The sequence below is a fragment of the Oncorhynchus mykiss genome, chromosome 5, assembly GCF_013265735.2.
Source record: "Oncorhynchus mykiss isolate Arlee chromosome 5, USDA_OmykA_1.1, whole genome shotgun sequence".
Lineage (NCBI taxonomy): Eukaryota > Metazoa > Chordata > Actinopteri > Salmoniformes > Salmonidae > Oncorhynchus > Oncorhynchus mykiss.
The window spans coordinates 71,769,343-71,841,431 of record NC_048569.1 but is presented as its reverse complement, the minus strand read 5'-3'; the positions used below and the strand labels follow the sequence as shown (position 1 = coordinate 71,841,431).

The window sequence follows — 72,089 nt, the reverse complement described above, 5'->3', positions numbered from 1 at the left end:
GTCCAGGTGAGACAAAACTAGGGGTCTGTAGGACCTATCTGGTCAACTGTGATGTCAAGAAGGCTGAGCAAAGCCCTATCATGGACAGACCTCTTCCCATTTTAGCAACCATTGAGTCTATATGTTTGACCATGACAGCTTGCTATTTAGGGTTACACCCATAAGTTTAGTCTCATCAACTTGCTCAATAGCCACATTATTCAAAAATAGAGCTAAGTGAAGTTAAGCGCTGAGCAAGTGATTTGCCCCAAAAATTATACTTGTATTTATTTTTTTATATTTAGCACCAGCCTATTGCTAGTTACCCATTCTAAAACTGACTGGAGCTCTATGTTAAGTTATCGATTTTACTGTTGCAGCCGACATGTATACTGTTCAGTTGTCCTCGTACATAGACACACAGACTTTATTCAAGGTCAGTGGAGGGTCATTTGTAAAAACAGAAAACAATAATGGCCCTAGTCGACTGCCCTGCGGTTCACCACCCAACTGAATTTGCATGAGAGAGGCTTCCATTAACGAAAACCCTCTGTGTTCTATTAGATAGGTAACTCTGAATCCATAATAAGGCAAAGGATGCAAATCCATAACACCTACGTTTTTTTCAGCAATTTTGATCAATGACATCAAAAGCTGCACTGAAGTCTAACAAAACAGCTTTCACAATCTTCTTACTATCAATTTATTTCAGCCAATCATCCGTCATTTGTATCAGTGCTGAGTATGTTGAACGTCTGTTGTTAATTTGTTTTCTGTACAATAACTTTGTATTTGATCAAACATCACTTTTTCCAAAAGTTTGCTAAGCACTTGTAACAGGCTAATTGGTCGGCTGCTTGAACCATTAAAGGGTGCTCTGCATTTCTTGGGTAGTGGAATGACCTTTGCCTCCCTCAATGTTTGAGGTCACACCTGTCTTCTAGGCTTAAATTGAAGATGTGGCAAACAGGAGTCACAAAGTATTCCGCAACCAACGTCAGCATTTTACAATCCAGGTTGTCGATACCAGGTGGTTTGTCCTTATTTATTGATAGCAAAAAATAATGACCTCTTCCACAAAGTAGGTGTGGAACTTAAAACTACAGTGATTTTCTTTCATTATTTGGTCCATTATGCATGAATATGAAGACTCGGCATTTGTTGTTTGCATGTCATACCTAAATTAGCTAATCTTGTCAACAAAAAATTATTACAATTGTTGGTAATATCAAAGGGTTTTGTTATTAACAAGACACCTGCCACAATGAAGGCTGGAGCTGAGTTCGCTTTTTGCCTAGAATTTCATTTAAAGTATCCCAGAGATTTTTACAATCGTTCTTTATGTCATTTATCTTTGTTCCATAATATAGTTTCTTCTTTTTTTTGTTTAGTTTAGTTACGTTATTTCCCAATTTACTGTATGTTTGCTTGTCCGCTGTGTTGTCAGACCTATTTGCATTTCCCGTTGCCTCATCCCTCTCAGCCATACAGTTTTTCAATTCATCATCTATCCATGGGGATTTGGCAGTTTTAACAGTCCGTTTCTTGATTGGGGCATGCCTATCAGTAACTGGAAGAAGCAGTTTCATTAATGCAGCATCTGGATGTTTCTCATTACACACATCAGACACACAAATATGCTATGCGAACATACAGTTGAAGTCGGATGTTTACATACACCTTAGCCAACTACATTCAAACTCAGTTTTTCACAATTCCTGACATTTCATCCTAATCAAAATTCCCTGTCTTAGGTCAGTTAGGATCACCACTTTATTTTAAGAATGTGAAATGTCAGAATAATAGTAGAGAGAATGATTTATTTCAGCTTTTATTTCTTTCATCACATTCCCTGTGGGTCAGAAGTTTACATACACTCAATTAGTATTTGGTAGCATTGCCTTTAAATTGTTTAACTTGGGTCAAACGTTTCGGGTAGCCTTCCACAAGCTACCCACAATAAGTTGGATGAATTTTGGCCCATTCCTCCTGACAGAGCTGGTGTAACTGAGTTTTAGGCCTCCTTGCTCGCACACAATTTTACAGTTCTGCCCACAAATGTTCTATAGGATTGAAGTCAGGATTTCTTCAGATTTTCCCATGATGTCAAGCAAAGAGGCACAGAGTTTGAAGGTAGGCCTTGAAATACATCCACAGGTACACCTCCAATTGACTCAAAGGATGTCAATTAGCCTATCAGAAGCTTCTAAAGCCATGACATACATTTTGGAAATTTTCCAAACTGTTTAAAGGCACAGTCAACTTAGTGTATGTAAACTTCTGCCCCACTGGAATTGTGATACAGTGAATTATAAGTGAAATAATCTGTCTGTAAACAATTGTTGGAAAAATGACTTGTGTCCTGCACAAAGTATATGTCCTAACTGACGTGCCAAAATTATAGTTTGTTAACAAGAAATTTGTGGAGTGGTTAATACACTTAAGTCATTAAAACTAGTTTATGTAAACGTCCGACTTCAACTGTACTGTAGGAATCATTGCAAAACATCTTGTATGGGTCCAGTCTTTGAAACGTAGTTTTTTCGAGATATGGCTATTATATTATGATCACTGCATCCGATGGGTGTGGATACTGCTTTAGAGCAGATTTCTGCAACATTAGTAAAGCTGTGATGAATACACATGGATGAGTTAGTTCCTGTTCTGTTTGTAAATACCCTGGTATGTTGACTGATGACCTGAACCAGATTGCAGGCACTGGTTACAGCTTGGAACTTATTTTTGAGTGGAGGATGGAGGAAGGGTAAGTGAAGTCAGGAAAAAGCTGACATTGAGCAACACTGAATACAAACATCTAAAATGCACTTCATTGGGGAAATAGTCCTTAGAAAGAGGGGTTTTGTTCAAACATGAGTCTAGAGATAAAGAAAGACTTATGAAGCTTATAACCCAGTGCCTCCAGTCTATAGATGTGGGACAACCACGAGCCCTGAGCATTCTGAAACACCAAATTACTTGAAGATGATATTTTCACTCAAAGCAAAACTGCTTTCATGGGATCAAAGACAATTGTATAATAAAACCAGAAAGATTAACGTGCAAACAGACACACACACTAGCTCCTCTACAAAGATAGCATGGCTAAATACAATACTTCAGAATGCTGAATCATAAACTGAATGCCCTGTGACTGTCTGTCTGTGGCCAGGGAGTTTATTGGACCAGAGGTGGTGCTAGGTTTGGCTGCTGATTTGGCTGATGCCAGCTCAGCTGTGGGTGTCCGTGAATCGTGGTACTGTGGTGTTGACTTAGTCTCTCATGAAGAAGGTTAATAAATACACCCCCCCCCCCCCCCCCCCCCCCACCACACACACACACACACACACACACACACACACACGGGGTGGCAGTTAGCCTAGCGGTTAAGAGCGTTGGGCCAGTAACCGAAAGAGCCAGTATTCGAATCCCCAAGCCAGCAAAGTGGAAAAATCTGCCGTTCTGCCATTGATCAAGGCACAACAACTGTTTCCTGGGCGCTGATGATGTCAAGGCAACCCCCTGCACCTCTCTGATTCAGAGGGGTCTGGTTAAATGAGGTCCGGAAGACACATTCCAGTTGAATGCATTCAGTTGTGCAGTTGTGCAGTTGAATGCATTCAGTTGACTAGGTATCCTCTTTACACACACACATGCTTTTCACCCGCTGGCTACCACATGTCTGGCCATGAGGTTGTAAATGTGTGTATTTTCTAAACAGACTCCCCTTTTCTAAACATCATCAGTTACTGCTACAGTATGAGGTCCAAGACAGGCTGTATAGGGAGAACGGGGACTAGACTCTATAACGTCACAGTCTGAGAGTGGGGACTAGAAGCCAACCGGAGAATGGTGGATTGGGGATAGAACCCAACATCACAGTTTTTCACACATAGCCACTGCTCTCTCTCTCAAGCCATACTTTATTGCGTAAAGTTGTCCCCAGTCTCTGTTACGAGGACAAGGGAGTGACTGAGAATGCCTTGTTGTTTATGAATGAGGATGTGTACTGTAGTGTGCCCATTTGGACAACGTTATGATTATTTAATGTGATTTAATTCAAAAACAGCACAATTCTGAATGGAATGGATGTGTTTTAAGGACACAGTACACATGGATTATTGAGGATGCCTTGTTACATATTAAATTAATGGGAAGGTAGACAGTAGTTTGGCAATTGGACCTCCTTAAGAACCACCTTATCATTAATGAATGTGTTTTAAATCAGAAGAAAAGAAGCCATGAACAGATGAATGAAGGAAACAAGATACATTTTTCAGAGAACTTCAGTGAAGTATTTAAGTATTTCAAACACAAGCCTATAAACAACATTGGGTTTGTCTCTGGTCTTTTCCTGGAGCAAGAGTTACAGTATGACCGATCAGAAAATGAATGGGAGAAAGACAGAGAGAGAAAGAAAGAGAGACCAGCCGAGCCCCCCTTCTCATGCATCTCAAAGACTTTGTCCATGGTTCAACATCATCATCGTCATCAAAAACACACTGAGACGAGGTGAAAGCATTGCACTGACCTCCAGTCAACTACTGATGACATCAAACAGTTTAATCACACTGATCAGACAGACCATTATCATTACCATCCCCAACAGACGCCACAGAGAAATAAAATGACAACACAAATCACTGAAACAGAGCTTTTATGGAGCATTAAACTAGTTGAGACCTCACTAACCTAAACCCTTGCCAGGAAGACCACATGCCTTGGAAGGAAGGTGTTGGGACATTAATCAAACAAACTCCATCAACAATAGTTCCTCTCTTCCTCTTTCTCTCCATAAAGGAAGACAAAGATAGTATAAGATGATACTTTATTGATCCCTGCAGGGTGATGTTATTTCAGCAGACAGTATATCAGACACACTCAGTACATAAAGACAACATCAGGAGTTGTAAAGAGTCAGTCTTTCTTTTTTATGTCCCAGGTCATCCTTCTCAGGTCTAATGCTGGGGGACTGATTTAAATGTTGCACCGGGGGACTGATTTACTTTTGGCGCCAGGGACTGATTTAGGCTTGGCACGCTGGAGACAGTAGGTAGTAAAGATGGTGGGGTAGATAGTGACCCAGGCAGTGAGAGAGGTGTGTGTGTGTGTGTGTGTGTGTGTGTGTGTGTGTGTGTGTGTGTGTGTGTGTGTGTGTGTGTGTGTGTGTGTGTGTGTGTGTGTGTGTGTATATAATTGGTCATCAAGGAGCTACGTCATTAAAGCAGCAGTGATTTCTGTCCAGAGGTTAGGGGAAGATGTGGTCTAAACTCCACTAATTACTTACACGCACACAAACACACACACACACACACACACACTGACACACACACACTGACACACAGAGCTAGAGGTACATTGGGACTTTATGAGAGATAGCAGTACAAGATGGTATAGTTATAAGGATAAAATACATTCTGTGTCATGTTTAATGCAATGACACTGGGCATACAAAAGGATTTTATGAGAATAGATAGACTCTAGTTTTATTGTTGCAGTATAGTTGAGTGGGATGGGTTACAGACAGTTATTTTAAAATACACTAACTATTTGGTCTGAAAGGGTGGTGCTGTTTATTGTGAATATGTAAACATTTTAACCCAAATCAGGAATAAGAAATCAAAGTTGTTCATCATTCATCAGTTTAATCTAAATATAGACATAGCCAAGTGTCCCAGTGCCCCAGATACACAGTAAGACCACAACACTGTCCTCTGTGTGTGGAACCATTGAAGAGAAGACCACTCAGATGTAGTGTTTGAGCTCTTCTACCATGGGCATCTATGGCAGGTGGGTCGTGACTAATTATTTTGGGCTGCCTACTTTAGTCAGGCTAAAGACCCTGGCCTTCGCCACTTGGTGGGTCCTGAGAAAACTCCTAAATCTTTAGGTGGGCCATACGGTATAGTTAAATTGTTTGGGAACCATAGGCTAATATAATCACAGTGTTTTACTGGGTGTCCAGGTAAATAAAAGTCTGTGTTTGTGGCCAACTACAAGAAAAGTCTGACCTCTGTGATTGCCAACAAGGGTTTTGCCACCAAGTACTAAGTAATGTTTTGTAGAGGGGTCAAATACTTATTTCGCTCATTAAAATGCATTAAAATGTTTTTTTTTTTTGTTATTCTGTCTCTCACTGTTCAAATAAACCTAGCATTAAAATTATAGACTGATAATTTCTTTGTCAGTGGGCAAACATACAAAATCAGCAGAGGATCAAATACTTTTTTCCCCAAATACTTTTCCCTCACTGTAGATACTTTTGTACCTGTTTCCTCCAGTATCTTCACAAGGTCCTTTGCTGTTGTTCTGGGATTGATTTGCACTTTTGGCACCAAATTAAGTTCATCTCTAGGAGACAGAACACGTCTCCTTCCTGAGCGGTATGACGGCTGCGTGGTCCCATGGTGTTTATACTTGCATACTATTGTTTGTACAAATGAACATGGTCCCTTCAGGCATTTGTAAATTGCTCCCAAGGATGAACCAGACTTGTGGAGGTCTACAAAAAAATATATATTTTTTTCCCCCCGTGATGTCAAGCAAAGAGGCACTGAGTTTGAAGGTAGGCCTTGAAATACATCCACAGGTACACCTCCAATTAGCCTACCAGAAGCTTCTAAAGCCATGACATCATTTTCAAGCTGTTTAAAGACACAGTCAACTTAGTGTATGTAAACTTCTGACCCACTGGAATTGTGATACAGTGAATTATAAGTGAAATATTCTGTCTGTAAACAACTGTTGGAAAAATGACTTGTGTCATGCACAAAGTAGATGTCCTAACCGACTTGCCAAAACTATAGCTTGTTAACATAACATTTGTGAAGTGGTTGAAAAACAAGTTTTAATGACTCCAACCTAAGTGTATGTAAACTTCCAACTTCAACCGTATCATGTCATCTGCAGGTTAATGTTTTCATGGATCTCAGGACTCCTAAAAAACAGCGGTGCTTATTGCTGAATGGACTATCCATCCTGGTTAAATAAAGGCCTGCCCTGGGCCAATACATAAACACAGTAGTGAATGGATATAATTTCTCTCATTGTCCTCAAACAGACACACAGATACAGATAAAACGTCTAATAACTGATGTCCTGTATAACTTCATAAGCAAATGTTAGTCTATTATTCATTCAATCAAACAACGACATTCATCAAGACAATTATTCAAACACATCATTATTTGCATCATGGATAATAAAACAGTAACACATTACCTCAGGGCTGATCATGCAAAGTTTCTGGAAGCAGGGGAAGTCTGTCTGGCAGAAAATAATTTGAATCTCTATAAAAATATTTATATATATTATATTTTCTGTGGAAAAATACATAATGCAGCATAGACCTATATATTGGATAACATACATCTATGAACTGTACATATCAAGGGAATTTTCCAAATACACACTGTCTATCCCGCTATTACTCTCTGTGAGCGCTAAGCCGCGGGTAACTAGATATTCAAAAACCACACGTCATTCCACAATGCACCGCGCCCCTTCACTTGCATTACCTCATCCCATCAGCCAACGCGAGACCGAGAATCTTCTGGGTGGTCGTCTAGGCAACGCGCCTTATCTGGCAACAGGGAACGCCCCGCAAACGCCTGCAGCCAATGGAAGACTCCAGAGGTGACATCATGTGTATTTTTAGAGAGGCAGTGGCTGCAGATAAGCTTTGCCTCCACGCTGGAAGAGTCAGTATACACACAGAGAGCTAGAAAGGCGCGCTTTGAGCAGGAATGCTGTTGAACTATAAGAACGTATAGCACTTACCGCGTCTCATTCGAAGACTGTCAAAAAACTGTGGACAGTTTGAAGAAGTTTGAAGAATTTATACAGCGTTCTGAGTCAGACTATCAGTGAAGCTGAACAGAATACTTTTTCTCGGGACAAGGAGTGCGCTTACAAATTAGAAGTGTGTGTACGGGACACGATTTTATTCCAGACTCTTGGCTCGGCTTCGGAGGTTGAAAGCATTGTCTGACACAGTATGACACTTTTCTCCGAGTTTTACAACGGAAAGAACGAGAGAGAGGTAACCGAAACACACATATCTTATGTTTGAGTAGCCTACTAGAGACATTTCAAACTGAGTGTTTGGTTTATATTCTATGTCTACCAAGATGGAAACTACTTTCTACGACGACTCGCATAACGCTTTCTCCCAGCAGCAGAACGCGGGCTACGGATACAACCCCAAAGCTCTGAAACACAGCATGACACTGAACCTGGCTGACCCAACCATCACACTCAAACCTCACCTCCAGGCTAAAGCCAGCGATATCCTCACCTCTCCGGATGTGCAGCTCCTCAAACTTGCCTCCCCAGAGTTGGAGCGACTCATCATTCAGTCCAGCAACGGCCTGATCACCACCACACCTACCCCGACGCAGTTCCTCTGTCCGAGGAACGTGACTGATGAGCAGGAGGGCTTTGCCGAGGGGTTCGTTAGAGCTCTGGCTGAGCTCCATCATCAACACGTCTTGCCCAACGCACCTGGGGTCCCAGTCACCTCCACCGGGCAGACAAGAATCAACAACTCGACCACACTCCCACCTGTTTGCTCCGTGGCTGGGAGCACTGTTTATAACAACGTAGCCATGCGCTCTGAGTCACCTGTCTACGAAAACTTGAACACTTTCACCCCGGCTGTCACCACCAACTCAGCCCCGGGTTACACCACCTCAGTGCCGACTATGAGCTTCCCCTCTGCCCCGCCTCAGCTCCCCATCTATGGGCAGCAGTCTCACCCCCACCCCAGGCTCACAGCCCTGAAAGAGGAGCCCCAGACGGTACCTGAGATGCTCGGGGAGACCCCTCCACTCTCTCCCATCGACATGGAGAATCAGGAGAGGATCAAAGCCGAGAGGAAGCGCATGAGGAACCGCGTCGCCGCTTCCAAGTGCAGGAAGCGGAAGCTAGAGCGCATCTCCCGGTTGGAGGACAAGGTGAAGAACCTGAAGACTCAGAACTCCGACCTGGCTTCCACAGCCAACATGCTGAGGGAACAGGTAGCCCAGCTCAAACAGAAGGTGATGAACCATGTTAACAGCGGCTGTCAACTCATGCTCACGCAGCAGCTCCAGACCTTCTGAAGAGGAGATGACACTTGGGGAAGAATAGAGAGTTTGAACGAAAAGGACAGATCGTTTATAAGTGACTGGATGGCTGTTCCGTGGCTCCGTGGCATTGTGACAGGTAGAATGGGACAGTAACAGCACGAGAATGGTGGGAGGGAACCGTGACTGGCTGGCTGCCCCTAACCGGGTGCTTCGCGCGCCACCGTTGCGCACAGGAGTTGGGGCTCCGGACAGAGCAGAGCGTGTGAAGGAAAAGAAACAGCAACAAACAGGACAAACGGATGTTTTGTTTCGTGTTGTTTTTATTGACTGGCCATTTGTTGGCGTTGACCAAGCTGTGCTTTTATGAATGGACCTTCGTGATGATTCAGTATTATAAAAAACAAAGACAGTAGATTTGAAAACTTCCTGGCGCTTAAGGAGAAGGCGTGTAGCCTAGTCTAAACAGATGAAACCGTTTAACAAAAGCTGCCTAACTTTTGAGTTACAATGTATTGTTTATTCTTAATTGTATTGAATTAAGTTAGAAAAAAGCTTAGTTACTTGTTTTTCTTCTGAAGTTGTGTAATGGGGTTCCACTCATTGTTATTAGTTGTATATAAGATTGACTTGGAGTACTTACATTTACAATTTGTAATAAGAAACAATATAATTTTGTATGTTCATTTTCTGAGCACTTCAGAAACAAATCAATATTTAAGAAATGTAATAAAACATATGTGAACTGAATACAATGCCTCTGTGTGTGTTGTGAAAGGGTGTGTATTGTGTGTGTACACTGAAACATGTTGCAACATGTTACGAGAGCAAGCAAGTTATCTGTACCATGAATGCCTTATTGATCCTGAGGTTAGTGATGTTTCACAGTCAATGACCCTTTTATCTCTCTACAGCACACTAGTTAGACATTGCTGTGGGACTGAGTAATCTGGTCCTAGACCTGTGGTTATAGGCACAACCTCTACAGCAGGGAATGCCTTATTGATCCTGAGGTTAGTGATTGAGTTTCAGTCAATGACCCTTCTATCTCTCTAGTGTAGATTCGAGTGCAACATGAGTGGACCACCTAACACCTCAGCTCCACTTGAGTCTCACCATCTAACAAGGTTTAAGGAACACAGATACTCTGTATGTTCTGAAGTGGTCTACATTCACAGGCCTCCAAGGCAAATGCTTCTGACACACTACTATGGTTGAGGGACCTATAAAGTAAATCATGATTATAACTTCAATTACTCAATCATAATACGTTTTCAATCATTTCTAAAGTTATTTTTAATGCATTGCAGCCAAAGTGTTTAGTAAATTCATAGCACAGCTGAATTGTGTGTAGTGGTGACATGTTCTGTCCCTATATTGTATCCTAAACTTAACTTCCTGTTGCCCTGGTCAACATGACTATAGGGTTGCTCACGCAGCATCACAAGCAGGATCACTGTAAACAACAATAACACCAGAGGAATAAGCGACAGGAAGAAACATGGTGGTAACTAATGTAAACAAACATATTTACAAACAAAACATTTGAGTATAGGCCTATGGTTACATTGTATCTAGTAGACATGTTATATTGAGGGGTGGGCACTGGGCAAAGTCATACAATTGTAATAAATAAGAGCATAATCATAACGTTTTAATAATAACTATCCAGCTAGATGGCAGATGAGCACCTGCTAATACAGAAACAGTAAAGAAAACATACTGTATGAGCAGAAAGTCTCATTTCCTGTAGGACTCTGAAATATTCACAGGAGGGCGACATTGCCGATGAGATGAGCACAGTTTTAAAAAATCAGGGTATTTTCTCCAGGGCCAAGGCTGTAGTTTATTACTGATGAAGACCATGTTTAGGACAATACAGAACAAATAAAATCATGTTTATATTACAACAGTACTCATAGAGGAAAATATTCTGATGTTCAAGAAACAAGTAGTTGTTCACTACACAAATAAATGTTCCCTATAATTAAAAACAGGAATATCTAGAAGTATCTAGAAGACGTAATATCTACACAATGTACTACAAATATACAAACTACAAAGTAGGTCAAACTAAGATTTAAAATCCCATGAAAAAAATACATAGTCAGCCTAGAAGCAGCCTAACCAGAGAGCTCCTTTAAATATGTAACATGTAAATGTACAAATAAGTGTTTTTAATTGAGTTTTTTTATCAGCTGTTTTGTTTTTGATGACATTGAGTTTATTGCATATTTCTGGTGGTTTTGACCCACAGATTTGCAGATGGACTGGCAGATCAACTCTTTTGTCTATTTAGCTGGCTAATTGTTTTTGTTCAAATGATGGATCTGGATACTATACCAGCTTTTTTGTTTCACCTGACTGCTATCTCCTGATCTTTTGAAATCATATCATATCGACACAATATCTGTTAGCAAAGGTGTCAGCTAGAGATGACGTGCAGGAGCTTGCAAGGATTTGTAGTTTTGCATGATGTCTAGTTTGATGGAAATTAGCATTTTCGAATCAGAGAGAAAGTAGAGCCAAATATATTGATAAAAGTAACTTTGTCCAAGAGAGATGTACATTGTTATCAAAACATCACGCCAGGATAAACACACAAGAAACACAGCCCTTATTTGAAGTGTTCCTAAAATTCCCTATGGGAAAAATAAATGGTGGAAAAACGATTGGAACCATTTCCCTGTTTGACCGTAAGGTTTATGGGTATTATGACACCTCCACTGTGGGGCTCTATGGGAGATGCAGTACTAAGAGAGAGGGCTCATAGAGAGGATGACTGACTACTAGTCTGAACTGTGTGTGGTGTCCTTTATGGCACCCAAAGCTGCTGATGCATCACTCAAGTGGGTGTCATATCGTTAAGGAGGTCCAGTAGATGCACGACTCAGGCCTGATCGTCACCAGACTCTTCATCAACCATCTCCCTGACCACCTTCCTATGATAAAGCCATGAACTGTACCTCTCCATCTTTGGAAGATGCATGCACTCAAAGACTTGGCCTCTATTGGTTGATCTAACTATAGCCAGGCTACTCATGATGATGAGTATTGCTTGTTTATTATTTGCTTTTGAAGCGCTTTGAGATTGTTATGAAAAGCGCTATAGAAATTATTATTACTGTTCAGGTTTTATTCTGTAGGCTACTTATAAGACCTAATTGAGAAAGTATAACTAATAACAGTCTTATAGAAGAACATTGAGCCTGTATTTTAAGTCAGATAAACAGACATAATCATTTACACAATATTTGAGTGGGTCAGAGTCTCAAACTGATTTTTATCAGTCTGCTCTAATTTGATTACCCTAACTTGGCGAAATATGACGTCATATTGGAACACATGGGGAACTTACCTGTCCATGGGTGTGTTTGTAAATTCACTCTGGAGTGGAAGACTGCACTATGGGCTTTCGTAATTTCAGAGCATTTTCAAATTGTAGCTCTCAGAGCACACTGGACGCTCTGACAGGGGAGTAGGATTGATCTGAGCGTTCTGACCTAACAACAACAGTCAAGCACCCTAGCTAACTGGCTAAAGTTGGCTAGCTTTAGCTTACATCTCATTCGGACCATTTTACTCCCATAGCAGAGTTGGTTTGGCTCTTTTAACGTTATCTAGCGCGTTGGTGCTTGTCACTGTGCTGTTGGCAACAACTGAATTACGTTTTTTTTGCCGATGTGCTCACATTCAACGGGTGTTGCCTTTTCATAAATTAATCAGTTATTCTATGCTCTGGCAAACTCAGACGAGTGCTCTTAAATCGGATTAGATAGCCAGAGGGAATTTACGAACGCGGGGTCCGTTCGATATGACAGCGTACGGTCGGAAGACCTACGTCACCCCGCCAGATAAGCACACATGCCGCGTTCATGTCCTAGTCAGAACTAGGAAACTCGTACATTTCAGATTTGTTAAATTGTTGTAGTTATACACGTGCTGCGTTCAACTAGTTAGCAAGTCGAAACATTTTTAAACACAAGAGTTTCTAAACGCAGATGCGCAACATCGTGACAGTTCTGGGAAAGCTTGCGAAACAGACAAAGCAGACCAGGCCGGGTTTGAGATGTCAGTGAGAGAAGTGAACAATTCTTCCTTAGTTGTTAATTTTCTCGAAATCGAAAGACACAACCAATATCCGAGCCAATGTCTTAAGTAGTTGAACATGTTATTACTCCAACCTCGTGAAAGTGACAAACTGACACGTTTTCATTCTTGTAAAAAAAAAGTTATATTGGTGGAGTGGCTTTGATTTTAACGGCATGCACATGCGCAGTTTGGCGCAAGACGAACGTTAGACCCGATGACGTGTTTCTGAGCATGAGTTTAGATAGCCAAAGTCGCCATGACATCGCCTATAGGCGTTATCGGGTATTTCTATTGGAGAACCAGTTTCACCCCATCTTCATAAGAAGTATGCGTGTTTCACTGGAAGTGGAGATTACTCTCTAATCTTGGCGCGGGACAGACCAAAGCATCCTGCGTTGCACTTGAATGAGCGTTCACTGCACGTTGTCCTCCAAGCAGGTTGTTTGTTTGTTCAAAGGCAAATAACTAAAGACATAACCTTTATTTAACCAAGCAAGTCAGTTAAGAACAAATTCTAATTGACAATGACGGCCTACACGGGCCAAACCCTAACCCAGACGATGCTAGGCCAATTGTGCGACTCCCAATCACGGCCGGTTGTGATACAGCCTGGACGCCTCTAGCACTGAGATGCAGTGCCTTAGACCGCTGTGCCACTCGGGAGCCAAATACATGGTGAAATTATATAATCTAATGTTAAGCAGAATTAAATATATAAAAGTTAGTAATTTAAGAATAGGCCAATCAATTATTCAATTTCTAAATTAACCCTTGCAAAGATTAGGTTTATTAATTGGCCACAAAAGGTTGTTTAAAAAGGATGACATTTCTGATGTTTATGAAGCTTATAACAGCTTATAACAGTTTTCAGGATGGTCACAAACTGTAGCATAGTGTCGTCTATAAGTATGCATAGCAGCCATCTATTTTGTTTTTCAATTTCACAGACACTATGAGAGACAAATGTGGATTGTTCAATAACAAGGTTGGTTTCATAGCCTATATTAACCTTAAATTCATCTAACGTTTTCAGTACTGTATTCCTTAGCGTGCAAAGACGTTGAATATGAATATGAAGTTTACCATTACTGTTGCCTCCCCGATTTTTTAAACTAATATATACATATATAGTTACATTTGTTTTATTTAAACAACAATACAATAAAATACAAAGTCAATAAGAATGGCCGCTCCCACCAGGGAGTACTCTGGTTCGTGGTTGTTCATTTTTAACATCTGAGATGCACAGTGCGGCTAGAACACAGACAACCTGGAACGAGTCCGTCCATCGTGTCACATGACTTGGCTAGACAATTATGTGACATTTTGTTGATGTGTTGCTGGTAAGGTTTCGAATGACAGAGGAGTGGGAATATATACTTATATATTTAGTAGTTTATGTTCCCTGTAGTGTAATTTACTTTCCTTTAGTTCATTGTTTAACCCCCACCCAATTGGTGACGACGATACACTTTTTTGTGTGTAACGTTCGCCAATATACCCAAAGAAGAAGAATGTCGCTGGTAAATTAGCGTGTCCCTCCCAAATGGCTAGAAACGAGGAGAAACAACTGGGGAAATTGAACAGATTATGGCTTCAAAAAGAAAGAGATGGCAAGTGGCAATCAATCGTCTTTCAGTAGATTAAGTATTCCGTTTGTATTTTTAGTTACACGTTAATTATGGCTCTTTGCAGTGCTAGCAAACATTGTTAGTATTATCTAGCTAACTAGTTAGACTTCCTATCAAGTTAATTTCGCTCTGGCAAGCTTGCTACTAGCCTATAGCTAGAAACACACACTGCCTTTAGCTATCAGCGAGCTAGCCTGTTCTTAACAAGCTAGCTAGTTACATTATATATCTGGTCCACGATGATATGTTCGATTTGAGTATTTTTCAACGCCATGCAGCATTCCATTAATCGCTCCAAAAATTATATCCCCACCGATTTGATCAATAGTGTGCCACTGCAGCCCGCAATTCGAGCATTCCTGCCTTTGGCCATCTGCAGGAATGCCCCTCCACGTCATAAATTGACAGATTGAGGGAGTTTGCTAGTAGGGGAACTAGGAAACTAGGACATTTCCAACTTGCTAATTGGTTGTAGGTAATCACGTGCTGCGTTCAACAATTAGCAAATTGGAAATGTATGAGTTTTCTAGTTCTAGCACAAGAACGTGGCATTATCTTGCCTGGCCTTGTTAGTGTCTGAAAGTTGATTACATTCGATTTAGAACCAGACTGACTCCCGGGCATGAGCCATGTGACGTAATTAAGCATGAGTGGTAATTAGTAGGATTCTGTGTTTTCCCATGCAAAAGTGATTGCTTTTGATAAAAACGCTTTATCTAGTTAAAACATTCTAACATGTATGTAGGGAAATAAGTGGAATCAGAGTATGGGCATCCGTGGCAGGGAGAAGTGTCCATCCATAATTTATACAGGTAAAGTAGTCTAGCTAGCAACATTTTCAGATATGACACTTTTCTAATTTTGACAAAGTCGTTTTAATTTCAAGTTGAAGTGTACTGTTAGCTAGCTAACATTAGCTAGCTGGCTCGCTAGCTAATGTTACGTGTATGATCTTATTATTTGTATCTCAGAGCCATTTGCTTTGCTAGTTATAGCCTAATGTTAGCTAGCTAACATTGAACCTGGTTGGTTAGCTACCAGATTCATGCATGGTAGTAAAGTCATGAGTTGGGATTATGGTTCATTGTTTAGCTAGCTAGCTACCTACGTGTCTTAACAAAAGACTCCACTATGTAAGTATCCATTTCAAGAATGTCACTGCGACAACTGTTGACAGACGTAGCTGGTAAATTCTGTCTGGCTATCTACCCTGATTTCAGAGCACTCTCGTCTGTGCCAGAGCGCAGAACAAATGAGGAATTTACGAACGCTCAACACCCGTTGAATATGGCCGGTGTCAGTAAACGTTGGCAGAAAAGCGTAAATTGTTTCCAACGCTCTGGAGTTGCAGTCACCAACACTCCGGATAACATAAAAACAGCCTAACCAGCTCTGCTAGGATGAGTAAAATGGTCAGTGAGCTGTTTTCTCATATGTGTCTGAAAGTAGCTAGCCAGTTAGCTTGGGTACTTGAATGCCGTTGTTAGAACAGAACCCTCGGATCATCCATTAAAGAGATGGGTGGGGCTAAAGCTTAAGAGGGTGTGAACAATGCTGAATGGGTGTAGGCAAAGAGGAGCTCTCCAGTAGGTACCAAACCATTCAAAGGGCATTTTCTGAAAAGTGAGGTTACAAATGTATCAACTTTCAAAGCAAAATTACTTTTCCATTGTTCCTCAAATGCAGTATACGATATACCATTTTGTAGATCTGTCTCTCTGCTTTTATCCAATGTAAAACACACAATTTCAAAATTTGATGCATAAGACTGAATCAAGGCGGTCGGTCACCATTTTAAATGGTCATCCAAATCAGAATTCCAAGTCAGAAACTCAGGCATCTTTCTAGAACTCTGACTTTCCGACCTGAAGATCACCGACGGACGTTATGATTTGACCTCATTATTTCCAGAGTTTGCAGTTGTTTTAAAAACACCATGACACACATTTTTACCACCAAACTAGCTCTGGTCCATGCATATGTGTTGTCAGCTTGTAGTACAGGTTAAAGGCCTTCACAGGTCCAAAACGTTGGACCTGTTCGGAAATGGATGTGGCTTTCCCATCCGTACCTGATATGCATGAATAACAATATAGAGACCCGTTCCGAACGGACCCCAGGACAACTAGACAGACCCATTCCATATAGACCTGGTCGGCGCAGAGTGAGAGAAGCAGCAGAAAAATCAAATTTTTAGCTACTTTTAAGAGTGAGGTAGACCGAAGTGGCGCTCTAGCAGCTTTCGGGTTGTGTCTGTAGGCTACTGTGAGTTTGAGCGAGTGACACTGGCAACAGGGAGGAGGGAGGGAGAGACAGAAACCAACCAAGCTGACTTGCGTTATAGAATATGATTACCTAGAACCGGTCTTGACTACATCAAACCGGGAGAAGCTAGCTAGGCTAATGGAGGCATGCACTTACTCGTCCTACACAGTAAAAAAAAAATCTGCGCCGACTACAACAGGTTCACCTTACAGTGAAATGCTTACTTACAAGCCCTTAACCAACAATGCAGTTTTAAGAAAAAAGTGTTAAAGTATTTACTAAAATAAACTGAAGTAAAAAATATATTTTTAAAAATAACAAATAATTAAGGAGCAAACCATAAAATGACAGTAGAGAGGCTATATACAGGGGGTACCGGTACAGAGTCATTGTGCGGGGGGTCACCGGTTAGTCAAGGTAATTGAGGTAATATGTACATGTAGGTAGAGGTAAAGTATACATGGAAAATAGAAAGTAGCAGCAGCATAAAAATGGGGAGTGGGGTAGGAAGACCTAGATGGATGTATCTGCCATTAGAATGAATCTGATTTAAAAGGAATATTTTTCACCAGACTTTTCTATCCTCTCCAGATGGCCCCTTTGCATTCGGAAAGTATTCAGACCCCGTTCCATTTTTCCACATTTTGTGACTTTACAGACTTATTTAAACATATATTAAATGTTTTTTTTTTTAAATACTCACCAATCTACAGACAATACACCATAATAACGGAGCGAAAACAGTTATTTTTTTCTTTTTTTCTTCTTGCAAAAGTATATATATTTTTTACATACCTTATTTACAGAAGTATCCAGGCGCTTTGCTTTGAGACATTAAATTGAGATCAGGTGCATCCTGTTTCCGTTGATCATCCTTGATGTTTTAACAACTTGGGGCGGCAGGGTAGCCTAGTGGTTAGAGCGTTGGACTAGTAACCGCAAGGTTGCAAGTTCAAAACCCCGAGCTGACAAGGTACAAATCTGTCGTTCTGCCCCTGAACAGGCAGTTAACCCACTGTGTTCTTGGGGACCTTCAATGCTGCAGAAATGATTTGGTACCGTTCCCCAGACATGTGCCTAGACACAATCCTGTCGCGGAGCTCTACAATTCCTTCGACCTCATGGCTTGCTTTTTGCTCTGACATGCACTGTCAAGGCAAGTCAGTTAAGAACAAATTCATTGAAAATAAGAATTTGTTCTTAACTGACTTGCCTAGTTAAATAAAGGTTAGGTTGACAGTGCATGTCAGCGCAAAAAGCAAGCCATGAGGTCGAAGGAATTGTAGAGCTCCGCGACAGGATTGTGTCTAGGCACATGTCTGGGGAACGGTACCAAATCATTTCTGCAGCATTGAAGGTCCCCAAGAACACAGTGGCCTCCATCATTCTTAAATGGAAGAAGTTTGGAACCATCGCCCAGCCAAACTGAGCAATCTGGGGAGAAGGGCCTTGGTCAGGGTGGTGACCAAAACCAGGTGGTCACTATGCACTCTGACAGAGAGGTCCTCTATGGAGATGGGAGCCTACAGACACAACCCGACATCCATCTCTGCAGCACTTAACCAGCCAGCCGGAAGCCACTCTTGGAGTTTGCCAAAAGGCACCTAAAGGGCTCTCAAACCATGAGAAACAAAATGATCTTGTCTGATGAAAGCAAGATTGAACTCTTTGGCCTGAATGCCAAGCATTACGTCTGGAGGAAAGCTGGCACAATCCCTACGGTGAAGCATGGTGGTGGCAGCATCATGCTGTGGGGATGTTTTAACAGCCATATCTAACATCAACTGTTCTCAACATCAACTGTTCAAAGGAGACTGCGTGAATCAGGCCTTCATGTTCAAATTGCTGCAAAGAAACCACTACTAAAGGACACCAATAAGAAGAAGAGACCTGCCTGGGCCAAGAAACACGAGCAATAGACATTAGACCGGTGGAAATCTGTCCTTTGGTCTGATGAGTCCAAATTAGAGATTTTTGGTTCCAACCGCCATGTCTTTGTGAGATGCAGAGTAGGTGAATGGATGATCTCTGCATGTGTGGTTCCCACCATGACTCATAGAGGAGGAGATGTGATGGTGTTGGGGTGCCTTCTGGTGACCCTGTCAGTGATTTATTAAGAATTCAAGGCACACTTAACCAGCATGGCTACCACATCATTCTGCAGCGATACACCATCCCATCTGGTTTGCGCTTAGTCCCACTATCATTTGTTTTTCAACAGGACAATGACCCAAAACACACTTCCAGGCTGTGTAAGGGCTATTTGACCAAGGAGAGTGATGGAGTGCTGCATCAGATGACTTGGCCTCCACAATCACCCGACCTCAACCCAATTGAGATAGTTTGGGATGAGTTGGACCGCAGAGTGAAGGAAAAGCAGCCAACAAGTGCTCAGCATATGTGGGAACTCCTTCCAAACTGTTGGAAAAGCTTTCTTCATGAAGCTTGTTGAGAATGCCAAGAGTATACAAAGCTGTCATCAAGGCAAAGGGTGGCTACTTTGAATAATAACACTTTTTTGCTTACAACATGATTCCATTTGTGTTATCATAGTTTTGATGTCTTCACTATTATTCTACAATGTAGAAAATAGTAAAAATAAAGAAACTCTTGAATGACGGGGTGCCCAAACTTTTGACTGCTACTGTATGTATAATCTGTCCACAATGTTGACCTGAAATAAGGAAAATTATATAATAATAATAATAATAATAATAATAATAATAATAATAATAATAATAATAATAATAATAATAATAATAAAATATGTATCTAAAAATATACACTGCTCAAAAAAATTAAGGGAACACTAAAATAACACATCCTAGATCTGAATGAATGAAATATTCTTATTAAATACTTTCTTTACATAGTTGAATGTGCTGACAACACAATCACACAAAAATTATCAATGGAAATCAAATTTATCAACCCATGGAGGTCTGGATTTGGAGTCACACTCAAAATTAAAGTGGAAAACCACACTACAGGCTGATCCAACTTTGATGTAATGTCCTTAAAACAAGTCAAAATGAGGCTCAGTAGTGTGGGTGGCCTCCACCTGCCTGTATGACCTCCCTACAACGCCTGGGCATGCTCCTGATGAGGTGGCGGATGGTCTCCTGAGGGATCTCCTCCCAGACCTGGACTAAAGCATCCGCCAAGTCCTGGACAGTTTGTGGTGCAACGTGACGTTGGTGGATGGAGTGAGACATGATGTGCTCAATTGGATTCAGGTCTGGGAAACGGGCGGGCCAGTCCATAGCATCAATGCCTTCCTCTTGCAGGAACTGCTGACACACTCCAGCCACATGAAGTCTAGCATTGTCTTGCATTAGGAGGAACCCAGGGCCAACCGCACCAGCATATGGTCTAGCAAGGGGTCTGAGGATCTCATCTCGGTACCTAATGGCAGTCAGGCTACCTCTGGCGAGCACATGGAGGGCTGTGCGGCCCCCCAAAGAAATGCCACCCCACACCATGACTCACCCACCGCCAAACCGGTCATGCTGGAGGATGTTGCAGGCAGCAGAACGTTCTCCACGGCGTCTCCAGACTGTCACGTCTGTCACATGTGCTCGGTGTGAACCTGCTTTCATCTGTGAAGAGCACAGGGCACAGGGCGCCAATCTTTGTGTTCTCTGGCAAATGCCAAACGTCTTGCACGGTGTTGGGCTGTAAGCACAACCCCCACCTGTGGATGTCGGGCCCTCACCACCCTCATGGAGTCTGTTTCTGACCGTTTGAGCAGACACATGCACATTTGTGGCCTGCTGGAGGTCATTTTGCAGGGCTCTGGCAGTGCTCTTCCTGCTCCTCCTTGCACAAAGGCGGAGGTAGCGGTCCTGCTGCTGGGTTGTTGCCCTCCTACGGCCTCCTCCACGTCTCCTGATGTACTGGCCTGTCTCCTGGTAGCGCCTCCATGCTCTGGACACTACGCTGACAGACACAGCAAACCTTCTTGCCACAGCTCGCATTGATGTGCCATCCTGGATGAGCTGCACTACCTGAGCCACTTGTGTGGGTTGTAGACTCCGTCTCATGCTACCACTGGAGTGAAAGCACCGCCAGCATTCAAAAGTGACCAAAACATCAGCCAGGAATCATAGGAACTGAGAAGTGGTCTGTGGTTATCACCTGCAGAACCACTCCTTTATTGGGGGTGTCTTGCTAATTGCCTATAATTTCCACCTGTTGTCTATTCCATTTGCACAACAGCATGTGACATTTATTGTCAATCAGTGTTGCTTCCTAAGTGGACAGTTTGATTTCACAGAAGTGTGATTGACTTGGAGTTACATTGTGTTGTTTAAGTGTTCCCTTTATTTTTTTGAGCAGTGTATATTTGACCTTGAGCGAATCAATGTAGTCGGAACTGAATTCCACAAAGCCTGGTCCCTGCTCAACTCCGTTGTTTGAGTTCATCAGACAATTCCTTCACCATGGAGTTTAGTCAGCTATATGAAGAGTTACATGTGAAGATGCAGCAGGGCGTTGAAGAAGGCTTAAGCCGCAAGTAACGCCTTGGACCAGAGCTAGCTACAGATCGATCTTGGGTGGAGAGACTTTTGTTACAGCTGTTCTGAACAAACAGAGTAAAAACTCACGGACAACTAGAAAAAGCTCAAACCAAGTTTGTTCACCCCACTGGGTCATACAGCTGTAAAAGACTAAGCATGATTACACAAGCACATATATTTATTACCTCCAACTATTCGGGGTCAACTCCTTATACATCTAGACAGCCAATACATCTGTTGTTAGGCAGGAACTTAATTAGATATTTTCACTGGTGTAGTCATGGCCCTGCCTGATGTTAGAACCTTTGTGGAAGTGTATGCGTATGAAATTGGACTGTTTCTTCTCACTTCATCTGACCTGACCTCGGGCCGAATTCCTCTCTCCTCCCTAATCCGCCACTGTCCTACCTTATCAGTGACGGAAACCAGACAGTTCTTCTTTTACCTCCCTTTTTTAGGAGCCTTGATCTTCAGCAATGTGACGTTCCATACACCACATTCCTATACATCCTTCATTGACCCCAACCTATACCTTCCTTATACATGTAAAGTAATCTATAAGTTCTAGTATGGTAACATGAATAAGTATATTTAAAGCTAGAACCCAACACCTTTCAACTTATTCAGATCTGGGTGATCAGTTGAATCCAGTGTGTTATGCAGGGCTTGAATAAAAGCCAGTGTTGAACATTACTGTAATGTGTAGCTAAATGTAATTCCTTCTCTGTGCCCTGAAACAGAGGGCCGTATCAAAGATGTTCATGAACCTAGACCCAAACTGGTGAGTTCTACACATTTAATCTAATTGACAGTAATTCACACATGCTTTATTGGGGATAAATATGATTTGCACTTACGAACTGTTATGTTCTTTTTCTTCCACAGTCAACACTCAATTCAGCCTCATCCATTAAAAAGTGGATCCCAAGCATCAAGAATGAAATCGAGTATTATCTGCAGGTAGGCTTGTGAAGTGATGAGACAGTAATAATGCTGTTGTTTATTGACTTGTGTGTGTTTATGGGTGTGAAGAAAGGATACCCACACTGAAGTTTCATGTTAAAGTGAGTATGGCACACTTTATTTTTTTCTCCTCTCTCTCAGCAGTCCCAGTTGTCTCACTACCCTGAGAGGAAGATAGCAGAGTTCCAGCTGAGCATCCAGGGGCTGGAGAAAGAGTATAAACGCTTCATCTGTAAACTGCAAGCCCTGGACCCGACCTGTAAACACCAGCCCTGGTCACCTAGAGCATACACCAAGAGGAGTGCAGACACACACATCTCCCCCAACACCGGTCAGTTTAACAGGGTTTGGCTCTGTTGTCTAGTTCTGACCAGTTTTGTTGTCTTACCTCTAACATAAACAATCAGCTTTCATATGCTATATGTGTTGTCTTCTATTAAGAAGAGAGGTTCCCAATTTAGTTTTTTAATATGACCATAGTCATAACCAACGTAAAATACATTGTGGCCCATAAAAAATACCAAACCTATTTTAGTCAGGTTCCCGTCTTTAGCCTTGATCCCAAATATATCAGGCATGACTAACATTTTGAGAAACTCTGGTCTAGAGAAAGGAAATACTTTTTTTTTTAAAGGTAATTCCTGGTTTCTCTCATCTGTAGCCAAGAAACCACGCGGTCTCCAGTCATGTGATCTGAGCAGGCCGGTGGGTGGAGCACAGAGTAACTGGGTCGTTAAAAGAAGTGATGCAACCTCAGCCTCTGAGAACAAGGTACACTTCCACCAATCAGGGACTTTCCTCAGCACATTTCCAGTTGATCTGACTAATCCCAGCCCAGAGTCCACCAATCCAGATCAGGACCAGCCCCTGAACTTTGATCGCACCCGTCTGGCGGTGGTTCTAGCTGGGTCCAGAGGCCCATTACAACCAGGGTCGTCTCACACTCAGAGCCTGGCCAGGGTGCTGCTCTCTGGGCTACCCAACCTCCACAGCTCCCCACTGGGAAGGGCCATTGCTGCACAGGACAGAGACGATACAGGGGGAGAGAGACGAGACAGCACAGGGGCAGGAGGAGCCCATAGCACCGTTAATGATGAAAAGAGCACCGTTAATGATGAAAAGAGCACAGGGCATGTACTGGGACTAGGCTGCTACTCATCCTCAGACGATGAAGCCGACACATGACATGGCTCTGTTATTAACACTGGATCCCTGATCACTACTCAGAACTCAATCTGCCATTCATGGACATCCCATGCTTCAGTACTTGTCCAGTTTGCCCTGAACTCCAATCAGCTGTTGTGAACCACAGGTTCTTTCTTTTCCTATTGTACATTATGTAAATACACAATAAAAAGGGAAATGATACAAAATACTTAAAGGGCTTTTCTTTTTCTTGAGAAAACAAATGTGACCCGACAGACAGACCCTTCTGAAATTGTGGTGCTGAATTCTACTTTAGAAGTAATATAAGAACCAATAATAATTAGTGGGACAGACATTCACTCCATTCTGATTGTTTGATTAGAACACGAAACAATAAGTGTAACAGATGACCTGCTAAGGCGATGACGAGAATAGGATGTCTATATTTCAGGGTAACATATTAGCTGGCACTCTCAGGTTGCAGCTCTGTCTCTGTTGCATAATCAGTCTCCTCCAATACCAGCCAGTTTAACAGGGTTTGGCTCTGTTGTCTAGTTCCAACCAGTTTTGGTGTCTTACCTCTAACATAAACAATCAGCTTTCATATGCTATATGTGTTGTCTTCTATTAAGAAGAGAGGTTCCCAATTAGTTTTGTAATATGACCATAGTCATAACCAACCTAAATGTATTGTGGCCCACAAAACCAAACCAATATTACAGCCAGGTTCCTGTCTTTAGCCTTGGCTCCAAAAATATCAGGCATGACTAACATTTTGTGAAACCCAGATCTAGAGAAAGGGCAAATATACTATTCTTGGTTTCAGTCTTATGTCAGGGGAGTTTCTCACTTATGACGTGTACTGTATCTCTCGTCTGTATCCAAATAAACACGCAGTCTCCAGTCATGTGATCTGAGCAGTCCGTTGGGTAGAGTAGAGAGTAACTGGGTTGTTGAAAGAACAGGAAGTGATGCAACCTCAGCCTCTGAGAACTATGGACACCTTCACCAACCAGGGACCTTCAGCTCATTTCCAGTTGAGCTGACCAACCCCAGCCTAGCAGTCTCAGTCCACTAATCCGGATCAAGACCAGCCTCTGACCTTTAATCGTACACATCTGGCAGTGGCTCTAGCTTGACCCAGAGGTCCAGTACAACCAGAGTCATCTCACACTCAGAGCCAGGGGCGTAGGCACAGGTGGGCCTGGGTGGGTGGATGCAGTCCCACCCACTGGGGAGCCAGGCCCACCAAATCAGATTGAGCAAACGGGACATTTTTAATTTTACCTAAGCACAGTACTTGATTTCTTTAGGAGCTAACTGGAAATGATTACCGGCTTTACTTTAGTTCCTGCACCTCCTGTAGAATATTTGCTCGAGAGTTCCTGCACTTCAATATAAACATACTGGCACCCAAAATGAGTACCAGAACTAATGTCAGTCCTAGTCAAGCACTGCAAAAATGTATACTGAACCATAATATAAACGCAATGATTTTACTGAGTTACAGTTCATATAGGGAAGTCAGTGAATTGAAATAAACAAATTAGTCCCTAATCTATGGATTTCATTTGACTGGGCAATGGGACAGGCCTGGTAGGGCATAGGCCCACGCACTTGGGATCCAGGCCCACCCACTGAGGAGCCAGGCCCAGCCAAACATAATTTGTTTTTCCCCACAAAGGGGCTTTTCTCCTCAGTTTCATCAGATGGTCGGTCTCAGACGATCATGCAGGTGAAGAAGCCGGATGTGGAGGTCCTGGGCTGGCGTGGTTACACATGGTCTGTGGTTGTGAGGTTGGTTGGGTATACATCCAAATTCTCGACGACGTTGGAGGCAGTTTATGGTAGAGAATTGAACATTAAATGATCTGGTAGCAGCTCTGGTGGACATTCCTGCAGTCAGCATGCCAAGTACACGCTCACTCAACTTGAGACATCTGTGGAGTTGTGTTGTGTGACAAAACTGCACAATTTAGTGGCCTTTTATTGTCCCCAGCACAAGATGCACCTGTGTAATGATCATGCTGTTTAATCAGATTCTTGATATGCCACACCTGTCAAGTGGATGGATTATCTTGGCAAAGGAGAAATGCTCTCTAACAGGGTGTAAACAAATTTGTGCACAACATTTGAGAGACATTTCTGGGATCTTTTATTTCAGCTCATGATTTATGCAAAGCTGTCATCAAGGCAAAGAGTGGCTACTTTGAAGAATCTAAAATATATTTTGATTTGTTTAACACTTTTTTTGGTTACTACATGATTCCATGTGTTATTTCATAGTTTTGATGTCTTCACTATTATTCTACAATGTAGAAAATAGTAAAAAAGAAAGAAAGAAAAACCCTTGAATGAGTAGGTGTTAACAAACTTTTGACTGTTACTGTATATTTCAAATCAAATGTTATTGGTCACACATGGTTAGCAGATGTTAATGCGAGTGTAGCGAAATGCCTGTGCTTGTAGTTCCAACCGTGCAGTAATATCTAACAAGTAATCTAACAATTTCACAACAACTACCTTATATACACAAGTGTAAAGGAATGAATAGGAATATGTACATATAAATATATGGATGAGCGATGGCCGTGCAGCATAGGCAAGATGCAGTAGATGGTATAGAGTACAGTGTATACATATGAGACGAGTAGTGTAGGGTATGTAAACGTGATATAAAGTGGCATTGTTTAAAGTGACAAGTGATACATTTATTACATCCAATTTTTAATTATTCAAGTAGCTAGAGATTTGAGTCAGTATGTTGGCAGCAGCCACTCAATGTTAGTGATGGCTGGAAGGATATTGACCTCATCCCGTCAGTTGAGGATGACTGGTCATTCTTTAAAAGTAACTTCCTCACCATCTTAGATAAGCATGCTCCGTTCAAAAAATGCAGAAATAAGAACAGATATAGCCCCTGGTTCACCCCAGACCTGACTGCCCTCGACCAGCACAAAAACATTCTGTGGCGGACTGCAATAGCATCGAATACTCCCCGCGATATGCAACTGTTCAGGGAAGTCAGGAACCAATACACTCAGTCAGTCAGGAAAGCAAAGGCCAGCTTTTTCAAGCAGAAATTTGCATCCTGTAGCTCTAACTCCAAAAAGTTCTGGAACACTGTAAAGTCCATGGAGAACAAGAGCACCTCCTCCCAGCTGCCCACTGCACTGAGGCTAGGTAACACGGTCACCACCGATAAACCCATGATAATCGAAAACTTCAACAAGCATTTCTCAACGGCTGGCCATGCCTTCCTCCTGGCTACTCCAACCTCGGCCAACGCTAGTAAAACCAAATGCATGCTTTTCAACCGTTCGCTGCCTGCACCCGCATGCACGACTAGCATCACCACCCTGGATGGTTCCGACCTAGAATATGTGGACATCTATAAGTACCTAGGTGTCTGGCTAGACTGTAAACTCTCCTTCCAGACTCATATCAAACATCTCCAATCCAAAATCAAATCTAGAATCGGCTTTCTATTTCGCAACAAAGCCTCCTTCACTCACGCTGCCAAACTTACCCTAGTAAAACTGACTATCCTAACGATCCTCGACTTCGGCGATGTCATCTACAAAATAGCTTCCAATACTCTACTCAGCAAACTGGATGCAGTTTATCACAGTGCCATCCACTTTGTTACTAAAGCACCTTATACCACCCACCACTGCGACCTGTATGCTCTAGTCGGCTGGCCCTCGCTACATATTCGTCGCCAGACCCACTGGCTCCAGGTCATCTACAAGTCCATGCTAGGTAAAGCTCCGCCTTATTTCAGTTCACTGGTCATGATGGCAACACCCACCCGTAGCACGCGCTCCAGCAGGTGTATCTCACTGATCTTCCCTAAAGCCAACACCTCATTTGGCCACCTTTCCTTCCAGTTCTCTGCTGCCTGTGACTGGAACGAATTGCAAAAATCGCTGAAGTTGGAGACTTATCTCCCTCACCAACTTTAAACAGCTGCTATCTGAGCAGCTAACCGATCGCTGCAGCTGTACATAGTCCATCGGTAAATAGCCCACCCAATTTACCTACCTCATCCCCATACTGTTTTTATTTATTTACTTTTCTGCTCTTTTGCACAACAGTATCTCTACCTGCACATGACCATCTGATAATTTATCACTCCAGTGTTAATCTGCTAAATTGTCATTATTGGCCAGGTCGCAGTTGTAAATTAGAACTTGTTCTCAACTAGCCCACCTGGTTAAATAAAGGTGAAATAAAAATACAAAAATGGCTGTTTAACAGTCTGATGGCCTTGAGATAGAAGCTGTTTTTCAGTCTCTCGGTCCCAGCTTTGATGCACTTTGATTCACGGATTACAAAAAGAAAACCAGCCCCGTCGAGGGGAGGACAATACAGTGCCACTGACAAGGCCTGCTACCAAAACATGCGGGCTCTCCTTCACCGCAGCCAACGTGAGTAAAACATTTAAATGTGTTAACCCTCGCAAGGCTGCCGGCCCAGACGGCATCCATAGCCGCGTCCTCAGAGCAGGCATACCAGCTGGCTGGTGTGTTTACAGACATATTCAATCAATCCCTATCCCAGTCTGCTATTCCCACATGGGCCACCATTGATCCTGTTCCCAAGAAAGCTAAGGTAACTGAGCTAAACGACTATCACCCGTAGCACTCACTTCCGTCATCATGAAGTGCTTTGAGAGACTAGTCAAGGAACATATCACCTCCACCCTACCTTATACCCTAGACCCACTCCAATTTGCTTACCGCCCCAATAGGTCCACAGACGACGCAATCACACTGTACAGTCCCCTAACCCATCTGGACAAGAGCCCTCTCCTGTACTCCCTGTTCACCCATGACTGCGTGGCCATGCACGCCTCCAGCTCAATCATCAAGTTTGCAGACGACACTCGTGGACTCATGATCGTGGACTTCAGGAAACAGCAGAGGGAGCACCCCCCTATCCACATCGACGGGACAGTTTGGAGAAGGTGGAACGTTTTAAGTTCCTCGGCGTACACATCACGGACAAACTGAAATGGTCCACCCACACAGACAGCTTGGTGAAGAAGGCACAACAGCGCCTCTTCAACCTCAGGAGCCTGAAGAAATTTGTCTCGTCAACGAAAACACTCACAAACTTCTACAGATCGAGAGCATCTTGTCGGGCTGTATCACCGCCTGGTACGGCAACTGCTCCGCCCACAATTGTAAGGCTCTCCAGAGGATAGTGAGGTCTGCACAACGCATCACCGGGAGCAAACTACATGCCCTCCAGGACACCTACACCACCCGATGTCACAGGAAGGCCAAAAAGATCATCAATGACAACAACCACCCGAGCTGGGCAATAAGGCACGAGGGTGTGTGATATATGGCCAATATACCACGGCTAAGGGCTGTTCTAATGCATGTTGCCTGGAGTGCCTGGACACATGTATATTGGCCATATACCACAAACCCCTGAGGTGCCTTATTGCTATTATAAACTAGTTACAAATATATGTTCCATTGCCATACTGACCGGCAACGTTCTTATCCGTTGCTTGCTAGCTTGCCAACTACAGCTAACTTATTGTCACGTCAAAAAGTGCAGCCAAATTAACAGCAAAGTAGACGCATTTGCATTTTTTAAAGCTGTTTTCTAGTTACATTTATTTGGATACATCCATAACAATGAGCTAATGAGGCGCAATTTCACCTGGCATAGATAATTTGCTCACTCATTAGGGCACTGTTGTTCGGAGGAGCTATCCATCAACACAGCTAACACAATCACTTCAAACTAAAGCTGGAAAGACTGCAAACTATCTTCACTTCGTTTCGTTTGACCTTTTTTCAATTGTCCTGAATGCCAAGCATCACGTCTGGAGGAGACCCGAGCACCATCCCTACGTTGAAGCATGGTGGTGGCAGCGTCATGCTGTGGGGAGGTTTTTCAGAGGCAGGGACTGGGACACTAGTCAGGATCGAGGGAAAGATGAACGGAGCAAAGTACAGAGAGATCCTTGATCCTTGCTCTACTTTCCGGCTACCCGGATAAAGCACTAAATAAACTTCAGTTAGTGCTAAATACGACTGCTAGAATCCTGACTAGAACCAAAAAATGTGATCATGTTACTCCAGTGCTAGCCTCCCTACACTGGCTTCCTGTCAAAGCAAGGGTTGATTTCAAGGTTTTACTGCTAACCTACAAAGCATTACATGGGCTTGCTCCTACCTATCTCTCTGATTTGGTCCTGCCGTACATACCTACACGTACGTTACGGTCACAAGACGCAGGCCTCCTAATTGTCCCTAGAATTTCTAAGCAAACAGCTGGAGGCAGGGCTTTCTCCTATAGAGCTCCATTTTTATGGAACGGTCTGCCTACCCATGTCAGAAATGCAAAATCGGTCTCAACCTTTAAGTCTTTACTGAAGACTCATCTCTTCAGTGGGTCATATGATTGAGTGTAGTCTGGCCCAGGAGTGGGAAGGTGAGCGGAAAGGCTCTGGAGCAACGATCCGCCCTTGCTGTCTCTGCCTGGCCGGTGCCCCTCCTTCCACTGGGATTCTCTGCCTCTAACCCTATTACAGGGGCTGAGTCACTGGCTTACTGGGGCTCTCTCATACCATCCCTGGGAGGGATGCGTCACCTGAGTGGTTTGAGTCACTGATGTGATCATCCTGTCTGGGTTGGCGCCCCCCCCCCCTTGGGTTGTGCCGTGGCGGAGATCTTTGTGGGCTATACTCAGCCTTGTCTCAGGATGGTAAGTTGGTGGTTGAAGATATCCCTCTAGTGGTGTGCTTTGGCAAAGTGGGTGGGGTTATATCCTTCCTGTTTGGCCCTGTCCGGGGTGTCCTCGGATGGGGCCACAGTGTCTCCTGACCCCTCCTGTCTCAGCCTCCAGTATTTATGCTGCAGTAGTTTATGTGTCGGGGGGCTAGGGTCAGTTTGTTATATCTGGAGTACTTCTCCTGTCCTATTTGGTGTCCTGTGTGAATTTAAGTGTGCTCTCTCTAATTCTCTCTTTCTTTCTCTCTCTCGGAGGACCTGAGCCCTAGGACCATGCCTCAGGACTACCTGACATGATGACTCCTTGCTGTCCCCAGTCCACCTGGCCGTGCTGCTGCTCCAGTTTCAACTGTTCTGCCTTATTATTATTATTGGACCATGCTGGTCATTTATGAACATTTGAACATCTTGGCCATGTTCTGTTATAATCTCCACCCGGCACAGCCAGAAGTGGACTGGCCATCCCACATAGCCTGGTTCCTCTCTAGGTTTCTTCCTAGGTTTTGGCCTTTCTAGGGAGTTTTTCCTAGCCACCGTGCTTCTACACCTGCATTGCTTGCTGTTTGGGGTTTTAGGCTGGGTTTCTGTACAGCACTTTGAGATATCAGCTGATGTACGAAGGGCTATATAAATAAATTTGATTTGATTAAAACCTGCTCCAGAGCACTCAGGACCTCAGACTGGACAGTTGTTTATACATTTGCAAAAATGTTTGTTTTTTTAAACTGATTTTGCTTTGTCACTATGAGGTATTGTGTGTTGATTGATGAAAAAATATATATATTTAATCCATTTTAGAATAAGGCTGTAATGTAACAAAATGTGGAAAAGGTCATGGGGTCTGATTACTCTCTGAATGCATTGTATCGCCATAAAAATGGCGCCTGCCTGTCTGTCTTGTCCTGACTCCTGACACGTTCATTACTATGGGACCGCTGGAGATCGAATTTGAATATTGAAACAATGTTGCAAATGCCCTAGACAGACAGCAAGGTTTATAAAAATCTCCACTGTTGAAAACTAAATGTTAGTCTAAAAGAAATGTGAGATAATGTCTAGATGCTTTTTATAGTGGAGATCAAGTTTATAAATTGCTTGGCTGGGCTGATGAGACACTGGATTGCGCAGTCAGATAGGCATTTTAACTTAATAGATTTAGTCAGTGGTAACTTGTGGAATAGACACCGTCTGGAACGCGTTTTTAACCAGTCAGAGTTCTGGATTAGACCCACTCTTTCTATAAATATATTTTTACCATGGCATTGTTGAATACTCCTTTCTGATTGGCTTGAAGGGCACTGTATATTTGCACTGTAGAATTCAATGGCTATAGTACATTTTTACATGTTTTGTTTGAGCTGCTTTTGAAAGCAAAAGTCCAATTGATAACCTTATTGGTATTGTTGAATTAGATTTTCAGAATAGCAAGCTAGGACGTATGGTTTGGTTAGCTAAACTAGCAAGTCTGTTTGTTTGGTTAAAACAGCAACTACTGTAGATATCCTGTAAGATTACTATCTACTTCAGTGGCCGTTGAACACATTTCTACCAGCAAATAAACACATTTCTACTGGCAATGGTATAAAAGGGATAATCAACTCAAGGCTCTGTGTTCTCTGGAAAATAATGAAATTCTGTGAAAGGTCAGTTCCACTCCTCTAGCGCGTCGTGCAACACACCTTCCACGTCATTCATTATTTTCCATAGAACACATAGCCCCTTGTTGATTATCCCTTACATATACCCAGTGAAAGCAAATACCCTTGAGGGTTCTATCCCTACCCCAGAGTGTAATGGAGATTTTAGAAATCAATAGCTAACAAAAGTTAGCCCAGTCACATCAAACTCTGAAATGACAGCTAACATTCCCTTTTAATTTGTTTTAGCTGTTACATGTATATCCATATCATGCTGCTGCATGATTTCTCCTGTTCAGAAAAATGGCTAGCTGACGTCTGACACTTCGCTCTATGGCATGAGGAAGATCTAATGAATATTTTCCAACATTGTTGCAGAGGTCTGAGTGGCAAACAGCTAGGTTCATACAAACCTGTGCTGTTGCAAACTAAATGCTCCCATGGAAGCAAGAGTAAAGAATGGCTTTAATAAAAGCATACACTTGTCCTCCAGATGTGACGCTTGGCATTCAGGCCAAAGAGTTCAATCTTGGTTTCATCAGACCAGAGAATTTTGTTCCTCATGGTCTGAGAGTCTTTAGGTGCCTTTTGGCAAATTCCAAGCGAGCTGTCATGTGCCTTTTACTGAGGAGTGTCTTGCATCTGACCACTCTACCATAAAGGCCTGATTGGTAGAGAGCTGCAGAGATGGGAGAACCTTCCAGAAGGACAACCATCTAAACAGGAATTCTGGAGCTCTATCAGAGTCACCATTGGGTTCTTGGTCACCTCCCTAACCAAGGCCCTTCTCCCCCGATTTCTCAGTTTGGCCGGGAGGCCAGATCTAGGAAGAGTCTTGGTGGTTCCTAACTTCTTCCATTTAAAAATGATTTGAGGCCACATTGTTCTTGGGGACCTTCAATGCCGCAGACATGTTTTGGTACCCTTCCCCAGATCTGTGCCTCGACAAAATCCTGTCTCGGAGCTCTACAGACAATTCCTTCGACCTCATGGCTCGTTTTTTTTCTTCTCTGACATGCACTGTCAACTGGGACCTTATATAGACAGGTGTGTGCCTTTCCAAATCATGTCCAAACAATTAAATGTACGACTGGAGGACTCAAATCAAGTAGTAGAAGGATGATCAATGGAAACAGGATGCACCCGATCTCAATTTCGAGTCTCAAAGAAAAGTGTCTGAATACTTATGTAAATAAGGTATTTATGTTTTTTTATTTTTAATACATTTTTAAATATTTCAAAAAATCTGTTTCCGCTTCATCATTAGGGGGAATTGTGTGTAGATTGATGAGGAAAAACATGTATTTAATCCATTTTAGAATAAGGCTGTAAAGTAACAAAATGTGGAAAAAGTCAAGGGGACTGAATACTTTCCGAATTAACTGTATATAGAACCTTTTGGATCTCTCAATTCAAAATGATAACTGCCATTCCGATTCAAAAACCAACTGCCAATCCATTCCAGCATGACAACACGAGGACGGTCAGTCAATCCAGAAAATGTCAAGAACCGCTACAATGAAACTGACTCATGAGGACCGCCACAGGAAAGGAAGACCCATAGTTACCTCTGCTGCAGAGAATAAGTTCATTAGAGTTACAGTAATTACAGTAAGATTTCAGCCTAAATAAATGCTTCACAGAGTTCAAGTAACAGACACATCGCAACATCAACTGTTCAGAGGAGACTGCGTGAATCGGGCCTTCATGGTCGAATTGCTGCAAAGAAACCACTACTAGGACACCAATAAGAAGAAGAGACTTGCTTGGGCCAAGAAACACGAGCAATAGACATTAGACCGGTGGAAATCTGTCCTTTGGTCTGATGAGTCCAAATTTGAGATTGTTAGTTCCAACCGCTGTGTCTTTGTGAGACGCAGTGTAGGTGAACGAATGGTCTCCGCATGTATAGTTCCCACCGTGAAGTATGGAAGCGGAGGTGGGATGGTGTGGGGATGCTTTGCTGGTGACACTGTCAGTGATTTATTTACGCACACAACCAGCATGGCTACCACAGCATTTTGTAGCAATACGCCATCCCATCTGGTTTGCGCTAAGTGGGACTATCATTTGGTTTTCAACAGGACAATGACCCAACACACCTCCAGGCTGTGGTAGCCATGCTCACTAGAAGGAGAGAGATGGTGCTGCATTAGATGACCTGGCCTCCACAATGAAATCAAATTTATTTATATAGCCCTTCGTACATCAGCTAATATTTCAAAGTGATGTATAGAAACCTGGCCCTAAAACCACAAACAGCAAGCAATGCAGGTGTAGAAGCACGGTGGCTAGGAAAAACTCCCTAGAAAGGCCAAAACCTAGGAAGAAACCTAGAGAGGAACCAGGCTATGAGGGGTGGCCAGTCCTCTTCTGGCTGTGCAGGGTGGAGACTATAACAGAACATGGCCAAGATGTTCAAATGTTCATAAATGACCAGCATGGTCAAATAATAATAATCACAGTAGTTGTCGAGGGTGCAGCAAGTCAGCACCTCAGGAGTAAATGTCAGTTGGCTTTTCATAGCCGATCATGAAGAGTTTCTCTACCACTCCTGCTGTCTCTAGAGAGTTGAAAACAGCAGGTCTGGGACAGGTAGCACGTCAGGATTCCATAGCCGTAGGCAGAACAGTTGAAACTGGAGCAGCAGCACGGCCAGTTGGACTGGGGACAGCAAGCAGTCCTCATGCCAGGTAGTCCTGAGGCATGGTCCTAGGGCTCAGCTCCTCCGAGAGAGAGAAAGAAAGAGAGAATTAGAGAGAGCATACTTAAATTCACACAGGACACTGGATAAGACAGGAGAAGTACCCCAGATATAACAAACTGACCCTAGCCCCCCGACACAAACTACTGCAGCATAAATACTGGAGGCTGAGTCAGGAGGGGTCAGGAGACACTGTGGCCCCATCCGATGATGCCCCCAGACAGAGCCAAACAGGAAGGATATAACCCCACCCACTTTGCCAAAGCACAGCCCCCACACCACTAGAGGGATATCTTCAACCACCAACTTACCATCCTGAGACAAGGCCGAGTATAGCCCACAAAGATCTCCGCCACGGCACAACCCAAGGGAGGGGGGGGCGCCAACCCAGACAGGAAAATCACATCAGTGACTCAACCCACTCAAGTGACACACCCCTCCTAGGGACGGCATGAAAGAGCACCAGTAAGCCAGTGACTCAGCCCCTGTAATAGGGTTAGAGGCAGAGAATCCCAGTGGAAAGAGGGGAACCGGCCAGGCAGAGACAGCAAGGGCGGTTCATTGCTCCAGAGCCTTTCCGTTCACCTTCACACTCCTGGGCCAGACTACACTCAATTATATGACCCACTGAAGAGATGAGTCTTAAGTAAAGACTTAAAGGTTGAGACCGAGTCTGCGTCTCTCACATGGGTAGGCAGACCATTCCATAAAAATTGAGCTCTATAGGAGAAAGCCCTGCCTCCAGCTGTTTGCTTAGAAATTCTAGGGACATTTAGGAGGCCTGCGTTTTGTGACCGTAGCGTACGTGTAGGTATGTACGGCAGGACCAAATCAGAGAGATAGGTAGGAGCAAGCCCATGTAATGCTTTGTAGGTTAGCAGTAAAACCTTGAAATCAGCCCTTGCTTTAACAGGATGCCAGTGTAGGGAGGCTAGCACTGGAGTAATATGATCACATTTTTTGGTTCTAGTCAGGATTCTAGCAGCCGTATTTAGCACTAACTGAAGATTATTTAGTGCTTTGTCCAGGTAGCCGGAAAGTAGAGCATTGCAGTAGTCTAACCTAGAAGTAACAAAAGCATGGATTCATTTTTTGCAACGTTACGTAGATGGAAAAAAGCTGTCCTTGAAACAGTCTTGATATGTTCGTCCAAAGAGAGATCAGGGTCCAGAGTAACGCCATGATCCTTCACAGTTTTATTTGAGATGACAGGACAACCATTAAGATTAATTGTCAGATTCAACAGAAGATCTCTTTGTTTCTTGGTACCTAGAACAAGCATCTCTGTTTTGTCCGAGTTTAAAAGTAGAACGTTTGCAGCCATCCACTTCCTTCTAGCGAGGGCAATTTTGGGGCTTCACCAATTTTCATTGAAATGTACAGCTGTGTGTCATCTGCATAGCAGTGGAAGTTAACATTATCTTTTCGAATGACATCCCCAAGAGGTAAAATATATAGTGAAAACAATATGGTCCTAAAACGGTCCTAAAACGGAACCTTGAGGAACACCGAAATTTACAGTTGATTTGTCAGAGGACAAACCATTCACAGAGACAAACTGATATCTTTCCGACAGATAAGATCTAAGCCAGGCCAGTACTTGTAGACCAATTTGGGTTTACAATCTCTCCAAAAGAATATGGTAATTAATGGTATCAAGAGCAGCACTAAGGTCTAGGAGCACGAGGACAGATGCAGAGCCTCGGTCTGATGCCATTAAAAGGTAATTTACCACCTTCACAAGTGCAGTCTCAGTGCTATGATGGGGTCTAAAACCAGACTGAAGCATTTCGTATACATTGTTTGTCTTCAGGAAGGCAGTGAGTTGCTGCGCAACAGCCTTTTCTAAATTTTTTGAGAGGAATGGAAGATTCGATATCGGCCGATAGTTTTTTATATTTTCTGGGTCAAGGTTTGACTTTTTCAAGAGAAGCTTTATTACTGCCACTTTTAGTGAGTTTGGTACACATCCGGTGGATAGAGAGACGTTAATTATGTTCAACATAGGAGGGCCAAGCACAGGAAGCAGCTCTTTCCGTAGTTTAGTTGGAATAGGGTCCAGTATGCAGCTTGAAGGTTTAGAGGCCATTATTATTTTCATTATTGTGTCAAGAGATATAGTACTAAAACACTTGAGTGTCTCTCTTGATCCTAGGTCCTGGCAGAGTTGTGCAGACTCAGGACAACGGAGCAGCCAACAAGTGCTCAGCATTCCAGGTGATGCTGGTTGAGAGAATGCCAAGAGTGTGCTAAGGTGTCAAGAAAAAGGGTGGCTACTTTGAAGAATCAAAAATATAAAATATATTTTGATTTGTTTAACACTTTTTTTGGTTACTATATGATTCCATATGTGTTATTTAATAGTTTTGATGTCTTCACTATTACTCTACAATGTAGAAAATAGTAAACAAATAAATAAAAACCCTTCAATGAGTACGTGTGTCCAAACTTGACTGGTACTGTAAATTACAGAAAATACACATCAAAATATAAGCAGAAAGAAAACACTGCCATGAAAAGCAAACAGTAATAAGGTCCTCAATCAGCTTTCGGAATTACCCTAGAGGCACCACAACATCAAATTTAACATTTTGAACACCAAAAGCTGATTTACCTAAGTCAGTTCATGATTGTCCAGAGTTAGCCATCCTTGAGACTGGTGTGGTAACTCGTATGTCTAAAGTTTAGTAATGATGTTAGGTTCAGTGGGACTTTTTGTTAAAGGGCCTTATAAATGAAAACATAGCAATCTATCAACCTACTTGACATCAAAGAGGGCCAACCAACTTTCTGGTAGAGAATACAGTAATTACTAAAATTGTAGCCCGTAATAAAGTGCAGTGTGCTATGATAAACTGCATCTAATGGCTTTAATGAAGTGGCAGCTGTGTTCGTTTAGATGATGTCGCCATAGTCCGATAGGAACTTCGACAGAATAATCCGCTTTCTACTATTTAGCGAGAGTTTAATTAGGTTATTAAGTTAGTTTGAACCAACTTGCAAGTAGGCTACCAATGAGTACATTATTTTAAGTGTATTAAGGTAAGCAATGTTGATTATTTAATTCAAATATATGAAGCTAAAGTCATATGAAACTGTAGGCTAGATAAATCAAGTTTAAACGTTATTACAATTTTAGCTAGCTAACTCAACTATCTAAACAGAAAAATCTAGGCTAGCCAGCTAACTCTTTCAAATAAACATCATTGTTTTATTATGGGGTATGCCAAATAAAGCTAAAGACCCAGCCTGACATTTGCAATTCTAATTGTTTCTTTTATTTCAGTGTGGAGTAAATTGAGGGGACTAGCTTGTGTTTCATGAAGCCATTCGAAGACTGTTGCGGACTGAGAGGAGGCATCTACTGTATAAATTATTTATAATAAATGATGTATAATAAGTATTGGTGATTCATAAGCCTAGTTAATCATTACATGACTTTAACACATTATGTTTTGCTCAGCAGAGGATCTCTTTCAGCTGCTGCTGACAACACAACTGCATGTAAGTTGTTCTTCTACATCATAATAATTTATACAGTATGTCTTCATTTTTGCAGATTAACTCATGCTTTTTCTGAGGTTTAACTCATGTTTTTCCTCCTTTTTTTCTTCTTATCTGGAACCAGTCAAGCAGGTAGCTCAGCGGCTAAGGAGTTGGACCTGTGGCCAAAAGATGGCCGGTTCGAATCTTGAGCTGGGCACTGGATAAAAAGCAAGGCCCTTAACCCCACAACATGCTCTCCATCCAGGGGTACTGCATTCAGCTTGAACCTGTGCCTGCTGTTTGAGAACAAAGCAGAAGACATATTTTTATTGTTCACTGTAACTAATGGACAAAGTATATTGTATTTTATTGTAAAGAAGTCAGAGTTGATGTGGGCCATCATTCAAACAAAGAGATGCCTCCCTGGCCACCAGTGCATATTTCCAAACTATGTTCGCATATGATGACAATCTATTTAACTTCTTTAGCATACTGGTTATTGTTCGGAATTTTGGATGACTGACGTGCCCAAAGTAAACTGCCTGTTACTCAGGCCCAGAAGCTAGGATATGCATATATGCATTGGTAGCATTAGATAGAAAACACTCTGAAGTTTCTAAAACTGTTAAACTTGTGTCTGTGAGTATAACAGAACTGATATGGCAGGCGAAAACCAGAGGAAAATCCATCTGGATATTTTATTTTTTAGGTGACAGGCCATTTCAATGCTAGCCTACGGGATATACAAATACAGTGGTGCAAAAAAGTATTTAGTCAGCCACCAATTGTGCAAGTTCTCCCACTTAAAAAGATGAGAGAGACCTGTAATTTTCATCATAGGTACACTTCAGCTATGACAGACAAAATGCGAAAAAAAATCCAGAAAATCACATTGTAGGATTTTTAATGAATTTATTTGCAAATGATGGTGGAAAATAAGTATTTGGTCAATAACAAAAGTTTATCTCAATACTTTGTTATTTACCCTTTGTTGGCAATGACAGAGGTCAAACGTTTTCTGTAAGTCTTCACAAGGTTTTCACACACTGTTGCTGGTATTTTGGCCCATTCCTCCATGCAGATCTTCTCTAGAGCAGTGATGTTTTGGGGCAGTTGCTGGGCAACACGGACTTTCAACTCCCTCCAAAGATTTTCTATGGGGTTGAGATCTGGAGACTGGCTAGGCCACTCCAGGACCTTGAAATGCTTCTTACGAAGCCACTCCTTTGTTGCCCGGGCGGTGTGTTTGGAATCATTATCATGCTGAAAGACCCAGCCACGTTTCATCTTCAATGCCCTTGCTGATGGTAGGCTTTGTTACTTTGGTCCCAGCTCTCTGCAGGTCATTCACTAGGTCCCCCCGTGTGGTTCTGGGATTTTTGCTCACCGTTCTTGTGATCATTTTGACCCCATGGGGTGAGATCTTGCGTGGAGCCCCAGATCGAGGGAGATTATCAGTGGTCTTGTATGTCTTCCATTTCCTAATAATTGCTCCCACAGTTGATTTCTTCAAACCAAGCTGCTTACCTATTGCAGATTCAGTCTTCCCAGCCTGATGCAGGTCTACAATTTTGTTTCTGGTGTCCTTTGACAGCTCTTTGGTCTTGGCCATAGTGGAGTTTGGAGTGTGACTGTTTGAGGTTGTGGACAGGTGTCTTTTATACTGATAACAAGTTCAAACAGGTGACATTAATACAGGTAACGAGTGGAGGACAGAGGAGCCTCTTAAAGAAGAAGTTACAGGTCTGTGAGAGCCAGAAATCTTGCTTGTTTGTAGGTGACCAAATACTTATTTTCCACCTTAATTTGCAAATAAATTCATTAAAAATCCTACAATGTTATTTTCTGGATTTCTTTTCTTATTTTGTCTGTCATAGTTGAAGTGTACCTATGATGAAAATTACAGGCCTCTCTCATCTTTTTAAGTGGGAGAACTTGCACAATTGGTGGCTGACTAAATACTTTTTTGCCCCACTGTAGGTAGGACCCAGATTGCAGTTCTTATGGCTTCCACTAGATGTCAACAGTCTTTAGAAAAGTTTTCAGGGTTGTTTTTTGAAAAATAAGCAAGTAGTTGTAGTTTTTCCAAGGTGTCTTTCATTAGAAAAGTAGTCTTGTTGGCGCGTGAATGAGGTGCGCGCTTTTCGTTATTTATCTTCCCTATTGAACATACCATCTTAAATATGATCATTTATTTGGATATTAGCGTGTCTGAGGATTAATTAGAAACATCGTTTTACTTGTTTGGACGAACTTTACCAGTAACATTTTGCATTTGTTTGTATGCATGTTGAACGATTGGATTACTGAGATCATTGGCGCAAACTAAACAAACTTTTTGGGATATAAAGAAGGACTTTATAAAACAAAACGACCATTCAATGTGTAGCTGGGACCCTTGTGATTGCAAACAGAGGAAGATCTTCAAAGGTAAGTGATTTATTTCATCGCTATTTGTGATTTTATGATGCCTGTGCTGGTTGAAAAAGTATTTTGATGTGGGGTGCTGTCCTCAGATAATTGCATGGTATGCTTTCGCCGGAAAGCCTTTTTGAAATCTGACAACGCGGTTGGATTAACTAGAAGTTAAGCTTTTAAATGATGTATGACACTTGTATTTTCATGAATGTTTAACATTACGATTTTTGTATTTTGAATTTCGCGCTCTGCAATTTCACCGGATGTTGTCGTAGGTGTCCCGCAAGTAGTTCATGCGCCCAAACACGTCTATTTAAAAAAGAATGCTGATATTCTTTTGTCCATTATTTAATTGTTTAAAAAAATTATATTCTTACCTCAAAGTATTACTATTTAATAGTAGTAGCCATAATTCATGAATGGCACCATGCAGGGTTCCATATGGAACCATTTTGGTTCAGTTAAGAAGAACCTCTGAGATTCTGATCAAAGAGCCCTACAATTCTATATATAAAGAAAGCGATAGAACCCTTTTTGGTTCTATAAAGTACCTTTTTTTCTAACACGGAACCCAAACCGGATGTGCACCTGCGTCATCATGCATTAGCTTGCACTTTCTAGCTAATTTGTCCTATTTAGCTAGCTTGCTGTTGCTAGCTAATTTGTCCTGGGATATAAACATTGAGTTGTTATTTTACCTGAAATGCACAAGGTCCTCTACTCAGCCAATTAATCCACACATAAAACGGTCTACCGAATCGTTTCTAGTCATCTCTCTTCCTTCCAGGCTTTTTCTTCTCTTGACTTTATATTGCGATAGGCAACTTTCATAAATTAGGTGTATTACCGCACTGACCTCATTCGTCTTTCCCACCCACGTGGGTATAACCAATGAGGAGATGGCACTTGTGTACCTGCTTCTATAAACCAATGAGGAGATGAGAGGCAGGACTTGCAGCGCGATCTGCGTCAGAAATAGAACTGATTTCTATTTTAGCCCGTGGCAACTCAGATGCAATAATTGAATAACATAGGTTTCTAAATGTATTTTGCAACACGCGAGCAGTGTAGTCAGCCTGTAAGAGTGAATGGCCTATGGTTTATTATGTGTGGGTCTATGTGAGTTGCATGTTAAATGCAAGAGTCATGGATTTATGTACTGTAGGCCTGAAAGATGATTTGGTCTGTAATGTGAAATCACATGTTAGATGGGTTGTTGTGTGTGACAACAACCCACTGTTGTCGGTTACAGTAGGGTATAGGGTAGGCTATGGTTTTATGATAATTTAATGATGATTTGAGTGCCCAAATTTTGGCCCAACTACATTTTTGCTGGCCCTGCCATCAACTTATTTCTGCCCACTGCTCAGAGCCTGGCCAGGGTGCTGCTCTCTGGGCAACCCAACCTTCACAAGACAAAGACAATACAGGGGGAGAGAGACAAGACAGCACAGGGGCAGGAGGAGCCCATAGCACCGTTAATGATGAAAAGAGCACAGGGCATGTACTGGGACTAGGCTGCTACTCCTCATCAGACGAAGAAGCCGACACATGATATGGCTCTGTTATTAGTGATCCCTGATCACTACTCAGAACTCAATCTGCCATTCCAGTACTTGTCCAGTTTGCCCTGAACTCCAATCAGCTGTTGTGAACCACAGGTTCTTTCTTTTCCTATTGTACATTATGTAAATACACAATAAAAAGGGAAATGATACAATGTACTTCAAGGGCTTTTCTTTTTCTAGAGAAAACAAATGTGACCTGACAGACCCTTCTGAGATTATGGTGCTGAATTCTACTTTGGAAATAATATAAGAACCACTAATAATTAGTAGGACAGACTTTCACTCCATTCTGATTGTTTGATTAGAACATGAAACAATAAGTGCAACAGATGACCTGCTAAGGCGATGATGAGAATAGGATGTCTATATTTCAGGGTGACATATTAGCTGTCACTCTCAGGTTGCAGCTTCTGTCTCTGTTGTTGCATAATCAGGCTCCACCACTTCCAGCAGCTTTATGCAACAGACACCTCGCTGTGAAGACATGCTGACTCAATGTTAGCCAGACTGCTTATTCATATAAAAACTCACAGCCCTGACGATGCACAGCCCACGGCCGATCCTAACCCCCCCCCCCCCCCCCATTTCTGTGGGGACCTCTATCAGCATGGCACTTCTGGGAAACAGGCGTGTTATATACCCAGAGAGAGTAGGAACTAGGAAACCAGAACAGTGTCTCTGGTTGGGCTGACGTGGTGGTGGTGAGGTGCCCTTTTAGTCAGAGCACAGTTACTGCAGAACCTGTTACCTGCAGATTTGTGCTGTTATTATATGGGGGAGGGGGGGGTAGTTTAGTGTTAGCACACAGTTACGCAACATACTCTACCAGGATAAACTTCCACACTTCATCCCGCAGCTGACACCACCAACCGGGTCAAGGACTGTCCCTGCCAGGAAGCCTTGATAACTACATCAGGTGCTGCCAAACTCAGTGAGGAAAATAGTGGAAGAGGATGTTATGTTGGAATCTGAAAGCGTGTTGAGTGGAGATGAGTGTGAGAAGAATTGGATTACAGTGGTGAATGCAAAAGGAAATAAGAGAAGTAAAGCGGTAGTGGAATTTCGTAAATCCAAGGCTAATTTTGACAATATTTTGGTCGAAGTAAGGGTTTTGGAACTGGGAGATCCGTTTGAAGTGTCTATACAAATTGTGGATGCGCTGGATGAGGTAGTGTTGATGAGAGTAACAAGAAGTGGGCTTATTCTAATTTTTGTTGTGTATCTATGGAACAGGAGGAACATACTCTGCGCCTAAAGAAGATATCAGAGTGGAATGTGTGGTGTGTGGATCTTCGAAGCAGGGTGCATATCAAAGGTGTTATATCTGGGGTGGCGGTAGAAGGAAATGCAAAGAATATACAGTACCAGTCAAAAGTTTGGACACACCTGCTCATTCAAGGGGTTTCATTTTTACTATTTTAGACATTGCAGAATAATCGTGAAGATGTCAAAACTATGAAATAACACATATGGAATCATGTAGTAACCAAAAAAGTGTTTTATATTTGAGATTCTTCAAAGTAGCCACCCTTTGCCTTGATGACAGCTTTGCACACTCTTGGCATTCTCTCAACCAGCTTCATGAGGAATGCTTTTCCAACAGTCTGGAATGTGATAGGTGGTATGGGATGAGAGTGGCTGAGGGTTGGGATTAAATAGCTTATGTTTTGTAATGTATTATTATTATGTGATTGCTTTATATAAAAGTACCATGTTGCAAAATGTGTATAAAATGTACAGTTGCTTGTGAAAGTATTCAACACCCTTGGCATTTTTTGTTGCCTTACAACCTGGAATTAAAATAGATTTTTGGGGGGTTTGTATCATTTGATTTACACGACATGTCTACTAGATGCTAAATATTTCTTATTGTGAAACAAACATGCATAACTATTCCCCCCCCCCCCCCCCCCCCCCCCAAAGTCAATACTTTGTAGAGCCACCTTTTGCAGCAATTACAGCTGCAAGTCTCTTGGGCTATGTCTCTATAAGCTTGACACATCTAGCCACTTGCATTTTAAACTGCTCCAGCTCCTTCAAGTTGGATAGGTTTCGCTGGTGTACCACAATCTTTAAGCTTTGAATAGGCCGTTCCAAGACAGGTACATTTCCCCTTAAACCACTCGAGTGTTGCTTTAGCAGTATGCTTAGGGTCATTGTCCTGTTGGAAGGTGAACCTCCGACCCAGTCTCAAATCTCTGGAAGACTGAAACAGGTTTCCCTCAAAAATTTCCCTGTATTTAGCGCTATCCATCATTCCTTCAATTCTGACCAGTTTCCCAGTCCCTGCCGATGGAAAAACATCCCCACAGCATGATGCTGTCACCACCATGCTTCATTGTGGGCATGGTGTCCTTGGGGTGATGAGAGTTGTTGGGTTTGCACCAGACATAGCGTTTTCCAAAAAGCTCAACTTTAGTCTCATCTGACCAGAGTACCTTCTTCCATATGTTTGGGGAGTGTCCCAAATGCTTTTTGGCGAACACCAAACGTGTTTGCTTATTTTTTTCTTTAAGAAATTTATTTTTTCTGGCCACTCTTCCGTAAAGCCCAGCTCTGTGGAGTGTATGGCTTAAAGTGGTCCTATGGACAGACACTCCAATCTCCGCTGTGGAGCTTTGCAGCTCCTTCAGGGTTACCTTTGGTCTCTGTGTTGCCTCTCTGATTAATGCCTTCCTTGCCTGGTCTGTAATTTTGATGGGGGGCCCTCTCTTGGCAGGTTTGTTGTAGTGCTATAATCTTTCAATTTTTTTCATAATGGATTTAATGGTGATCTGTGGGATGTTCAAAGTTTCAGATATTTTTTTATAACCCAACCCTGATCTGTACTTCTCCACAACTTCATCCTTGACCTTTTTGGAGAGCTTCTTGGTCTTCATGGTGCAGCTTACTTGGTGGTGCCCCTTAGTGGTGTTGCAGCCTCTGGGGCCTTTCAGAACAGGTGTATATATACTGAGATCATGTGATAGATCATGTGACACTTAAATTGCAAACAAGCAGACTTTATTTAACTAATTATGTGACTTTGAAGGTAATTCTTATTTTGGTGATTCATAGCAAAGGTGGTGAATACGTAAGCACAAACTACTTTTCCATATTTTTTTCATTTCACTTTACCAATTTGGACTATTTTGTGTAAGTCCATTACATAAAATCCAAATAAAAATCAATTTAAATTACAGGTTGTAATGCAACAAAATAGGACAAACGCCAAGGGGGATGAATACTTTTGCAAGGCACTGTATATGTAACATGTATGTATATTATGCAAAAAAGCTGTAAAAAAACTGAGATATTTGTCCTCCGAAGAGGGCGGGTAGTGGAGGGGTTAATAAAAAATTAATAAATAAATTGTTGGCTGCTTTTCCTTCACTCTGTGGTCCAACTCACCCCAAACCATCTCAATTGGGTTGAGGTCGGGTGATTGTGGAGGCCAGGTCATCTGATGCAGCACTCCATCAATCTCCTTCTTGGTCAAATAGCCCTTACACAGCCTGGAAGGGTGTTGGGTCATTGTCCTGTTGAAGAGCGCAAACCAGATGAGATGGCGAATCACTGCAGAATGCTGTGGTAGCAATGCTGGTTAAGTGTGCCTTGAATTCTTAATAAATCAGCAAGTGTCACCAGCAAAGCATCCCCACACCATCACACCTCCTCCATGCTTCACGGTGGGAACCATACATGCTGAGATCATCCATTCACCTACTCTGCGTCTCACAAAGACACAGCATTTGGAACCAAACATCTCAAATTTGGACTCATCAGACCAAAGGACAGATTTCCACCGGTCTAATGTCCATTGCTCGTGTTTCTTGGCCCAAGCAAGTCTCTTTTTCTTATTGGTGTCCTTAAGTAGTGGTTTCTTTGCAGCAATTCAACCATGAAGGCCTGATTCACGCAATCTCCTCTGAACAGTTGAAGTTGAGATGTGTTGGGCTGCAATCTGACATGCAGTTATCTCTAATCAACTTATCCTCTGCAGCAGAAGTAACTCTGGGTCTTCCTTTCCTGTGGCGGTCCTCATGAGATCCAGTTTCATCAAATGACTTGATGGTTTTTGCGACAGAACTTGAAGAAACTTTCAAAGTTCTTGAAATTGTCCATATTGACTGACCTTCAAGTAATGATGGACTGTCATTTCTCCTTGCTTATTTGAGCTGTTCTTGCCATAATATGGACTTGGTATTTTACCAAATAGTGCTATCTTCTGTAAACCACCTCTACCTTGTCACAACACAACTGATTGGCTCAAACACATTAAGAAGGAATGAAATTCCACAAATTAAATTTTAACAAGGCCTGTTATTAATTGAAATGTATTCCATGGGACTTCCTCATGAAGCTGGTTGAGAAAATACCTAGAGTGTGCACTTTTGACTAGTACTGTATGTGAAGAATTGGATCAAGTGGTCGGTGCACACCGAAGCCCACTCCATCTGTTCTATTGTTTTTTGATGAAGTCTCTCATTTCTTACATGTATTTGGGTTTTATGCGATACCCTGTGACAGCCTTCATGCCCAAACCCATGCAGTGTGATAAATGCAATTATTTGGTCATGTGTATGTAGACGGAAGGATATCTTATGTCTAAATGCTGCAATTGTGGCGGTGATAATGCACCCATATTTCTGAATGGTCCTATTAGGGTGAAGGAGACGGAGGTGGCAAGAATGTCCAGCATGTCTCCTATCCGGAGGCGGTGAGAAAAGTGGAAGAAATTAGTGAAGTTGAAGAAATAATGATATTAGTAGTAGCTAACTGTGGCTATGGTTTATAGCATTTGTTTAGAGTTATCTCTTGGGCTTTGAGCATGTGCAGGTATTGGTTAGTTAGCTGTGAGCTAGTGGCTAACTAACTTTTGCCAGTCGATTTATTGGTTCTGTTTGGCCTACTGATTTTGACTATGGGGCATTTGAGCCGGCAGTGTGTTTTGTAGAGATAGTTGGGTTTTTTCTCAGGCTAATGAGGGATCGTTATGTCAGGTGACAGAAATGCTGGAGGTTGAAATAGCAGAGGAGTTTAACAAGTGAGACGTTGCAGTGATGTTTTGGGAGAAGTGGAGTGAGTTCTTGCCGCCGGTTCTGGTGTATACAGGAGATGGCACTGCTGAAACAGCAGAATAATTGAAGACTGCATGTTGTGTTGCCAGTCAGTCAGACAGTCTTGTCACTAAACCAGTTTCCCGCCAGTGATCAGTGATGAGCTAGTTTCCTCAAATGATCTGGTTTGTGAAACGTCAGGTGTAATCGGGGCCCGGAGTCTCAAGGAGAGTTTTGAGGTGAGGTATCCCCAGTTTGTGAAATTACTCACATTCAGAAAAGTGCTGATGGCAAACCAGATGAGGAAGGAGGAGGATTTGTGTGGGGACTTTTGTGTGGGAAACATTCCTTGGCCAAACTAGACAGTGGTTCCTAGGAAATGGTTCTCCCTTGTGAGGAAGGTGATTAATTGTGTGTCTCTAGCTGAGACCTGGGCAGAGTAATGATGTAGTGTGCCCTCTGCAGGTTGAGGATGAGGTTGATTCAGGTGTCAATTTGGGGACACGTTCTTTGCCATGGTAGAGGAGATTGGTTGTTGATCATTGCTGACTATGAGGTTGTTTGGGTGTCAGGTATTGATTTAGCTGACACGTTTCTTACTGAGCTGTGGAAAGGAGATACTTTCCAGTCATGTTGTGAGGATTTTCTGGAAGACGCAGCCTGTGTTTTGCAGGGTAACATGGCTGCCTAGCGATGAGAATCAGGAGCTTGAAGAATTGAGTTTGATGGAAAAGCCAGATCCACCAGTATTGTCACTCTCAGTAGGTTGTCTGATGAGTGAGGAGGATATGAGGAAAAAAACAGTTCCCCTCCAGTGAGTGCTCGGGGCTGGAGAAAAGGGTTGTTTGGGAAGATGGATGGTGTGAGTTGGCTGAAGTTGTAGTCGATGTTCACTTTTCCCTGGTGGTGTTTGCTCCAAGTCTTTTAACGCTGGCTACATATCAGATGGAGCTTGTTGCTTGTGACCATGGGCCTAGTGAAGGAAGTTGGTCTCTCAATTTAGAACCAGATGGGTCACAGCGGTCCCTTTGTTTGTTCAAGTTAGACTATTTGGCAGGAAGACATTTCCTGTGCAGAGCAGTGAATTTTATGGTTTGTCTGGTTTTCTAGAATGTCTATCTCAGACTTAAGGTTTTCTGTAGTCAGTTAGTTAGGTAGTTAGACAACACTACCAGGATACACTTCCACACTCCATCCCTGAGGTGGCAACACCAACCGGGTCAAAGGCCAGGAAGCCTTGATAAGCACATCAGGTGCTGTCAATTAGGGTTCAGCATGGCGAGCCATGAGGCTGTTGGTTTGTTTGCTGACCATGTTTTGGTTTTGAAAATGTCATTTGGGCGTGCCTGTGTGTGGTTTCTTTTTTGAATATATTTATTTCCCACACCACCAACTGAACAACAGTAATCCATTTGTGCTGGCTGACCATGACGTCAAGAGAGCAAGAGCTGGCCCTGGACCAAGGTAAGGTTGCTATCTCCTGGGTACATACACTTACTTATAATATTAATACACACATCAAATCAGGTTACAGACCAGTTAACTAGACCTAAGACCCCTAGACTTAGCGATTGCAAAAATATTAGCAGACTAATTGTTGGTTTAGTAAGTGTCAGTGAGCAAAAAGTTGGTTTGGTTACCGGGAGATATGAGACATACTGTATTGCCTGTTTTATACTGAGATTTTCTTTGTATTGCAACACACAGTGTATACATTAACATTATCACAGTCAATACAATGTTGCCATGTTACTTAATCTACAGTGCCATCAGAACATTTTCCTCCCTGACTTATTCCACATTTTATGTTACAACGTGAATTCAACATGTCTACACATTATTATTTTCACAATTCTCCAAACTCTGTCAAATTGGTTGCCGATCATTGCTGAACATCCATTTTCAGGTCTTGCCGTAGATTTAAGTCAACTGTAACTCGGCCACTCGGGAATAGTCATGGTCTTCCTGTTTAGCAACTCCAGTGTAGATTTGGCCCTGTGTTTTAGGTTATTGTCCTGCTGAAAGGTGAATTCATCTCCCAGTGTCTGGTCAAAAGTAGACTGAACCAGGTTTCCCTCTAGGATTTGCCTGTGCTTAGCTCCATCCCAGTTATTTTTCATCCCAGTCCTTAAAGATTACAAACATACCCAAAACATGATGCAGCCACTACTATGCTTGAAAATATGGAGAGTAGTACTCAGAAATGTGTTATATTGGATTTGCCCCAAACACACGTTTGTCCTGTATTCTTGCTTTGCCACTATTTTTGTTTTGGAATATATTTATTCTGTACAAGCTTCCAACATTTAACTACAATGTTGTTGGGCCATAATAAGTTTTCTCCTGTCACAGCCATTAAATGAACTGTTTTATTAAAGTCACCATTGGCCTCATGGTGAAATACCAGAATGGTTTCCTTCCTCTCCAGCAACAGTTAAGGACACCTGTACATTTGTAGTGAATGGGTGTACTGATACACCATTCAATGTGTAATTAATAACTTCACCATGCTCAAAGGGATATTCAATGTCTGTTTTTTTTTTTTTTTACCCATCTACCAATAGGTGCCCTTTGCGAGGCATTGGAAAATCTCCCTGTGTTTGAAATTTACTGTTCGACTGAGTGAACTTAGTCACTGGGTACAGAGATGAGGTAGGCATTCAAAATCATGTTAAACACTGTTATGCACACAGTCCATGCAACTTGTTAAGCACATCTTTACTCCTGAATTTATTTAGGCTTGCCATAACAAAGGGGTTGAATACTTATTGACTCAATACATTTTAGCTTTTCATTTTTTATTAATTTAATAGTTTTTGTATTTCATTAAATTGTATTAATAATTCCACTTTTACGTTATGGGGTATTGTGTGTAGGCATTTGACAACAAAAAAAAATCACAATTGAATCCATTTACAATTCAGGCTGTAACAACTAAATGTGGAAAAAGTCAAGGGGTGTGAATACTTTCTGAAGGCATTGTGTGTGTGTGTGTGTATGTATGTATGTATGTATGTATGTATGTATATATATATATATATATATATATATATATATATATATATATATATATATATATATATATATATATATATATATATATATATATATATATATATATATATATATATATATATATATATATATATATATATATATATATATATATATATATATATATATATATATATATATTTAACTTTCCTGCCACTAACTGCACATTTACTGAGGTTCTCGCTTGCAGTTTTACTGGTGTGTAGGAGTGCCACCATCGTAACCATTTATCATAATTTCAGTTGATTTTAATCTGGTCAACCGAACTGTGAGGATTGTGATGCCCTTTCAGTTTAACCACTGCCTGACTGTTTCAGTGTAACCGCTATTACTCATTCCTTCACTGGAATCAGGCCCTCCCTGAGATCTGACATTGATGTTCAGACCCTCCCTGAGCACTGACATGCAGTCTCATGGAAACCTCCAGAACCACAGTAGAGAAGAGATTAGGGCATTGTTTTTTCCAGAAGTTATAATGATCAAAGAGTTTGTGATGTCTAAGATTTATACTATGGATGTTGTTTTGAGTACCATCACAAACATGTGTACTATAAACCAATTCGATGTGCCGTGAAGGGGAACTGGAGAAAGACCATTTAAATGAAAATTACTGAAAGGAATAAGTAATTTATCTTAGCTTCATATGCTAAATCTATATATTTTAACATTTTCAGTGAAGTTGCTTGATGCAGAACATGTCAGATAATCGTTTGATGGCAGGAATCACAGAGTAGAGATGAGATGAGGGGAGGATTTTATTACATAAAGAGACATAACAATTGATAATGGTTAATACTTACAAATTAATGTATTGCGCAGAGCCAGAAGTTTACATACACTTAGGTTGGAGTCAAGAAAACTCGTTTTTCAACCACTCCACCAATTTCTTGTTAACAAACTATAGTTTTGGCAAGTCGGTTAGGACATCTACTTTGTGCATGACACAAGTAATTTTTCCAACAATTGTTTACAGACAGATTATTTCACTGTATCACAATTCCAGTGGGTCAGAAGTTTACATACACTAAGTTGACTGTGCCTTTAAACAGCTTGGAAAATTCCATAAAATGATGTCTTGGCTTTAGAAGCTTCTGAAAGTCTAATTGACATAATTTGAGTCAGTTGGCGGTGTACCTGTGGATGTATTTCAAGGCCTACCTTCAAACTCAGTGCCTCTTTGCTTGACATCATGGGAAAATCAAAAGAAATCAGCCTAGACCTCAGTAAACAATTGTAGACCTCCACAAGTCTGGTTCATCCTTGGGAGCAATTTCCAAACTTCTGAAGGTACCACGTTCATCTGTACAAACAATAGTACGCAAGTATAAACACCTTGGGACCATGCAGCCGTCATTCCGCTGTCACGACGTTGCCCTCTTTGGGTACAGCAAGCCCCATCCCCCTCTCCCTCTCTTCTACACCCAGGCTGCTGTGGTCAGAGAGAGGTCGTAAATTCCTGGAGGAGATTATCTCCTCATGGCCACAGTATAGAGACAGTGAATTTTCATAGAGAACAAAGGAATTTCTTCCACCTCACAGAACTTGAGGTATGAACAACATTTATGTTCTGGAGAAGGTATGAAAGATCGGTGAAGAATCCAGCTACGAACTGGTCCGTTTGGTACCATTTTGTGACACTCATGGGAGACAATATGACCACATTACCATAACGTTGTTTATATAATAGCCTCAGATATGAGGTTTACGTCTAATTGTTGTATAAGATGAATGAGTGAGGATGATACTGTTTGTAAAATTGTGTAATGTGATTTTGGACTGTTTAATGAAGGAAACTCCAATTCCCTTTTGAGTTTAACTAAATCAGAGGACCGCCCATGAGCCCAGTTAGGGTTGGGCATCTTGGGACAGGCCCTTTTCTGCAACTCCCGAATAAAACCCCCACTTTGAGAATTTCTCAACAGACCATGTTTCCCTCAATTACGAGAGGACAAAGGTTGCAGACCAGCTTACCTCGATAACGAGAGGGCCAAGGTTTGAGTAGATGGCTGAATCTTTTAACCATACCACGTGGTTAAACTCTTAGACTAACGATACCGACAGAATAAGAACAAGTCTTTGATATGAATTACTAGTCTGCAGCTAGGAATTCAGTATCATTGAACGGGAAGAAACATCTCTCCATAACGACATGAATGAATGTCACTCTGAACTATCCATTCTAACCACGACAGAGAGGACGGACAAACTCTCCAACAGAAACAAACTTTTCAACAGAGACCCCCACTTCCCTTTTGTCTAACAAGCTGCCATGCCGGTTTAGCCCACTAGGGCACATTCCCCTATCATTTCTTGTAACCATATTTACCTTGTTTGTGCACTTCTGTGATTGTTTAGTTAGTTAACTTGTTATGGCTGCAATCCCGCAAATGGGATCGATATGACAACTACCAGTGAAAATAGAGGGTGCCAAATTCAAACCACAGAAATCTCATAATTACAATTCCTAAAACATACATGTCTTATATCATTTTAAAGTTAATCTTGTTGTTAATCCCACCAAAGTGTCCGATTTCAAATATCCTTTTCAGCAAAAGCACTACAAACGATTTTGTTAGGTCTCCACCAAACCACAGCCATTTTCCAGCGAAATATGGCATTCACAAAAAGCAGAAATAGAGAAAATTAATCACTAACCTTTAATTATCTTCATCAGATGACACTCATAAGACTTCATGTTACACAATACATGCATGTTTTGTTTGATACAGTTCATATTTATATAAAAAAATATTGAGTTTACATTGACGTATTAGATTCACTAGTTCCAAAAACATCAAGTGATTTTGCATAGCCACATCGTTTCAACAGAAATACTCATCATAAATGTAGATGACAAGTTATACACATGGAATTATAGATATACCTCTCCTTAATACAACCGCTGTGTCAGATTTCAAAAAAGGTTTTACGGAAAAAGAAACCCATGCAATAATCTGAGACGGAGCTCAGAACAGTAGCCAAATTAGCCTCCATGTTGGAGTCAACAGAAACCAGAAAATACATGATAAATGTTTCCTTACCTTTGATGAACTTCATCAGAATGCAGTCCTGGAATCCCAGGTCCACAATAAATGCTTGATTTGTTCGAAAATGTCCGTTATTAATGTCCAATTAGCTACTTTGGTTAGCGCGTTTGGTAAACAATTCCAAAGTCACAAAGCGCGTCCACTATAACGTGACGAAATGTCCAAAAGTTCAACAGTCAGTAGAAACATGTCAAACGATGTACTGAATCAATCTTTAGAATGTTGTTTACATATATCTTGAATAACATTCCAACCGGAGAATTAGAATGACTTCAGATGACCAGTGGAACGCAGGTCCATCCCCTGTGAACGTGCATGGTCAACTCGTGGCAGTGGTGACTATTTCCTGTCTCATTCGACCCCCCCCCCTTCACATTAGTGTCATCAGACAAAGTTCTATTGACTGTTGACATTAGTGGAAGGCGTAGGAAGTGAACTCATCCATATCTCGCTGTAATTTCAATGAGAGCTGAGCTGTCAGTTTTTCTTCCTGCAATATGAGTTCTGTTATACTCACAGACATAATTCAAACAGTTTTAGAAACTTCAGAGTGTTTTCTATCCAATACTAATAATAATATGCATATATTAGCAACTGAGACTGGGGAGCTAGCCGTTTACAATGGGCACCGTTTCATCCAAGCTACTCAATACTGCCCCTGCGGCCATTAAAAGTTAATAAATAAATAATTTAAGACAATTGATGTATGGATGGCTCATAGTGAAGACTGGGTTCGTGCAGATAACCAACAATTTACAACGTTTGGAATGAGTCTAACGTGAGGTAAAATAAATCATTAATTCAGAAGACTATTGATCAGATGTGAAAATATCTGAAAAGTTATATTAGGAAAATTATAACTTTGTAATCTGAATATTTTCCTTGCTGCCCCGACTTCCTAGTTAATTACAGTTACATGATTAATCAGTTTAATCGCGTAATACTAATTACAGAGAATCTTTAAAAACTGAAAGTCTTCATTTAATGATAGTAAAGACACGACACCGCTCAGGAAGGAGACGAGTTCTGTCTCCTAGAGATGAACGTACTCTGGTGCAAAAAGTGCAAATCAATCCCAAAACAACAGCAAAGGACCTCGTGAAGATGCTGGAGGGAAAAGGTACTAAAGTATCTATATCCACAGTAAAACAAGTCTTATATCGACATAACCTGAAAGGCCACTCAGCAAGAAAGAAGCCACTGCTCCAAAACCGCCATATAAAAGCCAGACTACGGTTTGCAACTGCACATGGGGACAAAGATCATACTTTTTGGAGAAATGTCCTCTGGTCTGATGAAAAAAAAATAGAACTGTTTGGCCATAATGACCATCATTATGTTTCGAGGAAAAAGGGAGAGGTTTGCAAGTCGAAGAACACCATCCCAAGCGTGATGCACGGGGGTGGCAGCATCATGTTGTGGGGGTGCTTTGCTGCAGGAGGGACTGGTGCACTTCACAAAATAGATGGCATCATGAGGCAGGAAAATTATGTGGATATATTGAAGCAGCATCTCAAGACATCAGTCAGGAAGTTAAAGCTTGGTCGCAGATCTTCCAAACAGACAATGACCCCAAGCATACTTCCAAAGTTGTGGCAAAATGGCTTAAGGACAGCAGTCAAGGTGTTGGAGTGGCCATCACAAAGCCCTGACCTCAATCCTATAGAAAATGTGTGGGCAGAACTGAAAAAGCGTGTGCGAGCAAGGAGGCCTACAAACCTGACTCAGTTACACCAGTTCTGTCAGGAAGAATTGGCCAAAATTCACCTAACTTATTGTGAGAAGCTTGTGGAAGCCTACCCGAAACATTCGACCCAGTGAAACAATTTAAAGGGCAATGCTAGCAAATACTAATTGAGTGTATGTAAACTTCTGACCCACTGGGAATGTGATGAAAGAAATAAAAGCTGAAATAAATCATTCTCTCTACTATTATGACATTTCACATTCTTAAAATAAAGTGGTGATCCTAACTGACAGGGATTTTTTTTTGTTGTTGTAAACTTCCGACTTCAACTGTATGTTCCGTTAACATACAGTATATTATATCAATCATTTTCCCCTTTAGATTTTCAGTAAAGTTGGTTTGTGCAGAAAATGTCAGAAGCGTTTGATTGAAACCTCCGCTACAGAAGGGGATACTGAGTGTTTTTTTGATCCACACCCCTATCTGTGACCAACAGATGCCTATCTATATTCCCAGTCATGTAAAATCTGTAGATTGTTGCCTAATTAATTAATTTCAATTGACTGATTTCCTTATATGAAATGTAATTTAGTAAGATCTTTGAAATTGCTGCATGTTGCATTTATATTTTGTGTGTGTGTGTGCAAAATATAAAGGATGGTCAATCGCACAAAGGACAACCAGCCAACTTGACACAACTGTGGGAAGTGTTGGAGTCAACATGGGCCAGCATCTCTGGAACGCTTTCAACACCTTGTAGAGTCCATGCCCCAACAATTGAACCTGTTCTGAGGGCAAAAGGGTGTAACTCAATATTAGGAAGGTGTTCTTAATGTTTTGTGCACTGTGTATATTAGGAACTCACTCAACTTACTATTGAGAGTAAGAATAGTAGAATACACCAGGTACATTTCGAAACTTGGTTGTGCATCAGCAGTTTTTCTGTCAGTCACTGACAGTCACTCAATTAGCCATGTCAATTAACCATTTTAAGATTGGTAGTTAGTTTAGCCAGCCATCTAAACTTGATTTAAAAACTTTGTTAGTCATTCTCACTCATATCAAATTAACATGGCATAAGTCGTTAGAAAATGTGTAGAATTGCATTTTCTCTCTAACCCCCAACCATATCTTGCTAAGGGCCTCCAAAAGGCTGTCCAGAGAAGGGACAATAGACACTACTGGATACAATTCTTTGAGTGCAGAGAGGAGGTGCAAGAGTGTCACTTTCCTGTAAACCCAGGTTAGTTAACGTTAGGGGGTTCTGAGTCGATATGACGTCTTCCTTCGCCTGGTTAGACCGCACAAACACCATACACACTAACACTTCTCACGAAGCGCAGCAGACTCTTGATGAAAGCAGGCTGAGTAGCTGTAAGCTTTTTCATGTGGCAGTTCCTACTTCCCACTGAGAAGTGTGTGTGCTTCTGAAACTATCATTTTCTGCTGCATCACTACTTACAAATAAAAAAATATAGATGCACAATCCTCTCTAACTTTCATGTTTAATTATATAGGTGCAGCAGTCCCCCTACTCTACCCAAAAGCTCAAACTTTCCTCATAGGTCACATGTAGTTCTGTGGGGCTGTGAGTACAAGTGAGGGGTTTTCTCAAGAAGTCTTTCTAGGTTGTCCTCTTTGTCTGGCCCCACGATGAGATGAACAAAGTGGTGAGAAGGGCGGAGGTCAGCTAAACACCCCACGTCCTCTCTTTGTAGCTTTGCACTGTGCAAAGACCCCACTAAGGAGAGGTGGTTTGGAGAGCATATTAAAGAGACACTTTTTCAGTGTTTAATGACACTGTAATAAATTATCACTGCATGTTTAACTTCCATTTTCTAAGTCTGTGAGCGCATGTGCACATGCATGTATGAAAGTCTGTGCGAAAAGTGTAAATTAGTTTCTCTACTCTCTACTCTGAGGTCATTATCTACCTGCCCTGCAAGAGCACCAGTCACCTGTCTAAGTTTCATTTTGACAGGAGAGAGGATGTCGAGAGAGTGCGAGGTGGTGTGGGCTTGTCACACACCCACCCAGCGTAGGGGTGGAAGCTGTGGGTTCCAGTCGCCTTGATACATTTTTTTTGTATATATATTTTTTTAAGACCATGGCTCAGATATAGAACCACACACCTCCTGCACACAGAGGCAACACACACTCCTCTCACACACACTGCAGCATGAGCGGTACCCAGGGCTATACATACCCCCAGATGTTTCTAGTGAACTACAGTGGAGGTTCACAGCCGTCGGTCCAACCTCCAGGCCTGGTACCTTGCTGGTCCTTCCCTCCTGCCCAGGAGAGGGTAAGGGAGCAGGGCAGGGCCAGAGGCTGCAGGGGGGTTGGCTCCTGGAGCCTGGTTGTGGCTTTGCTGTTTCTGCTGCTGCTGGTGTTTGGGGCTCTGGGGCTGGGAGCCTACCAGATACACAAGTTACAGACTCAACTGGATGGGATACAACAGGTGAGGGGTTTTGCTCAGTGTTTGTGTGGGGTTCTCCTGGAGCAAGTCTGCTCTGATTTCTATTTGTATCAAAGTATCTCGTCACTTCTGTCTCAATGCTCTTTCTGTAGGATATTATAAGAGCATCTCTCTTTGCAATGACACTGCACTGCTCCTCTGCAAAAAAAATATCAATGAAATGGATGCAGGGAGGAATCTGTGGTAGTTCATATTTAGCATCTTGTTGCATTTCATTGTTTTGTTGTTGGGAACATCTTAACTTACTGATGAGGAAAACAGGCATATAGAAAGCAATAGAAATGGCGACCTTTTGTAGGCACTAAGTCCACTATGGCTCGCTGGGCAAAAATGTTCCTATGGGGAAATGAATGGGGTTTTTGGATGAACGCTGAAAATAGTCTGTGGTAAACACATGCTTAGGAGATCTTATGTTTTGTTTTTTTGATCATCTTCATCAGCTAACGTCACTTTTTGAGTTTAAGCATTTATGTGCTGAAAACGAGCACAAAAAAGTCTTCATAATTCATAAAAGTCATGTTAACTGACTGATATTATCTAGAACAAAATGCATAATATCCCCTAAGACTGTGATAACCTCAGATCTCATTTTTGGCATTTATCCCAAATCCTATTTTTAATTTCCCCCATAGGGGCAACATTCATTTCCCCCATAGGAATAGCTGGACGAAACAGACATAATTCACTTCTGGCTTTTAGTACTACAAGCTGGCGAGCTCTGTAGTCTGTTTCCCCCCCTCCCCTAAAATGCAATACAACGTGCAACAACGGTTGAAAACTCTGAACCTAAAAAGAGATGATTGTGACCACTGGAAATTGAGTGGGAGACTGGTGAGAGGTAGGTGGTACAAACAGACTGAGGTAAAGGGTAGATGAAAAAAGGTTTGACTTTCATGCAAGTTTTATTGCTGCCTCTGCATCTCAGACTATTAAGTAGCAATGACATTTAAAGACCGGAATCTGTTCAGAATTGTGGTCACCAGTCCAGCGCTGCTACAGGATATCCTTGACTCATATCAAAGAACACGTTCAGAAAGGAGCTGATGTTCAACGCACATTAGCGCAACATTTCTCTATAACCCTTAACCCCAAAATGTAATTTAAAATAACCTGTGTGCATGTTAACGTGATGTGACATTGTCTTTTTTTCTTCTTATTTCACAGGTTAACATTGAGAGCCAAGGTTGTGCGCCTGAGAAGCTAGTGGGTGACCTTCCAGAGTCTGATCCAGACACAGGGAAGAAGGCCAGCAGACCTGCAGCACACGTCATAGGTAAGTAATGGGGTGTGCAGGCTTTTGCTCCAGCCCTTCTCAAACACCTGATTCTAGTAATCGGCTGCTAATCAGGACCATGATTAACTGAATCAGGTGTGCACCCCTGATGTAGAGTAGGGACTGTAAAATCCAGTGAAGTCTCATATCTAACCCCACTCTCCCTTCTGTCTCCTTCAGGCCGGATCGAGAAGGATGTTTCCCAGAATACCTTGCGTTGGGAGCCCAAGGCAGGGCGGGCCTTCACTGAGGGAGGCGTGGTCTATCGGGATGGTGGTCTGCAGGTCAACGAGACTGGGCTCTACCACATCTACTCCCGGGTGCAGTTTGAGGCCAATCACTGCACCCCTACAGATGCCTTGATTCACTCTGTGTTTGTGAGGAGGCCCTGGAGCTCCAAGCCTCTCACCTTGATAGAGGCGCACAGGGAGGGCTACTGCAGCTCGGGCTCTAATGGGCGTGTCTGGACCTCTGGGAGTTACCTGGGCTCCACACTGCAGCTGGAGAAGCAGGACTGGGTCTATGTGAACGTCTCCCACCCAGCCATGCTCAGCCACACTCATCATGCCAACTTCTTTGGACTCCACAAGATCTAGCGAAAAAGGATGAAATCTGGAGTTGGTTTCAACTGATATTTCACTCAGAGAACCTTAACACTAAAATGGAGAAAAAAGTAGTATTTATTATGATAAAGATCTGACACTGATTCCAACTGCAGGTGCATGTTTGGGATTTTATATCCGTCAACAGGGATCCAATTGTTTATATTCTAATAAATGTATTTAAAAAAAATTAAAGTTCAGACTGAGATCTTTGTCAGAAGTGATTGTATAACAGGAGGATGATTAGTGTTATTTTATTGTGTTTGTGTTTTTTGTTATGTCCCTTACATTTTGTTCTCTCAATCTGTTACTCCCTTGCTTCATTAAAATTGTATTTTTTTAAATGTAACCTTTATTTAACTAGGCAAGTCAGTTAAGAACAAATTCTTATTACAATGACAGCCTAAATATTTCATCACAGTTTGCAGACCTCCAAGTTTATGGTTGAGCCGGTGCGGACATGAAACTAAGATTAGGGTTGAGATATGAAAAGGGCTAACTGATTTCCAGTGATTATACAGAACTGTGGGGAATTGTTTCTATCGCTGAGCACCTTGGAGTCTGGCCCTGAATGACATGAAATGCAATGCTCACTTTACTCTAAAGGGGGTCAGGGTCATTTTACCCACAAACGCAAGCAGACTTTCCCCTGTAATTGTCAGGTTGTGCGCTACTGGTGTAGAAGTCAGGTTCCGTAGAGCAGAGAGTTGTGATCAGGCGCACACTTTATTTGGCAGAAGCAAACAAACGGACGCAACTGTATCAAACAAACCTCCAGCAAAAGCTCAAAGTCACCAAGATGCTAAATGTTTAACAATTAAACATACTATGTGTTGAACATGGTACCCGGAGAAAAACCAGCCTGGCGCATCACACAAAACACGTAACAAAAACAATTCCACACAAAGACATGGGGGGGGGGACAGAGGGAATATATATGTAGCGTGATTAGGGATGTAAACCAGGTGTGTGGGGAAACAAGACAAAACACATGGAACAATGAAAAGTGGAGCAGCGACGGCTAGAAAGCTGGTGACCTCGACCGCGGAACGCCGCCCGAACAAGGACAGGAGCCGACTTCGGTGGAAGTCGTGACAGTAATGCTGAGTTATGGGGATTATTGTGTAACAGGAATGTACATAGCAACACAATAGTGAATGAGGGGGAACAGCCAGAGCAGGGCATCCCGTGGCCTTGTCCGAATACACATATTTGCATCCTAAATAGTAGGCCGTTTGAGTATGCGATAAAGTAACATTTATTGGATGCGACATTTCAAAAATGAGTATACTTTAAAGGCCCGGATGTTATACTCATTCCGGCTTTGACAACAGCTGACCAATTAGATTTGCGGATGCACTACCTAAATCAACGAATAGAGGAAAATGGCGAATTCTCAGTATGTGAAAATAGAATGTTTAATAGAATACGGCATGTCGAAAATCGTGTATGGTTTGAATGCCAGGATGCTATACTAATTTCAGCTCTACATCTAGTATTATTCGATGCACACTTTATTGGAAGAGGTGGGCTGAGAGTGATGGGCCCTAGTTCTCTTCAAGTAGCCAACAACAAAACTATGCTACTTAATTGGGAAAATGCCAAAGCTTCTGCAGTGGTTCTCACTGAAAAGTGTTTCTTGTTCTGTTTGCCTTCATCAGAGCTTTTAAACGAAATACTAAACCACCTTTTGATTTCTGAATGTGTGGCACCGAGGACTCAGGATGTTGCTGCATTATTGATGTCATGTAAAATAGGCCTTTTGATTTGAACATATGGATTGTTTTTGTTTTATAGGCTATTTAATTAATTCATGGATCAAGCCTTCACAGTCATTCTGAACTCGTTCCCAATGATCAGTCAGAGTAAGTAAGTTTGTTGCTGTCCAGCGGTTCTGAATATGCAATGCACCCGACTGTCCACGTTTTTCTGTGCAATAGACTTATGATTTGAACATTTTAAAAGTGTTGGTGTGTGTACTAGGCTATTTGATTTAAATGTATATGTGTTACACCACTGGTTTCACTAACAAGTATGTTGAAATGGAACCAAATAATCTGTTTCTGTCTTCAGTCCTTTTAAAAATAAAATAGATTGGCTATATGGTCTACTACAGTATACTGTAGGTTGAATGTGATAGTCTGCCTATAATGAGCCTGTGTTGGCTTATAACTGCATTGCTATTCTATTCAGAATGAGAGAAATGTACAAAATTGGAAATGAGCTATTACCAGGCTGGTTAAAATGCAGTGCAGGTCTGTTGAATTTGGAAAAATCCACCTGCACTCGGCCCCGCCCCACCTACTTAGCCAATCAGAAGCCGCTACTGCATTGCGGCTGTGGCATACTGCAGACTTTTTAGGGAGTGGTTCCTAATCCATGACAGGATCTTTTATTTCTAAGGGCCCAGGGTTCCGGTCTAGAAGCACGGTTTCAACAGCTCCTACAGTTTTGCTTCGGTACTGCAGTTTAACTGACTCCCAGCACAGAAAGACAATTTCCATACACAGCCACACAGAGAAATTAGAATTGAACTTTTCTAATAAGACACTTTAGTCATCGACTTTGAACACAAAACATCCATTAAAATTCTGCAAATAATTATCGCTGGGGCAGATATTTTTTTACCACTCACAGCCGAAGATAATAACATTTTATATTCTGCAATATAGGGGTGGCAGATAGCCTAGTGGTTAGAGCATTGGGCCAGTAACTGCAAGATTGCTGGATCAAATCCCTGAGCTGACAATGTGAAAGTCTGTTGCTCTGAACAAGGTAGAAAACACCCTGTTCCTTGGTAGGCTGTAAATAAGAATGTGTTCTTAACTGACTTGCCTGGTTAAATAATTTTTAAAAATCAATGTCTGCCATGTTTTTGGATGAGGTGACGAGGTAGTCTCTGCTCTCGCTTACGCATGTGATGTTGGTCCATATAAACCGAGAAGGGGGTAGCTGCCTCCCAATTATGGCAACCAGAATATGGGCAAGTGGGTATGTAGAAAGGAAAGTAGTGGGCATGTGGAAAGGAGTGGGTGTGTGGACAGGAGTGGGTGTGTCGAAAGCACTCTGTTATTGGTTAGACTGTTGAGATTGAGCTGTGTTGTTTTTCTGACTGCTGTACAATGAGTTACCATACCGTGAGAGTTTTGACTTTTGCTTTTAAACCAGATGATGAGTCTGAGTTGTATTTCACTGTTAGTTTTGTATCAAGGTGACATCTAGATGGTTATCAATATAAGTTATTTCTTGTGTAGGCTGCTGTCCTATTTGGAAAAAAAATCATGTGAGAGAAGAAAATGGCCAAGTTAGCTACCACCGGCAACAAGACCGTGATACCCATTAGGAAGCACTGGTGCACTGGTCGCTGGCTTATCTCATCATACAGTCCAATCAGACACGCCAAACAGTCTTGAGTGGCAACAAATCTGCCCAATTAGCTGATTCGATTTCTATACACACACACTTTTCAACACACCCACTTGCCCATACTCCGGTTGCCATATTAGGCTGCAGCTATCCATACTGGAAGCAACCCGGATATATGTATCGGGGTATGTAAACCTCAGTAGATTCCCTTGGACCCAGTCTCCAGTTATTTTTATACCTCAGTGCTCCATATCCCTGAGTGTGCATATTTTTGCAGGATCTGAAACCAGATTAAATACATACAGTTGAAGTTGGAAGTTTACATACACTTAGGTTGGAGTCTTTAAAACTCGTTTTTCAACCACTCCACAAATTTCATGTTAACAAACTATAGTTTTCGCAAGTCGGTTAGGACATCTACTTTGTGCATGGCACAAGTCATTTTTCCAACAATTATTTACAGACAGATTTTTTCACTTATAATTCATTGTATCACAAGTTACATACACTAAGTTGACTGTGCCTTTAAACAGCTTGGAAAATTCCAGAAAATGATGGCATGGCATTAGAAGCTTCTGATAGGCGAAATTACATCATTTGAGTCAATTGGAGGTGTACCTACCTGTGGATGTATTTCAAGGCCTACCTTCAAACTCAGTGCCTCTTTGCTTGACATCATGGGAAAATCAAAAGAAATCAGCCAAGACCTCAGAAACATTTTTGTAGACCTCCACAAGTCTGGTTCATCCTTGGGAGCAATTTCCAAATGCCTGAAGGTACCACGTTCCTCTGTACAAACAATAGCATTCAAGTATAAACACCATGGGACCACACAGCCGTCATACCGCTCAGGAAGGAGACGAGTTCTGTCATCTAGAGACGAACGTACTTTGGTGCGAAAAGTGCAATTAAATTCCAGAACAACAGCAAAGGACCTTGTGAAGATGCTGGAGGAAAAAGGTACAAAAGTATCTATATCCACAGTAAAACAAGTCCTATATCAACATAACCTGAAAGGCCGCTCAGCAAGGAAGAAGCCACTGCTCCAAAATCGCCCAAAAAAAGGCAGACTACGGTTTGCAACTGCACATGGGGACAAAGATTGTACTTTTTAGAGAAATGTCCTCTGGTCTGATGAAATACAAATAGAACTGTTTGGCCACAATGACCATTGTTATGTTTGGAGGAAAAAGGGGATGCTTGCAAGCTGAAGAACACCATCCCAAACGTGAAGCACAAGGGTGGCAGCATCATGTTGTGGGGGTGCTTTGCTGCAGGAGGGACTGGTGCACTTCACAAAATAGATGCCATCATGAGGCAGGAACATTTTGTGGATATATTGTTGCAACATCTCAAGACATCAATCAGGAAGTTAAAGCTTGGTCGCAAATGGGTCTTCCAAATGGACAATGACCCCAAGCATACTTCCAAAGTTGTTGCAAAATGTCTTAAGGACAACAAAATCAAGGTGTTGGAGTGACCATCACAAAACCCTGACCTCAATCCTATAGAAAATCTGTGGGCAGAACTGAAAAAGCGTGTGCAAGCAAGGAGGCCTACAAACCTGACTCAGTTACACCAGCTCTGTCAGGAGGAACGGGCCAAAGTTCATCCAACTTATTGTGGGAATCTTGTGGAAGGCTACCCGAAACATTTGACCCAAGTAAAACAATTTAAAGGCAATGCTACCAAATACTAATTGAGTGTATGTAAACGTCTGACCCACAAGGAATGTGATGAAATAAATAAAAGCTGAAATAAATCAATCTCTCTACTAAAATAAAGTAGTGATCCTAACTGACCTAAGACAGTGAATTTTTACTGATTAAATGTCAGGAAACTGAGTTGAAATGTATTTGGCTAAGGTGTGTGTAAACTTCCGACTTCAACTGTAGCTAGTTAAATCAGAGTTAAATGCCAACAAGATAATATTCGCAATTACACTAAGCAAGAAACAAACAACCAAAATATGATTTTGTCATGAATTTAGTAGACCTACCATTTACCATTTACATTTTGCGGACCCACACCAATTGTCATTAGCTAGCCACTCTAGCTAGCTAGCAAGCTCTAGTCTAGTCCATGTGGCTAGCTAGATCACCAGCGGTGACAGTGAGGTCCATATGAGATTCAAGGCTCTAATAAGTAAAGAAAATACAGTTTGATGAGCTAGTTAAGTTAACTAGCAATGTACAGTACCAGTCCAAAGTTTGGACACATCTACTCATTCAAGAGTTTTTCTTTATTTTTACTATTTTCTACAAAAATAATACTAGTGAAGACATCAAAACTATGAAATAACACATATGGGATCATGTTGTAACAAAAAAGTGTTTAGAGATATTTCAAAGTAGCCACACTCTTGGCATTCCCTCAACCAGGTTCACCTGTAATGCTTTTCCAACAGTCTTGAAGGAGTTCCCACATATGCTGAGCACTTGTTGGCTGCTTTTCCATCGCCTCTCCCGAGTCCATACCGAGTTGCAGCGATAGGACAAGACTTTAACAACCAATTGGATATCACAAAATTGGGCAGAAAAGGTGGTAAAAAGTAAAAAATAAGATGGCACAATCGATCATGTTTTTAAATTTACGGATAGCCAGGGGCACACTCCGACACTCAGACATCATTCAGAAACAAGGCATTTGTGTTTAGTTAGTCCCACAGATCAGAGGTAGTAGAGATGACCAGGGATGTTCTTTGATAAGTTTGTGAATTGGACCGTTTCTGTCCTGCATAGCATTCAAAATGTAACGAGTCATTTTCTCTGTCAGGGAAAATTAATGGAGTAGAAAGTACATCGTTTTCTTTAGGAATGTATTGAAGTAAAAGTGATCCAAAATATAAATAGTGAAGTAAAGTACAGATACCCCAAAAAACTACTTTGGTAGTACTTTAAAGTATTTTTACTTTATGAGGATTTTCAATTTTCACCTAAAATTATATACCCATATCTAACTGCCTGTAGCTCAGGACCTGAAGCAAGGATATGCATATTCTTGATAGCATTTGAAAGGAAACACTTTGACATTTGTGGAATTGTGAAATAAATTTAGGAGAATATAACACATTAGATCTGGTAAAAGATAATACAAAGAAAAAAACATGCGTTTTTTTTGTTTCTTTTTTCTTCCATCTTTGAAATGCAAGAGAAAGGCCCATATATGACTTAGGAATCGAGGCGCAGTTTAGATTTTGACCACTAGACAGCAGCAGTGTACGTGCAAAGTTTTAGACTGATTCAATGAACCATTGTATTTCTGTTCAAAATGTTTTATCAAGACTGCCCAAACATTTTCAAGTTCATAACTGTGCACTCTCCTCAAACAATCACATGGTATTATTTCACAGTAATAGCTACTGTAAATTGGACAGTGCAGTTAGATTAACAAGAATTTAAGCTTTCTGCCCATATCAGATATGTCTTTGTCCTGTGAAATTTTCTTGTTACTTACATCCGCATGCTAATCACATTAGCCTGCGTTAGCTCAACCGTCCGAGGTTTCAACTACTTTACACCACTAGTAAAATATCACTATTGTATATGAATTGTATATTATTAAGATACAGTACCTTGAACATTTATGGATCTGTTAGACGCTTACATCAAGTTATTTTCTCTGTAAACTGATTTGACAACTGATTTGCATTTCTGGGGTGAGAAGGGACAAAGTAAATTAGAAATGGCAATCCAGAAAAAATGGAAATACAGCCTAATTTAAGATATCAAAAATGCCACCGTACACTTTAAGATGGGGGATGCAACCAAGCTCACATGAAACCATTCATGAATAAAAATGATCTGAAGTACGTAGGCACCTACCTGCTTAGTATAAACAATTATAAATACCCAAAAATAGATTGAATGAGCTTGTCATTCACAATACTGATGAAAAATCTAGTGCATTGATTTAAATATGGGTATTACGAGGACATCTAGTGGGCACCGGGTTTTTCATCCTCGTCACTAGCTATCATAAATGTGTATCCCCCCTCACAAGCTTGATGTTGGGTGAATCCCCTTTCATATGCAAAAAAACAACTCGAGATATTATGCACTTACATACAATTACATATATTTGATGCAGGTATTTACTTTGCAACATATATTGTCAATAACTAGAACAAAATATAATTGCAGGAGCTATGCATCTGTATACCGGCATTTTTATATACCTCTACTAGCCAGCTAGATGGATCAGTCCAGTCCCAGAGAGGCAGTTTGTTCTGCATGCCTCTCTTAACTTCAATACAATGTGTCATCATGCATTTGTGCATGTACACTGGTAACTATCAAAGCCATACAAAAATATAATGGCCATCTTGCTAGCTAATTTTGCTACCTCATCAATTAGTATTTTCTGAGCTATTTCTGCACAATGGCAATTATTAAAGCCTTGAATCTGGTCATCTAGCTAGCCGGAAGCCAGCAGGGTTGCATCAGTTTCCATTGGACTAGAGCTTGGTAGGCTGGCTAGCTCGGTAGCAGCCTATGCTGACTCGCTTATCTAGCATGTTAACGTTAGCCAGCTAGCTAATGTCGATACACTAGTTGTGGGGACGCAAAATAAAGCAAATGGTACTGAACTCATGACAAGATTATGTTTCGACATTGTAGTGGCTATTGCTGGTTTGTTTGTTTTTTGCTTAGTGACATTGGTAATACCATCCTTTGGCATGTAACTTTCATTTCACTACCGGTATGTATACTCCGGTTTCAGCATGAGAGATTGAGTCCCAAAGTCCCAAATTCCATTGAGATACTGTGAGAATTTGCTCACTCACGAATAAGGAGACTCAGAAATAAAAGATCCAGTCACGGATTAGAGCCACTCCAAAAGTTTAAGTATGCAGTTTAAGTATGTAGCATGCTATTATTGATATTCGGAAACGACCAGTGACTGTGTTGTTCGCAATCTTAACCTGTGCCATAAAGCTTCAGCCTTCTTGGCATAGTTCCTAGCAGTGGAGATTTTACCATGTACGGTGGGGCAAAAAAGTATTTAGTCAGCCACCAATTGTGCAAGTTCTCCCACTTAAAAATATGAGAGAGGACTGTAATTTTCATCATAGGTACACTTCAACTATGACAGATAAAATGAGAAAAAAAATCCAGAAAATCACATTGTAGGATTTTTTATGAATTTATTTGCAAATTATGGTGGAAAATAAGTATTTGGTCACCTACAAACAAGTAAGATTTCTGGCTCTCACAGACCTGTAACTTCTTCTTTAAGAGGCTCCTCTGTCCTCCACTCATTACATGTATTAATGGCACCTGTTTGAACTTGTTATCAGTATAAAAGACACCTGTCCACAACCTCAAACAGTCACACTGTTTATTTTTATTTTTTATGCAACACTAAACAATACATTAATTGCACTATTAGGGTGAAAAACGATGTCCATAAACTGTTGGGGCCTACTTAAAGCTGTCCCAACAGTAGAGCTTTCTTTTCAGCACCATAGAGTGAATCCTTACCACCACTACACCTGGCTATCAGCAGAGCCTTGTCTGGCAGCGAAACAGTTCATTCAGTCTCATTTACTGCCTTTTTAGAAAACATAGCTGATATGGCTGACTTGCCTAAACAATGTGGTTTTTACTGACAATTGAGATGTACAAACTATGGCATAAGGGAATGATGAGCGGAATGTATAGCGACCATAAAGGGCTAATTGGTGGAGTCCTGCGGAGATGGTTGTCCTTCTGGAAGGTTCCTCCATCTCCATAGAGGAACTCTGGAGCTCTGTCAGAGTGACCATCGGTTCTTGGCCTCCCTGACCAGGGTCCTTCTCCCTCGATTGCTCAGTTTGACCAGACGGACACCTCTAGGAAGAGTCTTGGTGGTTCCAAACTTCTTCCATTTAAGAATGATGGAGGCCACTGTGTTCTTGGGTACCTTCAATCCTGCAGAAATATTTTGTTACCCTTCCCCAGAACTGTGACTCGACACAGTCCTGTCTAGGAGCTCTACGGGCAATTCCTTTGACCTCATGGCTTTGTTTTTGCTCTGACATGCACTGTCAACTGTGGGACATTATATGGACAGGCGTGTGCTTTTCCAAATCATGTCCAATCAACTGAATTTACCACAGGTGGACTCCAATCAAGTTGTACAGTCGTGGCCAAAGGTTTTGAGAATGACACAAATATAAATGTTCACACAGATGTTACTATGGAATACTGAAGTATAATTACAAGCAGGTCAAAGGCTTTTATTGACAAATACATGAAGTTGATGCAAAGAGTCATTATTTGCAGTGTTGACCCTTCTTTTTCAAGACCTCTGCAATCCGCCCTGGCATGCTGTCAATTAACTTCTGGGCCACATCCTGACTGATGGCAGCCCATTCTTACATATTCAGTGCTTGGAGTTTGTCGGAATTTGTGTGTTTTTGTTTGTCCACCCGCCTCTTCAGGATTGACCACAAGTTCTCAATGGGATTAAGGTCTGGGGAGATTCCTGGCCATGGACCCAAAATATCAATGTTTTGTTCCCCGAGCCACGTAGTTATCACTTTTGTCTTATGGCAAGGTGCCCCATCATGCTGGAAAAGGCATTGTTCATCACCAAACTGTTCCTGGATGGTTGGGAGAAGTTGCTCTCGGAGGATGTGTTGGTACCGTTCTATATTCATGAGTGTGTTCTTAGGCAAAATTGTGAGTGAGCCCACTCCCTTGGCTGAGAAGCAACAGCACACATGAATGGTCTCAGGATGCTTTACTGTTGGCATGACACAGGACTGATGGTAGCGCTCACCTTGTCTTCACCGGACTAGCTTTTTTCCAGACGCCCCAAACAATCGGAAAGGGGATTCATCAGAGAAAATGACTTTACCTCAGTCCTCAGCAGTCCAATCCTTCTTCCTTTTGCAGAATATCAGTCTGACCCTGATGTTTTTCCTGGAGAGAAGTGGCTTCATTGCTGCCCTTCTTGACACCAGGCCATCCTCCAAAAGTCTTCGCCTCACTGTGCGTGCAGATGCACTCACACCTGCCTGCTGCCATTCCTGAGCAAGCTCCGTACTGGTGGTGCCCCTATCCCGCAGCTGAATCAACTAGGAGACAGTCCTGGCGCTTGCTAGACATTCTTGGGTGCCCTGAATCCGTCTTCACAACAATTGAACAGCTCTCCTTGAAGTTCTTGATGATCCGATAAATAGTTGATTTAGGTGTAATCTTACTGGCAGCAATATCCTTGCCTGTGAAGCCCTTTTTGTGCAAAGCAATGATGACGGCACGTGTTTTTTTGCAGGTAACAATGTTTGACAGAGGAAGAACAATGATTCCAAGCACCACCCTCCTATTGAAGCTTCCAGTCTGTTATTCAAACTCAATCAGCATGACAGAGTGATCTCCAGCCTCGTCCTCGTCAACACTCACACCTGTGTTAACGAGAGAATCACTGACATGATGTCAGCTGGTCCTTTTGTGGCAGGGCTGAAATGCAGTGGAAATGTTTTGGGGGGATTCAGTTCATTTGCATGGCAAAGAGGGACTTTGCATTTAATTGCAATTCATCTGATCACTCTTCATAACATTCTGGAGTATATGCAAATTGCCATCATACAAACTGAGGCAGCAGACTTTGTGAAAATTTATATTTGTGTCATTCTCAAAACCTTTGGCCACGACTGTAGAAACATCTCAAGGATGACCAATGGAAACAGGATGCACCTGATTTCGAGTCTCATAGCAAAGGGTAAATAAGGTATTTCTGTTTTTTATGTTGAATACATTTGCAAACTTTTCTAAAAAAGTTTTTGCTTTGTCATTGTGGGGTATTCTGTGTAGATTGAATGGAGACAATTTTTTTTAAATCAATTTTAGAACAAGACTGTAACATAATAAAATGTGGAAAAAGTCAAGGGGTCTGAATTCTTTCCGAATGCACTGTAGTTTTGACTATAGGGTGAAATTTCTGTCTAAATAGAAAGAGGCAACGATATCTGAATGCGAACTGAGAGACAGTTTAGTTGCAGCTGCCAGACCTCATGTCTCTCAGGTGTTAGGTTGATGAAAACACTTGTCTGTCGGTGCTGAATAATATCCCCATGCCTCTCATCACCTGCACCTCTCAATGTGTGAAACTAACCCTGACACTCACTTGAGTTTGAGTCCAAGTGGAGTCTCAACTTCTCATGTAAAGAGGGGAAAGAAGTTAGTGTAGGTATAAAAATAAATAAAATCCAGAAGTGTGTGAACTAATGAGCATGTGTGCAACTGTCCGTGTGCTTGTGTGTTTAAATATGTGTTTGGATCTGCATGTGTGGGTGCTCATGTGTGTCAATGCATGCAAGTGTGTGTGTGTGGGGGAATTGAATCTGCATCAGGGACCGACGGGCCCACCTAGTCTCCTCTCCCCCCTCTCTTCCCCCATAAATCACACTCTATCCCCCGTGACAGTCACACAGGAAGTTAGAGCAGCGTCAGAGGAACGCTCTGTTCTTCTCTGAGGTCTGGCTGTGCCCATCATGCACCCCTCAGTGTTTTTGTACATGCATGCATGCGCGCAGTGCAGGAGAGGCAGACGTTAAAGCTGCAATGTGTGACTTTTCGGGTGACCCCTTAAGAAGCGGTCGATTGCTATATTTCTATGCTTCCCGTTCTTAAGTTTTTTTGCATCTTTTACTTTCGGTTTTGTACACTAGCTTCAAACAGCTGAAAATATTATATTTTTGGTAATTGAAAATATTTTGCACAGCGGTTTAGATGGTACAATGATTTCAAACACGTATTTTGTCAAATAAACTGAAATTAGGCAAACTATTTGAATTTTAGCAACCAGGAAATGGCGGAGCATTTCTGGATATTGCACCTTTAAATGTTGCAGCACTGCCTCCGCATTCATCTCACTGCAGTTGCAAAAGGGCCAAGCTTTTACAGTAAAACACATTGTAAGGGATTTCCTCCTCTTCTTCCGAAGAGGAGAGGCGAAAAGGATCAGAGGACCAATATGCGGCGTGGTAAGTGTCCATGGTTCTTTTAATACGTAAAGGTAAACATGAACAACTGACTACAAAAAACAAGAAACGTGAAAACCTAAACAGTCCTATCTGGTGCAAACACAGAGACAGGAACAATCACCCACAAACACACAGTGAAACCCAGGCTACCTAAGTATGATTCTCAATCAGAGACAACTAATGACACCTACCTCTGATTGAGAACCATACTAGGCCGAAACATAGAAATACCCCAAAACATAGAAAAACAAACATAGACTGCCCACCCAACTCACGCCCTGACCATACTAAATAAATACAAAACATAGGAAATAAAGGTCAGAACGTGACACACATATACAGTAG

At 41.8% G+C, this 72,089-nt stretch overlaps 3 protein-coding genes across 9 annotated transcripts; all 3 read left to right on the top strand.

Moving 5' to 3' along the window:
- The first annotated feature begins 7,661 nt into the window (after nucleotides 1-7,661).
- jun (jun proto-oncogene) lies at nucleotides 7,662-9,791 on the top strand. Of its 3 annotated transcripts, none has more exons than XM_036976500.1 (2): nucleotides 7,662-8,017; nucleotides 8,154-9,791. In XM_036976500.1, the coding sequence occupies exons 1-2, from the start codon at nucleotides 7,973-7,975 to the stop codon at nucleotides 9,075-9,077; spliced, it is 969 nt and encodes a 322-aa protein (XP_036832395.1). In that variant the 5' UTR covers nucleotides 7,662-7,972; the 3' UTR covers nucleotides 9,078-9,791.
- A 4,625-nt stretch (nucleotides 9,792-14,416) lies between these two features.
- On the top strand, nucleotides 14,417-23,887 carry si:dkey-86e18.1 (uncharacterized protein LOC557342 homolog). Of its 4 annotated transcripts, none has more exons than XM_021604211.2 (5): nucleotides 14,417-14,746; nucleotides 22,290-22,330; nucleotides 22,435-22,509; nucleotides 22,654-22,843; nucleotides 23,147-23,887. In XM_021604211.2, the coding sequence occupies exons 1-5, from the start codon at nucleotides 14,680-14,682 to the stop codon at nucleotides 23,695-23,697; spliced, it is 924 nt and encodes a 307-aa protein (XP_021459886.2). In that variant the 5' UTR covers nucleotides 14,417-14,679; the 3' UTR covers nucleotides 23,698-23,887. The 4 variants fall into 4 exon arrangements, with proteins under 4 accessions (XP_021459886.2, XP_021459887.2, XP_036834187.1 ...); XM_021604212.2 differs by having other exon boundaries at nucleotides 14,421-14,746; nucleotides 23,174-23,887; XM_036978292.1 differs by lacking the exon at nucleotides 14,417-14,746 and adding an exon at nucleotides 14,790-15,576.
- Nucleotides 23,888-48,512: 24,625 nt separating this feature from the next.
- faslg (Fas ligand (TNF superfamily, member 6)) lies at nucleotides 48,513-59,751 on the top strand. Of its 2 annotated transcripts, none has more exons than XR_002473593.2 (3): nucleotides 48,513-48,729; nucleotides 58,697-58,805; nucleotides 58,986-59,470. XR_002473593.2 is itself a non-coding variant. In XM_021604209.2 (3 exons), the coding sequence occupies exons 1-3, from the start codon at nucleotides 57,233-57,235 to the stop codon at nucleotides 59,399-59,401; spliced, it is 807 nt and encodes a 268-aa protein (XP_021459884.2). In that variant the 5' UTR covers nucleotides 57,121-57,232; the 3' UTR covers nucleotides 59,402-59,751. The 2 variants fall into 2 exon arrangements, 1 of the variants encoding a protein (XP_021459884.2); XM_021604209.2 differs by lacking the exon at nucleotides 48,513-48,729 and adding an exon at nucleotides 57,121-57,514 and having other exon boundaries at nucleotides 58,986-59,751.
- Nucleotides 59,752-72,089: the final 12,338 nt, after the last annotated feature.

Excerpts from the sequence above, each read along its gene's own strand:
- faslg (XM_021604209.2), top strand. The coding sequence starts at position 57,233 with ATGAGCGGTACCCAGGGCTATACATACCCCCAGATGTTTCTAGTGAAC. Across the intron at positions 57,515-58,696 it reads AACTGGATGGGATACAACAG|GTTAACATTGAGAGCCAAGG; the intron begins GTGAGGGGTTTT and ends CTTATTTCACAG. Across the intron at positions 58,806-58,985 it reads ACCTGCAGCACACGTCATAG|GCCGGATCGAGAAGGATGTT; the intron begins GTAAGTAATGGG and ends TGTCTCCTTCAG.
- si:dkey-86e18.1 (XM_021604211.2), top strand. The coding sequence starts at position 14,680 with ATGGCTAGAAACGAGGAGAAACAACTGGGGAAATTGAACAGATTATGG. Across the intron at positions 14,747-22,289 it reads GCTTCAAAAAGAAAGAGATG|AGGGCCGTATCAAAGATGTT; the intron begins GCAAGTGGCAAT and ends GCCCTGAAACAG. Across the intron at positions 22,844-23,146 it reads ACACATCTCCCCCAACACCG|GTAATTCCTGGTTTCTCTCA; the intron begins GTCAGTTTAACA and ends TTTTTTTTAAAG.
- jun (XM_036976499.1), top strand. The coding sequence starts at position 7,973 with ATGACACTTTTCTCCGAGTTTTACAACGGAAAGAACGAGAGAGAG. Across the intron at positions 8,018-8,150 it reads ACGGAAAGAACGAGAGAGAG|CAGCAGAACGCGGGCTACGG; the intron begins GTAACCGAAACA and ends GCTTTCTCCCAG.